This window comes from Scyliorhinus torazame, chromosome 14, assembly GCF_047496885.1.
Source record: "Scyliorhinus torazame isolate Kashiwa2021f chromosome 14, sScyTor2.1, whole genome shotgun sequence".
Lineage (NCBI taxonomy): Eukaryota > Metazoa > Chordata > Chondrichthyes > Carcharhiniformes > Scyliorhinidae > Scyliorhinus > Scyliorhinus torazame.
In genome coordinates, this window is record NC_092720.1 from 202,450,716 (window position 1) to 202,520,018 (window position 69,303).

General features: G+C 50.5%; 1 protein-coding gene across 2 annotated transcripts; it reads right to left on the minus strand.

The window, feature by feature from the left end:
- Nucleotides 1-22,840: 22,840 nt before the first annotated feature.
- Nucleotides 22,841-60,125, minus strand: LOC140390356 (protein CutA homolog). Of its 2 annotated transcripts, none has more exons than XM_072475433.1 (6): nt 60,047-60,125; nt 57,067-57,215; nt 48,354-48,413; nt 44,122-44,167; nt 25,041-25,090; nt 22,841-23,458 (listed from the first exon to the last, which is right to left on the minus strand). In XM_072475433.1, exons 1-6 carry the CDS (start codon nt 60,119-60,121, stop codon nt 23,359-23,361), a joined length of 480 nt encoding a protein of 159 aa, XP_072331534.1. In that variant the 5' UTR covers nt 60,122-60,125; the 3' UTR covers nt 22,841-23,358. The 2 variants fall into 2 exon arrangements, with proteins under 2 accessions (XP_072331534.1, XP_072331533.1); XM_072475432.1 differs by lacking the exon at nt 60,047-60,125 and adding an exon at nt 57,932-58,102.
- Between the last annotated feature and the right edge of the window lie 9,178 nt (nt 60,126-69,303).

Consider the following 69,303-nt stretch of genomic DNA (forward strand, 5'->3'; position numbering starts at 1 on the left):
CCAGTCACGACAATCTGACGAGCTGGAGCCAGTCACGACAATCTGATGAGCTGGGGCCAGTCACGACAACCTGACGAGCTGGAGCCAGTCACGACGAGCTGGAGCCAGTCACGACAATCTGACGAGCTGGAGCCAGTCACGACAATCTGACGAGCTGGAGCCAGTCACGACAATCTGACGAGCTGGAGCCAGTCACGACAATCTGACGAGCTGGGGCCAGTCACGACAATCTGACGAGCTGGAGCCAGTCACAACAATCTGACGAGCTGGAGCCAGTCACGACGAGCTGGAGCCAGTCACGACAATCTGACGAGCTGGAGTCAGTCACGACAATCTGACGAGCTGGAGCCAGTCACGACAATCTGACGAGCTGGAGCCAGTCACGACAATCTGACGAGCTGGAGCCAGTCACGACAATCTGACGAGCTGGAGCCAGTCACGACAATCTGACGAGCTGGAGCCAGTCACGACAATCTGACGAGCTGGAGCCAGTCACGACAATCTGACGAGCTGGAGCCAGTCACGACAATCTGACGAGCTGGAGCCAGTCACGACAATCTGACGAGCTGGGGCCAGTCACGACAACCTGACGAGCTGGAGCCAGTCACGACAATCTGACGAGCTGGAGCCAGTCACGACGAGCTGGAGCCAGTCACGACAATCTGACGAGCTGGGGCCAGTCACGACAACCTGACGAGCTGGAGCCAGTCACGACGAGCTGGAGCCATTCACGACAATCTGACGAGCTGGAGCCAGTCACGACGAGCTGGAGCCAGTCACGACAATCTGACGAGCTGGAGCCAGTCACGACGAGCTGGAGCCAGTCACGACAATCTGACGAGCTGGAGCCAGTCACGACAATCTGACGAGCTGGAGCCAGTCACGACAATCTGACGAGCTGGAGCCAGTCACGACGAGCTGGAGCCAGTCACGACAATCTGATGAGCTGGGGCCAGTCACGACGACCTGACGAGCTGGAGCCAGTCACGACGAGCTGGAGCCATTCACGACAATCTGACGAGCTGGGGCCAGTCACGACAATCTGACGAGCTGGAACCAGTCATGACAATCTGACGAGCTGGAACCAGTCACGACAATCTGACGAGCTGGAGCCAGTCACGACAATCTGACGAGCTGGAGCCAGTCACGACAACCTGACGAGCTGGAGCCAGTCACGACAATCTGACGAGCTGGAGCCAGTCACGACGAGCTGGAGCCAGTCACGACAACCTGACGAGCTGGAGCCAGTCACGACAATCTGACGAGCTGGAGCCAGTCACGACAATCTGACGAGCTGGAGCCAGTCACGACGAGCTGGAGCCAGTCACGACAACCTGACGAGCTGGAGCCAGTCACGACAATCTGACGAGCTGGAGCCAGTCACGACAATCTGACGAGCTGGAACCAGTCATGACAATCTGACGAGCTGGGGCCAGTCACGACAATCTGACGAGCTGGAGCCAGTCACGATAATCTGACGAGCTGGAACCAGTCATGACAATCTGACGAGCTGGAGCCAGTCACTACAATCTGACGAGCTGGAACCAGTCACGACAATCTGACGAGCTGGAGCCAGTCACGACAATCTGACGAGCTGGAGCCAGTCACGACAATCTGACGAGCTGGAGCCAGTCACAACAATCTGACGAGCTGGAGCCAGTCACGACAACCTGATGAGCTGGAGCCAGTCACGACAATCTGACGAGCTGGAGCCAGTCACGACGAGCTGGAGCCAGTCACGACAACCTGACGAGCTGGAGCCAGTCACGACAACCTGACGAGCTGGAGCCAGTCACGACGAGCTGGAGCCAGTCACGACAATCTGACTTCCGGTATTCATACTTCTGCCGAAATTTTGAGTCAACTATTTGCAAGATTAATTGTTCTGTCTACATTTAGAGTGAAAACACTCGTATAAATTGATTTCTGAATCTGTTCGATAGGCTCATAATAAATAGGAGCAGGAGTCGGCCCATTGAGTCTGCTCTGCCATTCAATAAGGCAATGGCTGATGGGAAGAAGTGGGGGGGGGGGGGGCTGGAGTGGGGAAGTGGTACTCAGTGAATTGTTCCTTCAGAGAGCCAGCATAGTGTGGTAGTCAACACTAGCTGTATTATATGTATTACGGTAAGACACATATACTAGAGGTACATGGGTAAAACCCTGCCTGCTGGCTCCGCCCAGTAGGCGGTGTATAAATGCGTGTGCTGTCCGAGCTGCAGCCATTCTGGTTCCAGCTACAGGAGGCACAACATCTTTGCTCAATAAAGCCTCGATTATTCCACTATTCTCGTCTTTGTGGTAATTGATAGTGCATCACATGGACAACAATGGACCACCGCTCTTCCACAGCTATGGTCACTAGCGGGTGTCCCCGGAAAGGGAGCACAGTGTCTGCCGACACCGTTGAGGCCCTCTGAGCCCGGTGGGGACTGGGGTGCTTTATCGATTCCTTCAATCACATTTTGTTTCGCCATTTTAAGTTTCCTTCGGAATTCTATTTAGTTTGATGCGATATACCTTTGAAGAGACTGCATTTTTAATTTATCCCACAGTGTTACAAGTGTCAGAATAACGTGGCTCAGTTGATCCATTATACCATGAAAGCATTCACTTGAAGATTTCAGTCTTTCCCAAGAGCCTGGGCTCCGAGCTGTGACTCTGTGAGCTGAGTTCAGTTTGCCCAGCTCAGCAGCAGACTTAAATGTGGAGTACAATGCAGGGCTTGGCTGACCCTGTGCCACCCACGGTGCGTCACCGAGACTCCTGAAGCAACTGCTCTACTCGGCAGTCCTCCCACAGTCCGAAGATGTGCAGGTTAGGTGGATTGGCCAGGCTAAGTTGCCCCATAGCGTGGGGTTACGGGGATCGGGGGTGGAGTGGGCCTGGATGGGCTGCTCTTTTAGAGGTTGGGTGCAGGCTCGATGGGCCGAATGGCGTCATTCTGCGCTGTAGGAGTTCTGTGGTTCAAAGGCATCAAATCTGTAGAGTCTATTTGGGGAACACAAGGAGGTGAAGTTGACCAGTGGGCACACAAACCTCCCAGCAACTCATTTACCCGACCTCGCAAGCACCCCCTGCCTGTGGCAGAGGCTGCAGATTGCACACTGGGCTTATCGGCCTTCTCAGGACCCATCGAACCGGAGTGGAAGTAAGCCATTCTCGATCCTGAGAGCCGGCCAAGGTCTTTCTTCATACCAGTATGGTTTTGAGGAATTGAACAAACAAATGTGATATAAAATAGTTAGTTCAAATATTAGTTACAGTAATGTGGATGTGATCAGTCGATCTCGCTGAGTTGAACTATATAGATTCAACAGGTACTCCTGGAACCATGTTGATTTCTGCTTCTTCATGTAGCATAAGCTGCTTCCTGGATGCGTGCTCTGACAAAGGAAGGTTCAGACTCGGAGATAGGTTTAACACATTTATTGAACAGTTAACAATTCTCCTACTTGTGTTTGACTCTCCTGCCAATCTTGCTATAGTAACTCAATCTAACTAACCAGCCTGCTCTAATCCATGTGGTGGGTGTGATGCTCTCATCTGCCCTGTCTCTCTGAGTGTCACCTGTGGAAAGAGAAAGAGCATGTGTGCCCTGTCCTTTTATATGGGTTGTGTAAATGCCCCCTTGTGGTAGTGTCACCTCTGGGTGTCTTGACTGCCTATTGGTCGTGTCCTATTCTATGTGTTCATTAGCTGTATGTCTGCATGTCATGATGTCTCTGGTGCTCCCTCTAGTGTTTACTCAGTCTAGCGTATCTACTTTAACCCCTTGTGTATTTACAGTGATGCATATCACCACAGTGACATGAAAGCATTGCCGATTGTCATAAAAACCCATCTGGTTCACAAATGTCCTTTAGGGAAGGAAATCTGCCGTCCTTACCCTGGTCTGGCCTACATGTGACTCCAGACCCACAGCAATGTGGTTGACTCTTAACTGTCCCTTCAAAAGCAATTAAGGACAGGCAATAAATGCTGGCACAGCCTGCGATGCCCAATATCAATGGAGCCAAACAGAGTCAGGGCCGTTAGCTGCAGATATCTCGGGCACAAGCGTTATATTATGGTTAGACTTTCTAATTGCGGCCTAGCTGGAGGCTAGACCAGAAGCGGGGAACTTGTTTATAGAAGTAGATGAGGAGAGAATTTGGGTATGGACTTGGATAGTACAGGCCTGACATTCTGTTCTACTGAAGTCCATTTGTTACCCATGGAGGTAGGCCGTTTTAGAGAGCATTTAAGAATCAACCTCGGGTAGAATCAAAGAATTTACAGTGCAGAAGGAGGCCATTTGGCCCATTGGGTCTGCACCAGCCCTTGGAAAGAGCACCCTACTTAAGTCCACGCCTCCACCCTATCCCCATAACCGAACCTCAACTTTTTGGACACTGAGGGCAATTTATCATGGCCAATCCACCTAACCTGCACATCTTTGGACTGTGGGAGGAAACCGGAGCACCCGGAGGAAACCCACGCACACACGGGGAGAACATGCAGACTCCGCACAGACAGTGACCCAAGCCGGGAATCGAACCTGGGATCCTGGAGCTGCGAAGCAACTGTGCTAACCACTATGCTACCGTGCAGTCCGGGTAGTCACAAGGCCACTTTCTCTGAAGGACACGAGTGAACTGGGCGGGTTTTTTTTAACAACGCTCAAAAAAAGGTCATCTTTGGACTTATTTTAATTTCTGATTTTTGGGAGGATTTGAATTTCACTATCCGCTATGGTGGGACTCGAGAGCATTACCCGTCGTCTCTGGATTACTAGTTCAGTGACAATACCACTTAGCCATTACCCCCCCACAAGGATTGACACTGAGCACAATATAGAACGGTACATTCACACAGTCTAAGTGCTGTGCCGGGTGTTGCCAATCGGAATACTATCCCACCAGCGTCATCAATAATGTTGCTCTTTAGAGTCGCCAATATGATACTGAGGCTCTTTTTATGATATGATGTTATGTCCCAACAGCGTCGCCAATACTGTGGGTGTTTCTATTTCTCTTACTGAGCCACAAGGCTTTCCCGTATATCAGTCAAATGACCATACAACCAGTTAGTCAGTTCAAGTTCAAAGCTGATTTATTTACACACAAGGGTTACTTCGACATGCAAGCACAATGTACTACAAGTTAAACTACACCTATTAGCTACAATAACCTATACTTAACTTCAGGGCGACCGGCGCTGTGCAGATTGATAAGGCCTTTATCTTGATCTCACGTGGCTGGTTTGAAGAAGTGGCTCTGTCTCTGCTGGACTCAGCCGTCAGGTAGCGATCGTTGGTCGTGAACTTGGCTGTCTGGTCGTTATGCTGCAGTTGGGCTGGCACAGGCCAATCCAAAAGAGGCTGGCACAGGCCGGCTCCAGAAGAGACCGAACGCATGGCTGTGTCCCCTTTTATCCCTGTAGCGATTCACGCTCTTTGGGGCGGGCCTTAATCTTGGACCCAATAATTCGACAGGCTTCGATCACTGCCTTCGATTTTGGCCAATTAAGGGGCGGGTGCCTTGGTGGCTGGGCGGGTCCTTAGCGGTCATTGACCTCGGCAGTTGGGCTTTCTGAGTAAAGGGGAGTAGCGCTGATCAGTCTGTGGCTGTATCGGTTTCTTGAGTGCAGTCCTATTGTTCTGGGGAAATGGGCCATTAGAATGCAAACAAGCGGGGGTTTTGATCAGGTCTAACTACCTGTGTTTCAAATGCACAGGTGCTCTGTATCTGCCTGAGTCTTGGGATGGCCATAATTCCCATGGTCCTTTGCAGGTGGCCATCTCAGATGGCCTCACGGGCATCTGAAACAAACTATAATTTGCACCATATTTCCTTGACATGATCATGTATGTTATGGAAAATATTGCTTTTGTTTTACTTTGTATCAAATAAGTGTCTCAAACAATTGCCATTTGCTAACTTTTTGAACAGCGCATTGTTTCCAACCAAAATTCTTGCATTGATGGGATCTGTTTATCAGTATCTGTCTGTTCTATTTCACCAAATTCACCCTTTTCTCATTCAAAACATAACGCATCTGGGCGGTATCGCAAAGCAGGGTACATCGCACCAATCGCCTGTTGCAGACAATGCCCCGTATTGAACTCCATTGGCTTCACTGAAAGTGATTATCAGACAGGGTGGTACGCTGGTACAGTGGTTAGCACTGCTGCCTCACCGCGCAAGGGACCCAGGTTCGAGTGTGTGGAGTTTGCACATTTTCCCAAATGTCTGCGTGGGTTTCCTCCGGGTTCCTCTGGGTGCTCCGGTTTCCTCTCACAGTCCAAAGATATGCAGGTTAGGGGGGGCGGTTACGGGAATAGGGTGGGGGAGTGGGCCGAGGTCGAGTGCTCTTGTTGGGGGCGGTGAAGACTCGATGGGCCAAATGGTCTCCTTCTGTGCTGTTGGGGTCCCATGGATATAAAGGATGCCCCAGAGGCAATACCGCCTATTTTTTCTATCGCTGGAAATTAATTTCTACAACAACTTTACCTGGCTTGATAATCTTCAACGTTTGCTTCCAAGTTGTGTATTACAGAGAGACCGTGAACTCCATTAGTCTGAGATCAGAACAACATGTTTTGGGGTTCTGAAATTGGGCACTGGACCTGCAAAAATGCTGAATTTAATGCATATCAAAGCTCCTCTCCGGTGATATATCCTATGTAAAAATGCTATGTTGTTGGAGCGTTGATTTTCAGTTATTTAAATGACGGTTACTGACAAGCATTCAATACTTCACTTCCGCAAAGAATGGATTTGTAAACTAAACGCTGTAGAATAATTTAAGGATGGCGTGAATGTGAGCAGGTGTTTTGACAATCAGGTCATTAGGCACAGCTGTGTTGCACTGGTGCGTGGGCCCCATACTTTCACTTTCCACCCTACTTCACCCAAATCAATCGACCAGATCACCTAATCCTTTCTCTCACATGTACTGATTTAGCTTCATGTTCAATGTGTCTGAGGCTATTTGCTTCAAACACTCCTTGCAGTAAAGAGTTCCACATTCTAAACATTCCGAAATAAAGAACTTTGCAGTATCACAGAATTCTTCCGGCGCAGGAAGAGGCCATTCGCACATTGTGTCTGCTCTGGCTCTCCAAACGGGCTCCGTGACTTGTGTGAAAAGGTTTTTTTCTCACGTCACATTTGGTTCTTTTGCAAATCACTTTAAATCTGTGCCCCATCGATCTTGATCGACGACATCCTGCCGTATCGATACAAGATTCTGCTACGACCTGATGCCAAGCCAGTGGTCCACGCACCACGGCGAGTCCCTGCTCCACTGAGAGAGCGCCTGAAGGCACAGCTCAAGGATCTTCAGCAAAAAGGCATCATATCCAAGGTCACCGAACCGACTGACTGGGTCAGCTCAATGGTGTGCGTAAAGAAGGCTTCGGGGGACCTGCGCATCTGCATTGATCCCAAGGATCTCAATAAGAATATCATGCAGGAACACTAACCCATCCCGAAGCGAGAGGAACTCACGAGTGGGATGGCACACGCGCGCTTCTTCACCAAATTGGATGCATCACAGGGATTTTGGCAAATCCAGCTGGAAGAGTCCGGTAGAAGGCTCTGCACCTTCAACACACCTTTCGGCAGATACTGCTACAATCGCATGCCATTTGGCATCATCTCGGCATCGGAAATATTCCATCGCATCATGGAGCAGATGATGGAAGGCATTGAAGGGGTTCGTGTGTACGTGGACGACATCATCATATGATCCACGACCTCCGAAGAACATGTGTCCCGTCTCCAGAAGGTATTCCGCCGTGTACATGCCAACGGCCTAAAGTTAAACAGGTCCACATGTTGTTTTGGCACATCGACACTCAAGTTCCTAGGCAACCAGATCTCACACCATGGTGTGCGCCCGACACAGACAAAATCAAGGCCACCGAGGCGATGAAGGTCCCTGAGGACAAAAAGGCGGTGCTGCGCTTCTTGGGTATGGTCAATTTTCAGGGCAAGTTCATTCCAAACATGGCCACACACACCACGGCCCTACGCAACCTGGTGAAAAGTCAACTGCCTTTGAGTGGAAGGCGGCACACCAGACAGAGTGGATAGAGCTGAAAGCCAAGCTCACCACTGCACTAGTCCTGGCATTCTTCGACCCGGACCGGGAGACAAAGATATCCACAGATGCGAGTCAGGATGGCATCAGTGCGGTGTTGCTTCAACGAGATGACACATCATCCTGGGCACCAGTAGCCTACGCATCAAGGGCGATGACGCCCACTGAAACCAGATATGCTCAGATTGAGAAGGAGTGCTTGGGTCTTCTCACCGGCATCCTCAAATTTCATGATTATGTCTACGGCCTGCCGACATTCACTGTCGAGACAGATCATAGGCCTCTGGTCCACATCATCCACAAGGACCTGAACGACATGACGCCTCGGTTGCAGAAAATCCTGCTTAAACTTAGGAGGTGTGACTTCAACTTGGTGTACACACCTGGCAAGGAGCTCATCATCGCTGATACATTGTCCCGCTCTGTCACCTCGCCCAGTGAGCTGCTGGAGATCATCCAGCACTCTCCTGGTGACAGATGAGAAGGTAGTTCTCATTCGTGATGAGACAGCCAAGGACCCCCTCTTGCAACGCGTCATCCACAACTTCACCAATGGCTGGCAGAAAGGGCAGTGCCCACAATTTTACAATGTGAAGGACGACCAGAAGTTGATTGATGGTATCCTCCTCAAGCTGGACAGGATTGTCATTCCGCTCAGTCTCCAGAGCTTGGTGCTGCGCCAGATTCATGAGGGACAGACACGGAGCCTGGCAAGTTGTCAGCCAGGACATCATGAACATGGTCCTGAACTGTACTACCTGTCAGCGGTTCCAGCCAGCGCAGAGCAATGAGACGCTCCAACAGCATGACATAGTGACCTCTCCGTGGTCCAAGGTTTGCATCGACCTTTTTCATGCGAATGGTCGCGACTACGTATTGATCATCGACTATTTCTCAAATTACTCTGAGGTGCTGAAGCTCCCGGACCTCACCTCTCGGACCGTCATCAAAGCCTGTAAGGAGACGTTCTCCAGGCATGGCAGCCCAATCACCGTCATGAGCGACAATGGCCCGTGCTTTAACAGTCGAGAATGGTCCACGTTTGCCAGGTCATACAATTTCCAGCATGTCACCTCCAGTCCGCACTATCCGCAGTCCAATGGAAAAGTCGCGAAAGGGGTGCACATTGTGAAACAGCTCATCTGCAAGGCCGCGGACTCTGCTTCCGACATACACCTTGCACTGCTCGCGTACAGGGCGACTCCATTGTCCACTGGCATGTCGCCGGCTCAACTCCTGATGAACAGGGACCTGCGGACGACGCTTCCAGCCATACACCTGCCCAACCGGGATCACCTCCCGGTGCTGCAGAAGATGCAGCAGCTCAGAGACTGTCAAAAGCAGGGCTATGATGCCCGTGCCACTGATCTGGCCGTGCTATCCCCGGCAGACACTGTCAGGATCAAGATACCGGATGGTGGGTGGTCTGCCCTGGCTGTTGTTGTTCGACAGGCCGCGCCCCGCTCTTATGTTGTACGTATGGCTGATGGCTCCATCGTGCGAAGGAATCGACGGGCACTGTGCAAAGTTGCCTGCCCACACCCACTTTCTCCTCCATTTCCATATGTTGAATTGCCACCTCCTGATACCTCGCACCACGAGGCCACCAGTCAGGCTTCCATCCCGCCTGTCAAGGCGCGTCGTCCCCTCCGCCACCTCTCCGGCGGTCGACCAGGATCAGATGCAAGCCTCAGAGACTGGACTTGTGAACGTTTGTTTTGTTTGCTATGTTCTGTTGTCCTCCGTCAGTCACGTTAGACAGGCTCATTCACATGCAAAAACATTCACATACGCCAACAGAACATAAAAAAGGGGGGATGTCATGATATGAAAACATGCAGTTAATGAACACATAGAATAGGACACGACCAATGAGCAGTCAGGACACTCAGGTGTGGTATCTCACTATAAAAGGGGTGAGGCACTCACACCCTGCCTCTTTCCACAGACCAACATCTACAGAGTGAGACAGGGTGTATCCTCAGCATCACACCCCAGCACATGGCTTAGAGCAAGGCTGGTTCAGTTAGACTGAGTTACTACATTTAGATTAGCAGAGAGTCGAACTCATTGAGAACTGTGCTAATAGTTCAATAAAACACATTGAACTCACTTCAAAGTCTGGAGCATCTTTTACTCAAAACTGCATCAAGTGGCAGCTTGTGTTATTCCAAATTCCATAGCACAACACCAGGCATCCTCTGGGGGCGCTGGGACCGGAGGGCCCCGGCCCACTTGCTGGCGGCACGTGCCTCACATGCCACTCCTGGCCTTGGGTGACTGTCTGTGTGGAGTCTGCACGTTCATCCCGTGTCTGCGTGGGTTTCCTCCGGGTGCTCGCTCAGTGCAAAGATGTGCAGGTTAGGTGGGATTATGGAGTTACAGGGATGGGATGGGGAGTGGGCCTAGATGTTGAAGAGGATCGGTGCAGACCCGATGGGCCGAATGCCTCCTTCTGCACGGTAGGAATTCTATGATTCTATCCTTGACTAAGCTGGCCTCTTGCACTAAAGACAGCTTAAACCATGTGTGTCAGCTCACTAGATCGGACACATCTTTATCTCTTTGGCACTTGAAGTATTCAGTCAAATGTTTCCCTTGCCTTTTGCCAACTGAAAGTAGTTGCAATGCATTAAAGACGAACTAATTGACTTTAAAAATAGAAATCATGCAAACAGAAAAGAGCTTCGCCTTCAGAGCTCACACTGAAGTGGCGGTATGGCAATGCACCAGGATCGCCACAATTACAATGGAAACATTGTGCTGAGTACGGGGATTTGATTTGATTTGATTTATTGTCCCATGTACCGGAGCACAGTGAAACGTATTTTTCTGCGACCGAGGGAATGCACACAGTACATCCATAGTAGACACAAGAATAATCGACAGAGAACATTGGCAAATGGTACATCGACGAACAGTGATTGGTTACAGTGCGGAACAAGGGGCCAAACAAAGCAAATACATGAGCAAGAGCAGCATAGGGCATCGTGAATAGTGTTCTTGCAGGGAACAGATCAGTCCGAGGGGGAGTCGTTGAGGAGTCTTGTAGCTGTGGGGAAGAAGCTGTTCCGATGTCTGATGTGCGGGTCTTCAGACTTCTGTACCTTCTGCCTGATGGAAGGGTCTGGAAGAAGGCAGTGCCTGGGTGGGAGGGGTCTCTGATAATGCTATCCGCCTTCCTGAGGCAGCGGGAGGTGTAGACAGAATCAATGGGAGGGTGGCAAGCTTGTGCGATGCGTTGGGCTGAGTTCACCACACTCTGCAGTTCCTTGCGATCTTGGACCGAGCAGTTGCCATACCAAGCTGTGATGCAGCGGGATAGGATGCTCTCTGTCGCACATCTGTAGAAGTTTGAGAGAGTCGATGCAGACATGCCGAATTTCTTTAGCTTCCGTAGGAAGTAGAGAAAAGTATTCGGTCATGACGTTCGTTTGATGCAGACATGATGGACCGAATGGCCTTCTCCTCACCGTAATAATTTAATGGTTAGAGTCATAGAGATTTTACAGCACTGGCAGAGGCCTTTGGGCCCATCGGGTCTGCACCGGCCATCAAGCACCTATCTATTTTAATCCCATTTTCCAGCCCTTGGCCCGAAGCCTTGTGTGTGCTCTGACGTTTCAAGTGCTCATCTCAGTGCTACTTAAATGCTGCGAGGGTTCCCGCCCCTGCCACCCTTTCAGGCATTGATTCCAGATTCCCACCACCCTCTGGGTAAAAAAGTGTTTCCTCACATCCCCTCTAAACCTCCTGCCTCTTACCCTTAAATCTGTGCCCCCTGGCCACTGACTCCCACCGCCAAGGGTAAAAGTTTCTTCCTGATCACCCTATGTCTCTCATATGCCCATGACGATGTGTCGATCGGGTCCCCCCCCGCCTTCACTGCTCAAAGGTGTTCTGCAGAGACAAGCCACTGAAGGAAAAGCTAACCGAGAAGGAAGAGGGGAGATTAAGAAGCGGAGAAAAAGAATCCAAGAAACCCACTGAGAGCAGAGCGTCCCTCAAGAAGGGACAGTGCAGGAGTACAGGGAGACCTGTGGGACGGTGAATCACGGCGAAGGAAAAATTACAAGCTGCCCTGAGTCCACAGAAATCGCAAGGCAGGGTAAATTTGCTTTCAACCCACTGTACTTGAAATTCTTATTATATCATCTAAAACAATTGAAAAATAACTCAGGCTGAAATGAGAACACATTTATCCAACCTCAGGACAACCCACAGGGCTTCACAGACGATTTTCCATAGTGCAGCCAGCATCATGTAGTCATGGATGTTTCGCACCACTGTGGGGCACTGTTGCACTTCTTGTCAAGCAATGAATTAAATAACACCATTCCTGAATCATGAAATTGTCATGAAAATGAAATGAAATGAAAATCGCTCATTGTCACAAGTAGGCTTCAATGAAGTTACTGTGAAGAGCCCCTAGTCGCCACATTCCGGCGCCTGTTCGGGGAGGCTGTTACGGGAATTGAACCATGCTGCTGGCCTGCCTTGGTCTGCTTTCAAAGCCAGCAATTTAGCCCTGTGCTACAGCCCCTGGGAGAGCACCTTTAAGAAATGGGTGTTTATAAATGGGTGTGTATCTAAGTATCTGTAGTGAGAGTACCTTTAAGAAATGAGTGTTTATTACTGCAGTGATGTCAGAGAGTGGGTGGAGCTGGGCTCTCTGTCGGCTTTTTACTTTTGTTTTAGGCTTTTTGCTGCAGGGTGTGTTTTAGTTTCATTTTCAGAGCTGGATAGCTGCAGTCACAGCCAGAAGGTGTATGAATCTCTCTCCGTAATCTAAAGACTGTAAATCAATCCTGGTGATTTAAAACTAATAACAGTAGTGACTTTAACCTGATGTGCTTCTGGTAAAAGGTGTTTTAAGTCTTGTGGATGTTAAAAGGAAAGCTTAAAGGATTACTTCGTGTTGTATTCTTTGGGGGTTGTATTTGATTTAATGGTTGCTAAGATGTTCACAGTATGTTTTAAAAAGGTTAACTTGAGTTCATGGAATAAACATTGTTTTGCTCTAAAAAATACTTTTCCATTTCTGCTGTACCACACCTGTAGAATGGGCCGTGTGCTCCCCATACCACAATCTATTAAAAGTTGTGGGTCAGGTGAACTCCATGATACACTTTGGGGTTCTCTAAACCCTGGCCCATAACAAAATGAAAATGAAAATTGCTTATTGTCACAAGTAGGCTTCAATGAAGTTACTGTGATCTGATGCAAATTAAAGAATATCCAACCATTAGCAGTGCCTCGCTCTCCAGATGCTGACCAGCATATGCGTTTACATGCATTAAAAATAACGCAATGATGCAAAGCTACATGTGCTGTCGGTCCACATAATTCGACATTGAAGGATTTGAGAGGTAGGCAATGTTTTTTTTACTGTCTTGCATTTTAGATATCAAAATGATCATGAGTGGCATTGTGAAGTAGGTAACATGCATTTGTGACAACAAAGAATTGCATTTATATAGCACCCTCACGGCAATAAAATACCCCAAAGCACTACACAGGACAACGAGCCACGTGAGGAGACATTAGGGGAGCTGACAACAATCTTGGTCGAAGAGGTAGGTTTAAAGAGGGCATGGAATGTGAAAAGCGCCGTGGAGAGGCGACGAGGGTTAAGGAGGGAGAGTTAAGGAGGGACTGCCCAGGCAACTGCAGACGCCAATGGTGAAACAGTGAAAATCAGGGATGCAAAAGGGGCCAGAATTCTGGAGATGCGGACATCACCAGGGGGTATGGGACTGGAGGAGATTATGGAGATAGCGAGGAGTGGGACCGTGGAGGGATTTGAAGTCAAAGGTGATCATTTTAAAATTTCTTAACCACCCAGGGGGGTGTGGAATAAGAGGGGGGGGGGGGGTACCAAACAGGACGCCAGCGAACCTGAGACGACTGAGGTAGGAACACACATTTTGATCTTGACGTAGAAACAATGGAGGCGAATCCCTCTTGTCAGTCACATCGGAATCATAAGCACAATTTGTTCGGAGGTTTAGACAATTTGTATAGGAATTGACGATTTGGGAACTGTTCTGTTCATTAACTTGTTGAATGCTCAAGCCTAGACATCGGCAATTCAGTATATCCATTTACCACGTCGCTATCACAATGCCCAAGAGGAAGAGGATCATATTCTTTTCATCACCTTCAGCACGCGCATCCTGCCAATGCCCACTTGTTATTGGATTGGCCATGAACTGCCTTAAGTTACCTGAAATGTTGATAGCTTACCATTATAGGGTAAAACTCCCCTTAACCCCCTGTCTAAATTGCCCTCCTTAGCAGGAGGTTTCACTGTGACGATACCTTGCTGAGACACTCGGCATTCAAATACATGGATTGGGTTTAAGAGCAGCACGGTAGCACAGTGGTTAGCACAGTTGTTTCACAGCTCCAGGGTCCCAGGTTCGATTCCCTGCTGGGTCACTGTCTGTGCGGAGTCTGCACGTTCTCCCTGTACCTGCGTGGGTTTCCTCCGGGTGCTCCGGTTTCCTCCCACAGTCCAAAGGTGTGCGGGTTAGGTGGATTGACCATGATAAATTGCCCTTAGTGTCCAAAAAGGTTAGGTGGGGTTACTGGGTACGGGGATAGGGTGGGGGCATGGGCTTAAGTAGGGTGCTCTAGCCAAGGGCGGGTGCACACTCGATGGGCTGAATGGCCTCCTTCTGCACTGTAAATTCTATGATTTGTAGTCACTTATTCTCTCTGCTGGTAAAGGAAATATGTCCAAATGTTTTTGAGTAAACAAAAGGATGGGGGTCAATAGCTCCCTGATGCATTCGCCATGGCAACATCTTGACCAATCCGAGACGGCTGGCCAGCGAACCTCCTGCAGCGTAAATTGGCATTCACTTTGAAATTGGGCATTCTTGTATCTGTCCTGATGAGTGCAAGATGAAAAGCTTCAACAGCATGACTCTTTTATTCTCTTTTATACGAGTGAAAATTGTTTCTCATTGCAGATGGATCAAAAACCAGGAGATGCAGATTTAGCACAATTGGCAAAACAACCGGATGCAACGTGAGGGGAAAGAAACATTCATGCAGCAAGCTGTTGTGATTGGAATGTGCTGATTGAAAGGGCGATGGAAACAGATCCAATTTAAAAAAACATTTGAATTTGGATAAATATCTGAAGGGGAAGGATTTGAAGGGTTGTGAGGAAAGAGAAGGACGGTTCCTTCAAAGTAACAGTGCAGGCATGATAGGGCGAGTGGCCTCGCTGGGTCACTGTCTGTGCGGAGTCTGCACGTTCTCCCCGTGTCTGCGTGGGTTTCCTCCGGGTGCTCCGGTTTCCTCCCACAGTCCAAAGACGTGCAGGTTAGGTGGACTGGCCGTGCTAAATTGCCCTTAGTGCCCAAAAAAGGTTAGGAGTGGTCATTGGGTTACGGAGATAGGGGAGGGCTTAAGTGGGTCGGTGCAGACTCGATGGGCCGAATGGCCTCCTTCTGCACTGTTTGTTCGATGGAACCGGAGCACTGGGAGGAAACCCATGCAGACACGGGGAGAACATGCACACAGTCACCCGAGGCCAGAATTGGACAGTGCTAACCACCGTGCCGCATGCCACCCCACTTATTTTAGTCGTCACCTCCATGTCTCTGATCCTTAACATGGATTCACCAGGATGAAACCTGGGTTGGAGCGTTTCAGCTATGAGGAGAGGCTGGTCAGGCTGGGGTTGTTTTCCTGGGAGCAGAGAAGGCTGAGGGGGGGGAACCTGATCGAGGTGTGTAAAATTACGAAGGACATAGATAGGGTGGATAGGAAAGGGCTTTTTCGCTTACTGGAGGGGTCAATAAGAAGGGCGCATAGATTTAAAAGGCAGGAGATTTAGAGGGGATTGAGGGGAAACCTTTTCACCCAGAGAGTGGTGGGAATCTGGAATCGCTGCCTGAAGGGGTGGGAGAGGCGGGAACCCTCACAACATTTAAGAAGTATTTAGATGAGCACTTAAAACGGCAGAGCGCACACAAGGCTACAGAACAACTGACGGAAAATAATAATAATCTTTATTGTCACAAGTAAGCTGACACTAACACTGCAGTGAAGTTACTGTGAAAATCCCCTAGTCGCCACATTCCGGCACCTGTTCGGGTACACAGAGCGAGTATTCAGAATGTCCAATTCGCCGAGCATCACGTCCTTCGGGATTTGTGGGAGGAAACCGGAGCACCCGGAGGAAACCCACGCAGACAAGGGGAGAACGGGCAGACTTCACACAGCCGCTGACCCAAGCCGGGAATCGAACCTGGGAGCCTGGAGCTGTGGAGCAACAGTGCTAGCCACTGTGCTCCCGTGCAGTTAGGTGCTTGATGGCTGACGCAGACAGGATCGGCCGACTGGCCTCTCTCTGACTGTGCTGGAATTGTCGACGACTCTGTGGTTCATCTGTACATGACTCAGTCTTCAAACCAAAGTGGAATCCAAATTACTGACAAATAGCAGAGTCTGCCAGACATTCCAGAGAGACTGAGCAATCATTGGGCTGTCCTGGCTTCTCAAGCATTGACAGCAGGGACGCAGTACTGGGAGGGGTGGAATGGAGTGGGACACAATGGATGCATCACTGTATATACACAAGGGGTTAATGCAAATACACTACAACTAAATAAACACTAGAGGGAGCACCGGAGATGTCATGACATGCAGACATACAGCTAATGAATACACAGAATAGGACACGACCAATGGGCAGTCAAGACACCCAGAGGTGACACTAATACAAGGGGGCATTACACAATCCATATATAAGGACAGGGCACACATGCTCTGTCTCTTTCCACAGGCGACACTTTGAGAGAAGGACAGGGGCAGATCAGAAGCATCACACCCACCACGTGGCTTAGAGCAGACTGGTTAGTTAGACTGAGTTACTATAGCGAGATTAGCAGGAGAGTCGAACTCATAGAGAACTGTGTTAATGGTTCAACAAATCACATTGAACTTACTTCAAAGTCTGGATCGAGTTGCAGCCTGTGTTATCCCAGAGTACATAACACATCAGAATGGACCATTGGAGTGATCCGGGAAGCAATCAGGAGGAAAAGGTTTGCAATCGTTGAAGTCCATTAATGAATATGGATGGTAACTGGAGAAGCAGGATCGCAGAACATTTGCTAAGTTCAGGAGTCTGACTTGCCCCTCGAATGCTTACCTGGAGAATCCGAAGTTACTGGAAAGCTGCATCATGACTGGGGTTTAACTTGACTGTGAAGATAGTCCTGCTTCATTTTATCACGGCAAAGACATGTGCTACATCCACAGATATCAGTTCAATAAAGAACTTTAACCCTTTGTTTTACTGCAGGCAAGATGAATTTGGCCCCTCAGAAACCATCGATTGTCGCACAAAGTGAAGGTAACGACCAAAGCAATAACCAGTTCTTGATCTTTAACTGTACCTTATTAGTGCACGACTGATACAGTGGTTGCTTTACATTTTATGGAGAGGTTACAGTGCAGGAAGAGGCCATTCAGGCCGCCTTTGTGCTTCACACAAACCTCCTCCTATCCCTCTTCATCCAACTCAGTGATGGGCAACCCAGGCTAGTGAGTGGGCCACAGGAGTGGGCATCCTCCATCCTCAGTGGGCCCCCAAGATTGAAATTCTGCATTTTCCCTAGCCATGACCCCAGGATTAAAAATTAAAAACACTGAACAGAGGCCAGAAAATTCGCAATGGGTTAGAGGAAACGCTTAATCATTCATGCATTCACCAACTTCAAATGGTAAACAAAAAGACGTACGCTCTGATCGGACGCAGAGGGAGCATACGGTTCTCACGGTCAATATTTTGTGTGCAATCACCTCGCACCCCAGCATGTCCCCTTGTTTTACGTGCAAAGCTGCATGGTCAAAAACCAACAGAATCTGGCAACCCTGCCTGTGCTTAACGGTCAACAAAATGGCTTTTGGGCCGCACTCAGTAACCACATGGGGCCCACGGTCAACACATCCTTCTACTGCTTTCACCGTCATGTGCTTCGCTAGCTTCTCCTTATTTCCAACTTTTTTCATGAGGTAACAAGTTCTACATTCTCATCACCAAATTTATTAATAGCCATGCCAAGCTGCCGGTTTTAATGTTTCAAACAATGCTCGGCAGTTTTTATAGAATCATAGAATCCCTACAGTGCAGGAGGGCCATTCGGCCCATCGGGTCTGCACCAACCCTTCAAAAGACCACCCTACCTAGGCCCAATCCCCTGCCTTTTTCATGCATCCCCACCCTGAGGCGCAATTTAGCATGGTCAAACCACCTAACTTGCACACTTTTGGGCTGTAGGAGGAAATTGTAGGAGCACTGGGAGGAAACCCACGCAGACATGAACAGAACGTGCAAACTCCACGCAGGCAGTCACCTGTGGTCGGAACAGAACCCGGGTCCCTGGCGCTGGGACACAGCGTGGTAACCACTGTGCTGCCCCAACTTTCTGACTGTCACCCCAACTGGTGCATTCTCCATGGCAAAGCCTCCACTAATCAGCGATTTCAGCCAATCAGCACTCTCTTCTCATACAGTATAAATTGTTGCTTCCCCATACATGGGTATTGTTGCGGAGCGTCCTGATGAGTGCAAGATAAAAAACTTTGGCATGTCTTTCTTAACAATACTCAAGTTCTGTTCATGACTATGTCATAATATACACCAGTATATCATGGTGCAGACACACACACTGATGGACACACAGTGGGACCAATCCACACACACAACACCGCAGCCAATCACCAGTTAGAGCACACTCACTATATAGACAGAGGGCATCAGAGTTCCCGCTCATTCGGGATGCAGCCTCTCAGAAGGACACAGCTTACAGTACAGATCTTCACCATGTGCTGAGTGCATAGACTGGTTCGGACAGGCATAGGTCTTTAGTTTAATCTAACATCGTGTTAACCCACAGTGAAAGCATGTTCAACAGTTTCTGACTTAATAAAATAGTGTTGTACTATTTTAAGTGTTGGTGGCCTGTATGTGTTCCACGGATCCAGAGCACCCAACACATCACGCTATTTATGTTATATTTATGGTTCCCTCCCCAAAGTTTTGGGCTGCCTCACAGTTGGAAAATTATTCTCTGTGTCAATAGATAGTGGATAGGGAGAGCTTGTTCCCGCTCGGAAAGGGATCAAGAACGAGAGGGCACAGATTTTGTCCGCCGCAAATCGGGTTTCCACGATTTTTCTTCTGCTGGTTCAAAGGACGTTGGCTGCGACTCAGGTCTGTCCTGGAAACGAGCCGTGCCCCAGAATCAAATTAATCACCACGGGGTAAGAAATAGGGGTATTCTCAGATAAACAGCTCAATATAGTACCTTTACCGCACTTCCTAAGCAGCACTGATTGTCCCCCACCCCGGAAAGAGAATTTCTAAACACTTTGACCCCTGAACGGTCTTAGTCCAGGCTGCCACACTGACATTTCTAAGATGTTAGATGGCACCCTGTGCACCCCCTTACCTCCAAAGTGTTTAGAAAGGACTGAGGCACAGCCCTCAGCAGGAGGTAAACAGGAAAGCTGACCTTCGGCAGGGTGACGAACAGGGGGGGCAGTAACCAGTCTGACATTTGGAGTACCCATCCAGTATCCATTGGTTAGAATAGTTATAGGTGATTGACACTGGGCAAGCTACCATGCCTCAAACAATGGTACATATATTGGTGTGGCACCAGTGGTATGGACTGAGCTGCTGGTGAGGTGGCAGTGCTTGCTGGGCAGCTGCCTTCTGCAATGGAAGATGGGCCAGAGGAGGAGGATCGAGGGAAGACTAGAGAAGACTGCTGTTATCACAAGCTGTTATGGATCATAGACCTCTGTCTAATTCGTTCATGTGCCATGGGCTGCAATTTCCATTTGGGAGTCTCTGTTCTCCTGCAGGGATCATCTGATTTGCGCTCGCGCCGTCCCTTGCTCTGCATATTCATGGATGGTGGGGATTGTGAAGGATTCCCCCATGAACCCCGCTATCGGGCAGCCATTTTGAGCGGTTGGCCCAATAGTGAGGTCCGACAGCTGGTCCCCTCCCCCGCAATGTAATTCTGCCCCATGGCATTAGCCGAGTACCCCTCCCCCACCATGATGGTGACCAGACCGCCCCAAATAAGAGACCCCCTTAAATAACCCCCAAGAGACCCTGGCCAGATGCCCCCCCATAAGAGAGACCCTCCCCATAAGAGACCCCACTCCCATAATGGACCTGATCAGAGTCCCCCGCCCCCCCCATTACCAATATCTCCCCATTTATGGGCAGCACAAGTGGCTAGCACTGTGGTTTCACAGCGCCAGGGTCCCAGGTTTGATTCCCCGCTGGGTAACTGTCTGTGTGGAGTCTGCACGTCCTCCCCGTGTCTGCGTGGGTTTCCTCCCACAGTCCAAAGACGTGCAGGTTAGGTGGATTGGCCATGATAAATTGCCCTCAGTGACCATAAAAGGTTAGGAGGGGTTATTGGGTTACCGGGAAAGGGTGGAAGTGAGGGCTTGAATTTTTTTTTTTTAAATGACAGAGACCCCAGCCTGGAAGCTAGGAAGCAGTCCAGACAGAGACAGTGGAAAATATCACTGCTTTTACTCGCCTGAGCAATACAGCTGCTGGCTCACGCAGAGGAAGCAGCAGCTGTAAACTCGTAAACCACACCAGCTGGGTTTACGCCCCCTCAGATCTTTGATCTGCCAGGCTTTCATTCACATCAGTCGGAGTTGGCTTTACTAGGCCGTGATTGACAGTTTGTACACAGCCACCTGTCTAGATTATTTATTTTCACTGCCCTTCAAGCTACAGCTGTGAAACTAACAGCAATGTTCCTGAATATCTGGCTGATTGACACCTCCCGGACCACATTAAAGGCAGTCAAGTGCTCTCGTCTTTTTCTCTGCAGAAAGCACGAATTGCTTTCTCAGCAATGATGGGTCTCTGGTTGGGGTCTCGTTTATAGATGGTCTCAAATTGGGAGGGGGGGGGGTTCCCATGAGGGGTTTCCGGTGGGGATCTCTCTTCTGGGGGGGGGGGGGGGGGTCCTTTGTGGGGTTCTCTCTGATTGCAGGGGGGTCTGTCTTATGGGGGTCTCCGGTGGGGGTGGGGTACAATCCAATGGACTTTTAGGGGCAACTCATTTAACCGGGAAATACCAGCACCAATTCCTGCCCACGTGAATCCTAGCCCAGGAGACCGGTGAATCACGGAGGTGTAGAGAATCCGGTGCCCAGCCTGTTAGCAATAATAATAATTGCTTATTGTCACAAGTAGGCTTGAATGAAGTTACTGTGAAAAGCCCTGAGTCGCCACATTCCGGCGCTTTTCGGGGAGGCCGGTACGGGAATTGAACCTGCGCTGCTGGCCTTGTTCCGCATTACAAGCCAGCTGTTTAGCCCACTGTGCTAAACCTGCCCCTAGTAAGATGCTAATGGGTTAATTTGACCTATTTTCATTCTCCCGCTGGCACGGGAGGTGAACCTCGATGCAGCCGCCAGCGTGGGGGACACCGCAGCATCGAAAACGGCGCCCAAACCGTTTTCTGGGAAGACACTGAATTTTCCGCCGCATCGGGAACTCCGCTCCTGGCTGCAGCGACAGAGAATCCAGCCCCATGTCGAAATTTGTGTGTCTTAAAAAAAAGCTTAATAACCATCTTCAAATGACTTCTGGCCAGTTGACTGCCTATTCAGGTATCTGTGGCCCCCGAATCTGGGGAATCTTAGATTGGTGAGTTTGTGCTAAACTGCGCAGGGTTTCGAGGAGACTGCTTAAAATTAAGATGGCTGTTCTGGGTGCACGTTAGCAGATTACATGACTTGTCGGGGGTAGAGGATCAGAGGTGTTCTAGTAATGAGGCGCCAACCAGGATGAGGGCAAGGGTAGGTTCAATAGGTCAACGGCCCCACCTGCACAGATTGATAATCCTTTACATATCCAGGTGGAGAGATTAAGGTGGATCTGGACCTCCGCAGGGGCTGGTGTTAACATGAAGCATTAAAACGATCGATAGGGCAGTACTGTAAACTAAAGGGGCATTTGTAAGATATGTATATGTTATAAAAATAATAAATGCGTGCCAGGCTCTGCCTGATCCAATTTAAGGTTGTTCACCGGGCTCACATGACAGTGGCCCAGATGAGCAGATTCTTTGGGGTGGAGGACAGGTGTGCAAAATGTGCGGGAGGACCGGCGAACCATGTCCACATGTATCGAACATGTCCAAAGCTTAGGGGATTTTGGCTGGGGTTTGAGGACGTCATGTCCACGGTGTTAAAAACAAGGGTGGCGCTGAGTCCAGAGGTGACGATTTTCGGGGTGTCGGAAGACCTGGGAATCCAGGAGGTGAAAGAGGCAGACGTTCTGGCCTTTGCTTCCCTGGTAGCCCGGAGACGGATATTATTAGCTTGGAGGGACTCAAAGCCCCCGAAGTCGGAGACCTGGCTATCGGACATGGCTAGCTTTCTCTGTTTGGATAAAGTCAAGTTCACCTTGAGAGGGTCAATGTTAGGGTTCGCCCGGAGGTGGCAACCGTTCGTCGACTTCTTTGCGGAACAGTAATCGTCAGCAGGTGGGGGGGGGGGAGTAGTTTAGATTAGAGCAGGGGGTCAATAAGGGTGGGACCTGTACAAAAGATAAATGGCTTTTGCACTATGGTTACGGTTTCATGAATATTGTTTATTTTGTTGTTGTTACCATACCAAAAATACCTCAATAAAATGTTTCTTAAAAAATGAAAGTAATAAATGCACACTAAAACTAGAAGACAAATCAGATTGAATTTTTAATCAGAAATGAACAGAGGGACTACCACTAAACAGGATGGCGTGGTCAGTGAGGCCTGTGCACATGATCAGTTATCGCACCACCAACATTGTTCAACATCCTCAACGTCCTTCGGTGCAGTGACTATTGCTCGGCAGGTGAATGAAGCAGCAACATCACCACCACGTGTCCGGCAATGGGACGAGAGCCCAGACCCCAGTGTTCTCCTGCGGGTCAAGGCCTGGCCCGCTGAGGAAATAACGAGGCCCGCACAAGCTTTTCAAATCTCAGGACGGGCCGCGGACAGGAAGCAGGAATTGGGCCAGGTTGCTGAGTGCAGGGGGAAAGCAGGGAGCGGGGGAACGAGAGAGATAGACCTCAAAAGAAAGGGAAAAAGACAAAAGCGGCAGGCACGTTGAGGGCAAAAACAAACAAAAAAAAACACCGGGCTCAAGAGTATGCCCGTCTCCGGCAGCCACTGCGCCCGCCTCCTTCCCTTCGGCCAAGCTCCCAGGGGTTTATTCCGGTACCACCTCGCTCAGCCATTTCAAGTAAGGTGGGTTTCCCTGGTCGATGGGCAGGCTGATAACCTCCGCCACCTCGTACGGGTGAACTGATCTAAGAGAGGAAAGGAGGCGAAGGAGAGAGAACGGTCACGAGCACGTTACCATTAAACAGCTTCTAGGCCCAGCAAACACTCTCTCCGCTCAAGACACAGGAACGGGGGGAGGCCATTCGGCCCGCTGGAGCCTCTTCTATCCGTCAGTGAGATTGCGGCTGATCTGTGACTTCATTTCCTTTCCCACCTTCCATCACCCCGTAACACTCTTCACCAATAAAAGTCTACCAGTGATCTCTCCGCTGATGAGCAATAAATGCTGGCCGAACCGTGAAAGAATAAAAAACGTCCCCTCACCCCCCGCCCCAACATCTTCCAAGATTTCCAGCACCCTTTGATATTGATTGCAAGGAGTGCGTGGAATATAACAGCTGGCAAAGTCTTAATACGATTATACGGGGCATTGGCGAGGCCGAACCGAGGGAACTGTGCAGATTTGGTGTCCGTACTTAAGGAGGGATATCGTTGCATTGGAAACAGCAGAGAAGGCCCAACTTGGATGATTTCCATGATGAAGGGGGTTTGTCTTATGAGGATACATTTAGAAGGTTGGGCCTATACTCGTAGTTTAGAAGAATGGGGAATGATCGTATTGAAGCAGAGGATGTTGACGGGGCTTGATAGGGTGGATATTCCCTGACCCGCGCCTGCAACATGGCGGATATCCAGAATTGGGGGCACCGCTTAAAACCTCTCCCACCCAGGAGGAGACGAGGAGGAATTTCTTCTCTCTCAGGGCTGTTAGTCTTTGCAACCCTCGTCCCCAGAGAGCAATGGGAGCTGATCATTGAGCGTACACAAGGCTGAGTTAGGCAGAGTTTTGATCTACAAGGGAATGAAGGGTTAAGGCCAAAATCAGGTCAGCCACCATCTTATTGAATGGCGGAGCAGGTTTAGGGCCGAATGGCCCATTCCTGCTCCTCTTCCTGATGGTCTTACGATCTTTGTGCGAAGGAGTGCTTCATGTGTGGCCTGGCCTGAATTTTAACACGATGACCTTCTTGTTTTCAACTCCCCCCACTGGAGGAAATTGCTTCCATCGCCCCTAACAAGTCCTTTAATCATCTTAAAAAGCTTGGGGGAGATCGGGTGGCGCAGCGGCGAAGACAGTGGCCCAGCCCAATGCTCTGGGGACATTCAATTAATAAAATCTGGAATTAAAAGTTAGTTTCAGGAATGGTGAGCAGAACCCCCCCCAATCTGGATGGCCACTGTCCTTTCGGGAAGGGAACCTGCCATTCTTACCCCGTGAGCGCAGGCCCACCACAAAGCAGTTGATGCTTACCTTCCTTCCGAAATAGCTCGGCGAGCCATTCGGTTCAAGGGCAATTAGGGATGGGAAATCAACTCATGGGAGTTTGGCAGGATGGACACAACCCCACAGCAGCAGCTCCCCCCCCCCCACCCCGAGGAAGCGCGAGGGTGCCGTTACAGGCTACAGGGTGCAGCATTGAGCAAGTACTGCATGGACCGACCCGCTCCGCTGTATTCTGGGCATCTCCGTGCCAGCTGAAGGAACGTTCAACGGTGACCACGCGATACAGGTTTGTGGCAAACGGAGTGCCACCTCCCCCCACTTACCGCACATACTCCGCTAAATCGCCAACCTTGGTACTTCGTGTTTTAATCATCTGTTTGAAAGACAAATAAAGGGACTGTTATGAAAACATATTTGCAGGGTTAGCCGGATTTTAACTCTCTTGTTTCTCGCGTCGTGACGGTCATGGGGGTCAAGGCCCAATTCATAAACTAGAGCCTATCGATCGAGGTTGACACTTCCAGTGTGACATTGAGGGGGGGCTCCACTGTGCGAGGTGGCAGGTGAATGTTAAAGCGAGACTAACCCATTGGAAAGAGTAGAAGGCATCTTCCCCTGTGTCCTGGCCCATTAGCTGGCCGTCATCGCATTGCTGACTGGGAAAAGTTACTACGGGCCGACTGGCTTACGGGAGTAGGCCGTGTGTTGACAGTCCGCATCACTCTTCTTCAGAGTTCACACGGACCCGAAACGCTAACGCTGCTTCTCTCTCCACAGTTGCTGCCAGATGCTCCGAGGCTTTCCGGCATTTTCCCCCTTTATTTCAGATTTCCAGTATGCATGTTTCAATTGGTAGCATTAGAATCAGATTCATAGATCACAGTGTAGAAGGAGGCCATTCGGCCCATCGAGTCTGCATCGACCCTCTGAAAGAGCACCCTAACCTTGGCCCACTACCCCCCCCCTTACCTCGCCCCCCCCCCCCACCCCACCTAACCTGCACATCTTTGGACTGTGGGAGGAAACCGGAGCACCCGGAGGAAACCCACGCACACACGGGGAGGACGTGCAGACTCCGCACAGGCAGTCACCCGAGGCGGATTTGAACCTGAGTCCCTGGCGCCACCACTGTGCTGGCCCTTCGCCGACAAACATGCTCCAGGTTCCAGACTCACTCCGGTGCTCGGGCCCCCGCTAAAAAGCCGACACTTCAGTGCAGTGCTGTGGGGGTACTGCACTATTCAAGGTGGTCTTTTCAGGAGACATTAAAAATAAACAGCCGCTCGGTCGGATGTGAAAGAAGCAACGTCGCTACTATGAAGAGCAACGGATTCAGTTCTCCCCAGTGTCCTGGCCAACATTTCTCCTCAATCAACATTGTAAAAATAGATGATCTGGTCGTTCGATGGTAGTCATGTTGTGGAAATGCCGGCGTTGGACTGGGGTGGGCACAGTAAGAAGTCTTCCAGCACCAGGTTAAAGTCCAACAGGTTTGTTTCGAATCACTAGCGTTCAGAGCACTGCTCCTTCCTCAGGTGAATCACCTTCCTCACCTGAGGGAGGAGCAGTGCTCCGAAAGCTAGTGTTTGAAACAAACCTGTTGGACTTTATACCTGGTGTTGGAAGACTTCTTACTGTGGTCTTTAGAGTCAGAGAGCTTAACAGCAGAGAGAGAGGCCTTTTGGCCCACATTGTCTGCGCCGGCCACCAAGCACCAATCTACTCTAACCCCACTTTCCAGCAGTTGGTCCGGACCCTTGTGTGAGCTCTGGCGTTTCAAGTGCTCAACTAAATGCTTCTTAAATGTTGTGAGAGTTCCAGCCTCTCCCACCCTTTCAGGCAGTGATTCCAGATTCCCACCACCCTCCGGGTGAAAGAGTGTTTCCTCAAATCCCCTCTAAATCTCCTGCACCGACCTTAAATCTGTGCCCCCTGGTGACTGATCCCTCCACTAAGGGGAACAATTTCTTCTCATCTACCTTATCTATGTCCCTGATAATTGTGTCCTCCTCAGCCTTCATTGCTCTGAGGAAAACAACGGCAGCCTAACCAGCCTCTGTCCATAGCTGAAATGCTCCAGCCCAGGCAGCATCAAAGAACAAAGAAAAGTACAGCACAGGAACAGGCCCTTCGGCCCTCCAAGCCCGTGCCAACCATGCTGCCTGTCTAAACTAAAATCTTCTCCACTTCCTGGGTCCGTATCCCTCTAGTCCCATCCTATTCATGTATTTGTCAAGATGCCTCTTAAATGTCACTATCGTCCCTGCTTCCACCAGCTCCTCCGGCAGCGAGTTCCAGGCACCCTGGTGTAAACCCTTGGTGTAAAAAACCTGCCGCGTCCATCTCCTCTAAACCTTGCCCCTCGCACCTTAAACCTATGCCCCCTAGTAATTACCCCTCTATCCTGGGAAAAAGCCTCTATCTACTCTGTTTATGCCCCTCATAATTTTGTAGACCTCTAACAGATTGCCCCTCAACCTCCGTCGTTCCAGTGAGAACAAACAGAGTTTATTCAACCGCTCCTCATAGCTAATGCCCTCCATACCAGGCAAAATCCTTGTAAATCTCTTCTGCACCCTCTCTAAAGCCTCCACATCCTTCTGGCAGTGTGGCAACTAGAACTGAACACTATACTCCAAGTCTGGCCTAACTAAGGTTCTATACAGCTGCAACATGACTTGCCAATTCTTATACTCAATGCCCTGGCCAATGAAGGCAAGCATGCCGTATGCCTTCTTGACTACCTTCTCCACCTATGTTGCCCTTTCAGTGACCTGTGGACCTGTACACCTAGATCTCTCTGACTGTCAATACTCTTGAGGGTTCTACCATTCACTGTATATTCCCTACCTGCATTAGACCTTCCAAAATGCATTACCTCACATTTGTCCGGATTAAACTCCATCTGCCATCTCTCCGCCGAAGTCTCCAAACAATCTAAATCCTGCTGTATCCTCTGACAGTCCTCATCGCTATCCGCAATTCCACTAACCTTTGTGTCGTCTGTAAACTTACTAATCAGACCAGTTACATTTTCCTCCAAATCATCTATATATACTACAAACAGCAAAGGTCCCAGCACTGTTCCCTGTGGAACACCACTAGTCACAGCCCTCCAATCAGAAAAGCACCCTTCCATTGCTCCTCTCTGCCTTCTATGACCTAGCCAGTTCTGTATCCACCTTGCCAGCTCACCCCTGATCCCGTGTGACTTCACCTCTTGTACTAGTCTGCCATGAGGGACCTTGTCAAAGGCCTTACTGAAGTCCATATAGACAACATCCACTGCCCTACCTGCATCAATCATCTTTGTGACCTCTTCGAAAAACTCTATTAAGTTAGTGAGACACGACCTCCCCTTCACAAAACCGTGCTGCCTCTCCTGGTGAATCTCCTCTGCACTCTCTCCAAGTGCAATCACATTCTTCCTATAGTGTGGTTTCGAGAACTGCAAACAGTACTCCAGCTGTTGTCTAACCAGCATTTTATACAGCTCCATCATAACCTCCCTGCTCTTATGTTACATCGTTTGTGGAGCTCTTTCAGAGGGTAGGTGCAGACTCAATGGGCCGAATGGCCTCCTTCTGCACTGTAGGGATTCTATGAACTGAAGGAAGGAAGGAGGCATGGAAGCTCGTCCTGTGCTGCAGGTGCCGTGTCCGAAGTCAGCCATTTTGCAGGCGAGCTGATGGGCTTGGCAAATTGCTCCAGGCGGGTGGTCCAGATCGGAATCACGCCTCGGCTCAAAGCTGACGTTTAGGCAGGCTCCGTTTTGCAAACAGCGGAGACTGAATTCTCGTCAAGTGTGACAAGTTCTCGCCTTCGTGAGCATCTGCAGTTGCCACCTCAGGAGGACGAGAGAGAAACTTGCAGGAGCTAGAGTGAGCGGCAGGAGTTGGTTAAGCTATGTACTGGTGCAAAGCTCAGCCGCCTGCAACCTGAATGGCCCCAAGTCCCCACTCACCCGTCGCCCGCTGTGCTGACCGCACACTGGCTCCTCGTCTGACAGCACCTCGATTTGAAAGTTTTCATCCTCCTTTCCAAATCCCAAACATGGCCTCAAACCCGACCCCCACACACACGCACGCACACACACGCAAACACTCTCTGTAACTATCTCCTGCTCTGCGAACCACTCAAGACATCTGCATTCCTTTGCATAGCCCTGGTGTTAGTCGCTCTGCGGCTGACAGCCATGGCTGCAGAGGCCTGGGACCCGAGCCCTGGAATCATCTCCCAAAGCCTTCCCATCTCTCTTCCTGCCGCCTTCAGACGCTCTGTAAAACCTTAGTCCCCTGACCAAGCCTTTGAAGTTATCTGCCCTCATGTTCAGGCTCAGTGACCAATCTGCTCATGAAGTGCCTTGGGGGTATATTGTTATGTTGAGGGTGGTGCTACAGGAATGCAATTTGTACAAATTGCGATAAGATCAGAAAATGCTGGAAAACTCATCCAGGACCCACAAAGGGAAAAGGTTGGTCATTGTTTAGGGTTCAATCCTTTATCAAAAAACCGACAAAAGGTTGGGTGGATCGGCACCATCGGAAAGGAAACATTCAAAGGATTGGAAAGAGATGCAACAGCCAGCGAGACGAGGCTGAATGGCCTGAGATTAATGCAAGAACATATGCACAGACCATTAACCCAAATCTTTGCCACACAAGTGCTGAGTGGCTGGAGCCCCATCTGATGCGCAAGCAATAAGAAAGGAAACAAATTGATTCTATACAGCGACATTCACAACCTCAGGGTGTTAGAAAATGTTTTGCAGTCAATGGGAGTACTTCTGAAGGGCAGCCACTGTTGGGAGTAACGTGGCAGCCAAACCTTACACAGCAAAGTCTCACACACAGCACTGAGATAACGTGGCTATTTTTTTTTTTAAAGTGATGTTTGTTGAGGAACAAATAATGGAGAATGCCACTGCATCGAAATAAGTGATGTTGGATTACTTTTTTTTCATATAAATTCAGAGTACCCAATTCATTTTTTCCAATTATGGGGCAATTTAGCGTGGCCAATCCGCCTAACCTGCACATCTTTGGGTTGTAGTGGCGTAACCCACGCAAACACGGGGAGAATGTGTAAACTCCGCACGGACATTGACCCAGAGCCGGGGTCGAACCTGGGACCTCGGCGCCGTGAGGCAGCAGTGCTAACCACTGTGCTGCCCCTGGGATTTCTTCTTTTTTTTTAGAAAGGACAGGCAAAACCTTTTAAGTCTCAATCAAAAGACACACCTCCGACAGTGCAGCACTCCGTCAGTGCTGCATGTGTCAGCCTGGATTAGGGGCTGTGGAGCAGGGTCTGAACCCATGACCTGCCGGCTCAAGGGGGCGGGGGTGGTGGTGGTGGGGGGGGCTGGAATGGGGGGGCTGGTAATGACAAAGCCACGGAGATGTTCGTCGGAGGTCAGTAGTCGCAGACTATCGATGTCGCTGTTAAGAGCTCCTCGGGGCTACTTTGCATTGGGCGGGGCCGTGAGCCGTTAGGAACACCCGAGGGTCATCGGTGAACAGCGCCATCTCTGCTCTCATTAACACAGAGAAGGCCGGTGGCCAGCCTCGGCTAGTGAGTGGGCCGCACGAGTGGCCCTCCTTCACCTCAGTGGGTCGCAATATTGAAATCGGACTGGTTTACGAACCGTGACCCCATGAGCAAGATTGAATATATTTAACTCATGCCGAATATTTAATCACAAATTATAGCAAATGTTAAATCATTCAGATATCAACAGAACTATCAAATTCAAATGGTGAAAACAGAAATATTTACATGCAGAGGGTGCGCACGGCTCTCATCGTCAATGTTGTGTGCAATCAGCACGTACCTCACTTTCCCTCACTTTACATATGGGGTACTTCAGTCAAAGCGGGAGGAAAAGTATACAGATGAAAATCAGCGGAATGTGGTAACCCTGCACGTGGGCAACAGCAACGGCCAACATGTCACACGTGCCACACTCAGAACCCAGGTGGGCCCCATGTGGCCCCCGGCAGCCCACCAGTGGCCTAGGCGCTTCAGGAAGACCCCAACTGGAGCTCCGGTACTGCTCCACACCGTTAGGAATGGCCTCCCACCCAGATTTCTCAGTTTTTCACACGTGGCCCGATGAAGACAGCACGTCCCTTCACGTGGGAGCTGGAGTTCGGCACACCACTTGCCCACTGTCAGGGTTATGCTCGCGTGAGCTTCAACAACAACTTGCATTTATATAGTGCCTTCAATTCAGTAAAACCTCCCAAGGTGCTTCACAAGAGCGTTTCAAATCAAATTGTACAAACTTGCCTCAAGGAGATGTCACAAGAGGTGAGCGAAAACCTGGCCATAGATTTTAAGGAGCGTCTCAGAGGTAGAGACTGAGGTTAGAGGAGCGGATGATAATAATCGCTTATTGTCACAAGTAGGCTTCAATGAAGTTACTGTGGAAAGCCCCTAGTCGTCACATTCCGGCGCCTGTTCGGGGAGGCTGGTACGGGAATTGAACCGTGAACCGTGCTGCTGGCTTGTTCTGCATTACAAGCTAACTGTTTAGCCCACTGTTCTGAACCAGTCCCGGATAGGTTGAAGGAGGGATCTCCAGGGGTTTGGGGGCCCCTGAGCAGCTGAAGGTGCAAACAGCAATGGCAGAGAGATTAAGGTCAGTGGTGCACATGAGGCCAGAATTGGTGCAGAGGCCTCGGGAGGGTTGAAGGACTGGAGGAGATTCCCAGGATCGGGGGTGAAGAGCCAGGGAGGGATTTGAAGGTGCGGACAAGATATTGCCAGAGTGGGAGCTGATGTGGGTCAATGAGCCCAGTGGGTTATACAGAACATAGAACAGTACAGCACAGAACAGGCCCTTCGGCCCTCGATGTTGTGCCGAGCATTGTCCGAAACCAAGATCAAGCTATCCCACTCCCTGTCATTCTGGTGTGCTCCATGTGCCTATCCAATAACCGCTTCAAAGTTCCTAAAAGTGTCCGACTCCACTATCACAGCAGGCAGTCCATTCCACACCCTAACCACTGAGTAAAGAACCTACCTCGGACATCCCTCCTATATCTTCCACCCTGAATCTTATAGTTATGCCCCCTTGTAACAGCTACATCCACCCGAGGAAATAGTCTCTGAACGTCCACTCTATCTATCCCCTCATTATCTTATAAACCTCTATTAAGTCGCCTCTCATCCTCCTCCGCTCCAAAGAGAAAAGCCCTAGCTCCCTCAACCTTTCCTCATAAGACCTATCCTGCAAACCAGGCAGCATCCTGGTAAATCTCCTTTGCACCCTTTCCAATGCTTCCACATCCTTCCTATAGTGAGGTGACCAGAACTGCACACAGTACTCCAAATGTGGTCTCACCAGGGTCATGTACAGTTGCAGCAAATTCCCTGAAACTCAAGCCCCCTGTAGGCCATCTTCACGGCTCTATCCACTTGAGTGACAACCTTCAGAGATCTGTGGACATGAACCCCAAGACCTCTCTGTTCCTCCACATTCCTCAGAACCCTGCCGTTGACCCTGTAATCCGCATTCAAATTTTTTCTACCAAAATGAATCACTTCATACTTATCAGGGTTAAACTCCATCTGCCATTTTTCGGCCCAGCTCTGCATCCTATCGATGTCTCTTTGTAGCCTACAACAGCCCTCCACCTCATCCACTACTCCACCAATCTTGGTGTCATCAGCAAATTTACTGACCGTATTATGGACGAATGGGACCTGGTGAGTGTTAGGCTGCAGAGTCCAGGACGAGTTAAAGCTTAAATAGGGAGCAAGGTGGGGAGTTGGACGTGGAGAACATAGGAATAGTCAAAGTTTGAAAGTGAAGCCTCAAGGACAGGCTGCGTTCTGCCCACAATGAATCCCATTTGCCACAGCGAGACCCTTCTTCAGAGGTGAAGCCTTTGACTCATGACCCATTGCTCCAGATATGCCAGTGCGGGCACCTCTGAACTGCCAACCACAGTGTAATGGCTCAGTGGTTAACCGGACTGTCCAGTATGGTCCCGTGTTAACTCTGTTCTCTCTCCGCGGAGGATGCGAGACCTTCGGCGTATTTCCGTTTTTATTTCTGAAACAAGGATGCCTTCGAGAATTGTCCGAGCTCAGCGACCCGGGGGTGAGGTTGTATCGCCCGCGACCTTTAGCATGCCTTCCACGCATCCCAGACAGGGAGAGAGTTTTCTTCCCCAGCAAAGGGGACCGTCACTGGGACTGAGGCATGAACCAAGTAGCTTACGCTCGGTCACAAATTGGGCAGTTTTTTTAGTAGCAGGCATAGGTTATTAAGGCAACAGCTCCATGCTAATACGTCAAGATTAATTTCACCCCCAATCCCACCTTAAACACTCCATGATTTGCCACAATCCCTTCACACTCTGCTACGTGTCAGAGGGTATCCCGGGTAATTAATTCCCCAAGCTCACTGGCCTTTCGGTGAAAGCTTACATCCCTGCCTAACAGGTCATGTTGTGCTGAATGTGCGATTTCTTTAATGACACCCTTTAAGCAGCTCTGGAAAAAAAAAAATGTCCTTGCTTTGCAGTTTTGTATCAGTTACTAGTCAGGTGTGAATTCACGTGAATCCGCTGACAAGCATGCTGGAAGTGGCACAGAGCGGAGATTAATCTGACTAATTAGTCCAATTTTTAACAACGCTAATGTTTTTGCCTGGCCCAGGTGCCAGTGCCTTGCAGGTTCAAATCTCGCGACAGGTTTCAGCACCTAACCTGGCCTTCCGCCACAGATCGCTGCGGTGGGGAAAGACTGCACAAGGCTTGCACCTGTACAGCCACGGCCTTCGGACGTCACACCGAAAGCGTTTGCACGTTTGGAAAAAAAATGTGTGCACGAGGGATGGGCGCCTCATTGGCAGAGCCAGCGTTTACTTTACAAAAAATAAAATAAAAAAATCTAGAGTACCCAATTTCTTTTTCCAATTGAGGGCGATTCCGCGTGGCCAAGTCCGGGATCGAACCAGGGTCCTCAGCGCCGTGAGGCAGCAGTGCTAACCACTGCATCACCGTGCCGCCCGGGGCCAGATTTACATAGAAAATAACAGGAGGAGGCCATTCGGCCCTTCGAGCCTGCTCCGCCATTCATTATGATCATGGCTGATCATCAAGTTCAATACCCTGATCCCCCCCCCCCGCCCTCAATTCTGTCCCCCCAAAAGCTATATCGAATTCCTTCTTGAAATCACACAACGGTTTGGCCTCAACTACTTTCTGTGGTAGTGAATCCCACAGATTCACCACTCTCTGGGCGAAGAAATGTCGCCTCACCTCAGTCCTAAAAGGTTTACCCCTTATCCTCAAACTATGACCCCTAGTTCTGGACTCCCTGAATCTACCCCGTCTAATCCTCCTCGAATTTTATACGTTTCTATGACATCCCCTCTCACACTTCTACACTCCAATGAATATAATCCTAACCAATTTAGCCTCTCCTCATCTGACAGCCCCACCTTCCCAGGTTCAGCCTGGTAAACCTTCGCTGCGCTCCCTCCATAGCAAGAACATCCTTCCTCAGATAAGGACACCAAAACTGCTCACAATACTCCTCACCGATGCCCTATACAATTGCCGTAAAACATCTCTATTCCTGCACTCAAATCTTCTCGCTATGAAGGCCAACATATAATTTCCCTTCTTCACTGCCTGCTGTACCTGCCCGCTTTCTTTCAGCAACTGATGCAGGAGGCCACCAAGGTCTCCCTGATTGTCCACCTCTCTCAATTTACACCCATTCAAATAATAATCTGCCTTCCTATTTCTGCTACCTATCCTCGATTGCCGCTGGAGAGGGCCGGGCCCCGCTGCGTTCCTGAACCATGGGAGGTAAAGGTCCTACCACACTGCCGTTAGCAAGAGCGTTCCAGGTTTTTTTTTTTGACCCAGACATGACGAAGGAACGGCGGCATTTCTCAACGGCAGGAGGATGTGTGACTTGGGAGAGGGACGTGGAGGTAGTGGCGTTCCCTCCGTTGAGCAGCCATCCGCTGAGAGCAAGGTCCCACGTACAGCGATGAGCTTGTCAATCTGACTCGGGACTGGTGGCCAACGCTGACCCAGGATATTGAACTAAAGTACGAATGAGGGAGCAGGAGGCCTCCAAGTCCCTCGAGCCCCTCCGTCACTCATGTAGGTCATGGCTGACCTGATTGCAACCTCACCCTGACGTTCCTGCCTGCCACCTTTCACCCCCTGGTTAATCAAGAATCTACCTAGCTCCGCCATAAAAACATTCAAGGCTCTGATCCCGCTGCCTTTGGAGGAAGAGTTCCAGAGACTCACGACCCTCTTGAGAGAAAAGGATTTCTCCTCACCTCCGACTTGAATGAATGTTGTTGAAGCCAGTGTGCTCATGACCGGACCAGCTCATTTTTAAATGTTATTTTTGTTATTTAAAAATAAAAAAGGGGGGGGCACAATTCTTCGACCGGGCCCGGCGGCAAGAGGAGGCCTGGAAAAGCAGCCTGCGAAAGGAATACCAGCGATCTCGCGCCAATCCCAACCCCCGGAAACACCTGCCAAGTGTGCAGTCGAAGATGCGGTTCTAGGATCATCAGCCATGCAAGGACCCACAGGACCCTTGGCCAATAACGCGGAGTTTCTGCGGTACTCGTTAGCGAGAGATGGCCGAAGAAGAATTTTTTAGGCAGCGACCCCATAGTTCTAGAGGCAATCTCCAACACTCGACATCAGTCAAAAACAGGCTATCTGGTCATGGTCCCATTGCTGCGTGTGTCGATGGACTGCCAACCTTTACTGTATTATGCCACTGACTGCACTTTGGCTCTGAGGCATATTGGGATGTAATAGTAATAATCTTCATTAGTGTCACAAGTCGGCTTACATTAACACTGCAATGAAGTTACTGTGAAAATCCCCACGTCGCCACAGTCCGGCTCCTGTTCGGGTACACAGTGGGAGAATTCACAATGTCCAATCCGCCTAACAGCGCGTCTTTCGGGACTTGTGGGAGGAAACCGGAGCACCCGGAGGAACCCCACACAGACACGGGGAGAACGTGCAGACTCCGCACAGACAGCGACCCAAGCCGGGAATCAAACCCGGGTCCCTGGCGCTGTGAAGGAACAGTGCTCACTAACCACTGTGCTCTGAATATAGCTTCTCTTTTTTTTTTAAACTGACACGCAATGTGATGGTGTCACAGCATCATCAAACTCCCCCACCGTCCTTGCATTTCCCAAAGGAAGGACAGGCCATTTTCAGCGCAGTTACTTCTAAGTGACTGACAGCCGGCTGGGGCAGCGGAGAGATGCAGGGTATCGCTCACAGCAGGGTTCTTCACGTCCCATCTGGGTGTGAGTGGCAAACCAGCTGAGCGCTGGGCCGAAAACACCAAACGTCTGGCTCACGCATTTCAGGGCGCTTGGGAAACCGGTTAGCAATCGATCGGGCAAACGTAAAAGTGTTGCAGGTGCTGGCAACCTCTACTTAAATGGAGGGGAAGACGGTGGGGGTTCAGGCAACCACTGCGGAGTGAGGAAACAGATGTTGTCGGCCCTGCTGAGCCTTTGCTTCATTCCGACTCTGACTGAAGTAGCGATGTTAAGCATTGCAATGTTGGACGCTCTTCAAAATTCAGCATTAGGAGGACTTTGGTGCGCTGGAATTGGAATAGCACAGGGAGGCCAAACAGGTAGAAGTAGATTTGTCAGTCGTTATGCAACAGGTGACCAATATTCAGCGGCGGTGAAGTCGGGAGAACATGGCCGCCCGCATCCAACTTCGCCCCTCGAGACCCCATCTTTTATTTCACTCAGTATAACGTTCCTCGTCAGTCTAAATTACCCCGTATGCCTCTAGTTTCCTCTCCTCAAAGAGCCAGCACTGGAATCCCTACAGTGTAGAAGGGGGCCATTCGGCCCATCGAGTCTGCACCGGCCGTCCGAAAGGGCACCCTACCAAGGCCAACCTCCCCGCCCTATCCTCATAACCCCACCTAACGCGCACATCTTTGGACTGTGGGAGGAAACAACCCACGCAGGCACGGGGAGAACGCACAAACTCCACACAGACAGTTGCCCAAGGCCGGAATTGATCCCGGGCCCCTGACGCTGTGAGGTGGCAGTGCTAACCACTGTGCCGCCCCGCCGAATCATGCCCAAGTCCCCTTGTCAAAGTGAACAGACACAGCCGTCGGTCAAACCCACGACTCGGGCTCCTTCGAGCGGTGTATGGGTGGCCTGGGTCAACCTTCACTGTTACGCTGAAATTAAGTGATTGGAAACAAACCGGTTGGACTTTAACCTGGTGTTGTAAGACTTCTTACTGTGCTCACCCCAGTCCAACGCCGGCATCTCCACATCGTTGAAACTAAGGGCAGCGGTTGACTGCACCTCTCAGCTGCATTAGCTGCAAGGCCGTCAACATTCACCAGTGAGCCAAACTTTGACAATGGCAAAGCAGTTTACAATCGAAGGTGATGGCCTGGAACCAATTAAACAATTATCTCACTGGGCAACCACACAACGTCAGTGCTTGCTTCAGATATGTGCACCCTGTGGAGCAACCTCCGCCCAGGCTGTCTGATCTGAGCCACCCTGTAATTCCTGCCAAGAGTTTATTTCTAACAGAGGTAAAACAACTCTGGCTGCTGGAAATCGGAAACTAAAACAGAAAGTGCTGGAAGCGCTCAGCCGGCCTGGCAGCGACTGTGGCGAGGGGAAAGAGAGTCACTGGTTCAGGCAGGGCTGCGAAATTTCATTCGAACTGGGCGACGCGTGGAGCTAAAACGTTAAAGGTTTTCCTCTTAGCCTGTACCCGATCCATCCAGAGTGGTCCTCTCCGGACAAGGGAAGGGGTGACCTAATAAGGCTTTTTAAACTTATGAAAGGGGGGCTGACAGAATATGTCTCAATAAGGCCGCCTCCCATTCTTCTAAACTCCAGTGAGCACCGGCCCAGCCTACTCGACCTCTCCTCAGTAGGAAATCCCTCCAAACCCAGGATCGACCGAGTGAACCTTCTCTGGACTGCCTCCAATGCCAGTATCACCAATTCCCTAATATCCTTTAGGGAAGGAAATCTGCCATCCTTACCCGGTCTGGCCTACATGCGACTCCAGACTCACTGAAATGTGGTTGACTCTTAAATGCTCTCTGAAATGGCCTCGCACGTCACTCGGTTACATTCAAGTGCTACAAAAGGGAACAACAGGAATTAAATCGGATGGACCACCCGGCAGCGACCCAGGCACCAGAAACAACAGGAAGCCCAGCCCTGTTGACCCTGCAAAGTCCTCCTTACGAACATCTGGGGACTTGTGTCAAAGTTTGGAGAGCTGTCTCACAGACTAGTCAAGCAACAGCCTGACGTAGTCATACTCACAGAATCATACCTCACAACGTCCCAGACACCATCGTCACCATTCCTGGGTATGTCCTGTCTCACCGCAAGTGATACAGTCGGGATGGAGTCGCCCTGGGAGTCCTCAACATTGGCTTCAGACCCCATTCACAATGCCCAATTCATCTAACAAGCACATCTTTTGGGATTTGTGGGAGGAAACTGGAGCACCCGGAGAAAATCCACACAGATACAGGGAGAACGTGCAGACTCCGCACAGAGTGACCCAAGCCAGGAATTGAACCTGGGACCCTGGCGCTGTGAAGCAACAGTGCTAATCACTGCGTTACCGTGCCGCCCAATGTTCATCACCAAGAGTGGCTCGGTAGACCCATCACAGAGCGGGCTGGCCGGGTCCTAAAGGACATAGCTGCTAGGCTGGGACTGCGGCAGGTGGTGAGGGAACCGAGAAGAGGGAAAACATACATGACCTTATCCTCATCAACCTGCCTTCCTCAGAAGCAACTGTCCATGCGCAACAATCTTCAGCCAGAAGTGTCGAGTAGATGATCCATCTCGCCACCTTCCAGAGGTCCCCAGCAGCACAGTTGCCACTCTTCAGCTAATTCGATTCACTCCACGTGATATCAAGAAATGGCTGAAGGCACCGGACACTGCAAGGGCTGTGGGCCCTGACAATATCCTGGCAACAGTACTGAAGACTTGGGCTCCACAACTTTCTGCACCCCCCTCCCCCCAAGCTGTTCCAGTACAGTGTCAACACTGGCATCTACCCGACAATGTGGAGAATTGCCCAGGTATGTTGTGTGCACAAGAAACAGGACAAATCCAATTACCGCCCCATCAGTCTACTCTCAATCATCAGCAAAGTGATGGAATCGGCCTTCAACAGAGCTATCAAGTGATACTTACTCGGCAATAACCTGCTCACGGACGCCCAGTTTGGGTTCCATCACTGTCACTCAGCTCCTGACCTCATTACAGCCTTGGTTCAAACATGGACAAAAGAGCTGAACTCCAGAGGTGAGGTTGACCTTGATGCAATTGACATCAAAGCAGCATTTGATCGAGTGTGGCATCAAGGTGCCCGGGCAAAATTGGAGTCACTGGGAATCAGGGGGGAAACTCTCCACTCGTTGGGAGTCATACCCGGCACAAAGGAAGGTGGATGTGGTTGTTGGAGGGCAATCATCTCAGCTCAGCTGTTTCACCAATGACTTTCCTTCCATCATAGAATCAGAAGTGGGGGTGGTCGCCGATGACTACACAATGCTCAGCGTCATTGGCCTCCTTCTGCACCGTAAATTCTATGATTCTGTAAACTCCTCAGACGAAGCAGTCCACGTCCGAATGCAGCAAGATCTGGATAATATTCAGGCCTGGGCTGACAAGTGCCAGGCAATGACCACCTCTGACAAGAGAGGACCACCATCGCCCCTTGGCATTCAATGACATTCAAGGGCCGGAATGTGGCAACTAGGGGCTTTTCACAGTAACTTCATTGAAGCCTACTTGTGACAATACGCAATTTTAAAAAAAATCTCCCAAAATCAACATCCTGGGGTGACCATTGACCAGAAATCGAACTAGACAATACATATAAATACTGTGGCTACAAGAGGTCAGGGGCTGGGAATCCTGCGGCGAGTAGCTCACCTCCTGACTCCCCAAAGCCTGTCCAGCATCTACAAGGCACAAGTCAGGAGTGTGAGGGAATATCTCCACTTGCCTGGATGAATGCAGCTCCAACAACACTCAAGAAGCTCAACACCATCCAGGACAAAGCAGTCTGCTTGATTGCTCCCCCTTCCTCAAACATTCATCCCCTCCACCACCGACGCATAGGAGCACCCTTGTTTACCAGTTACAAGATTTCATAGAATTCAGAGTGCAGAAGGAGGCCATTCAGCCCATCAAGTCTGCACCAGCTCTTTGAAAGAGCACCCTACCCAAGCCCACACCCTATCCCCATAACCCAGTAACCCCACCCGACACTAAGGGCAAATTTGGACACTAAGGGCAATTTCGCATGGCCAATCCACCTAACCTGCACATCTTTGGACTGAGGGGAAACCAGAGCACCCGGAGGAAACCCACGCAGACACGGGGAGAACGTGCAGACTCCGCACAGGCAGTGACCCAAGCCGGAATCGAACCTGGGACCCTGGAGCTGTGAAGCAATTGTGCTAACCACTATGCTACCGTGCTAAGATGCAGGAGGAACTCACCAAGGTTATGAGCCAAGATTTAGAAAACTCCAAAGTATATCATGGAGTTCACCTGACCTACAACTGTTTATTGATTTGGGTTATGATGAGGTGTTATTCAATAGAGGCCTTAAGCACTTTTAATGAAAAACAAAGTTTATTCTACAAATTTAGTTAACTTTCTATAAACACACACAGTAAGCATTTTTATCAACTACAAACATAAATACCTCACACAGCTACAGTACTCTATGTATAACCCTCAACAAATTCCCCCTTTAAACTGTTCCAATTTAATAACAAGATCCAAGTAACAACCAGAAACCCCTTTTCAAAGGTGTGGCCCAGCACACAGCACTCAAGACCTGGTTTGGATGCTCTTTCCAAAACAGCAGGTTTGAATTTCTTCCAGAAAGCAGTTATTGCTTTTCAAGTTATCAAGCAGTCTGGAAACAGCTTTTAAACTGAAGCTAGAACATAGAACATTACAGCGCAGTACAGGCCCTTCGGCCCTCGATGTTGTGCCGACCTGTGAAACCACTCTAAAGCTCATCTACACTATTCCCTTATCGTCCATAAGTCTATCCAATGACCATTTGAATGCCCTTAGTGTTGGCGAGAGACATTCCCAAGATACTGGTCTGTCTGAATTCAGCAGCCAAATGTGAAAACGAAAGCAAAAAACCTCAACCACCAAAACAAAGCCCAAACCAGAACGAAAGTAAAAACTCAGAGCCACAGCCCGGCTCCACCCATACAATGACATCACTGAAGCCATGTGATAAGACAAAACATTTCTTAAAGGGACACTCCCATGGCACTTAGGCAGCACCTTCCAAAACCACGACCATCTAGAAGGACAAGGGCAGCAGATACCTGGGAACCCCAACACCTGGAGGTTCCCCCCCAAATCACTCACCACCCTAACTTGGAAATAGATGGTCGTTCCTTCAATGTCGCTGGGTCAAAATCCTGGAACTCCCTCCTACAGTGGGTGTGCCTACATCTCAGGGATTGCAGCAGTTCAAGAAGGCAGCTCACCATCATCTTCTGAAGGGCAACTAGGGATGGGCAACAAATGCTGGGCCAACCAGTGATGCCCACATTCCTCATGCGAATAAAAAAAATCTTGCCTCAGATTCGGGCGGCACGGTAGCATAGTGGTTAGCACGGTTGCTTCACAGCTCCAGGGTCCCAGGTTCGATTCCCGGCTTGTGTCACCGTCTGTGCGGAGTCTGCACGTTCTCCCCTGTGTCTGCGTGGGTTTCCTCCGGGTGCTCCGGTTTACTCCCACAGCCCAAAGATGTGCAAGTTAGGTGGATTGTCCGTGCTAAATTGCCCTTAATGTCCAAAAAGGTTGGGTGGGGTTACGGGGATAGGATGGAAGTGTGGGCTTAAGTAGGGTGCTCTTTCCAAGGACAGGTGCAGACTTGATGGGCCGAATGCACTGTAACTTCTATGATTCTATGATAAGGGGACAAAAAAGCTGTTCACCCTATTCCAGGTGTTGTCCAACTAGTGCCTTGTATAGTTTTAGCAGTGCTTCCCTTTGAAATAAAGGCCGACATTCTATTTATCTTCCTAAGGCCCGCTGAACTTGCATGCTGGCCTTTTGTGCTTTCTGTACGAGGGTCTCCAAATCTCTCTGTGCTTCAACTTTAAGTGCAGGAGGGAGAAAGGATTTGGAGGAAATGCCCGCTAGGGTAAGTGGAAGTGGGGCGAGAGAAGAAAGGCTGCATAGACCAGGTGGGCCGAATGGCCTGTATGTGCAGTAAATCTTTTTATTTTTATATTTAGAGTACCCAATTCATTTTTTCCAATTAAGGGGGCAATTTGCATGTTCAATCCACCTACCCTGCACATCTTTGGGTTGTGGGGGCGAAACCCTCACAAACACGGGGAGAATGTGCAAACTCTACACGGACAGTGACCCAGAGCCGGGATCGAACCTGGGACCTCGGCGCCGTGAGACTGCAGTGCTACCAATGTGCAGTAAATCTGACATTGCCACATGGCTGGGGCCCTGGAGCGTGCTTGCTGATCACAAGTTGGGACTTCAGCTGATTTTCATCTCCGCATTACGTAAAACAGGATCGCGGAATGATAAAGGCCCGACCTCTTGCCCGGCTCTCCCAGTTTGTATTCCCACAATGTTTAAAGTTGCAACTCCGCATTCAGTAGGCATCTGCTGACCACATAGTAATCACAATCTCTCCTTCTGAACACGTCAGAACTGCAGACAAATTGGGGCCAAACACACTGATTGGTGTTTTCATCTGTCGCTTGTTGAATAGACAGGAACCGCAGCTGTAAAACAAACACTCCGACTCACGTCTCGCACAAACTGGTCATTCAGCCCGACCAGTCCCTACCCGTGTTTTCCCTCCCCTCGAGCCTCCTTCCACCTTTCCGCATGCAAAGTTTCCCCTTGGTGTCCGAGGACGGGCAGGTTAGGTGGGTGGTAAGGGGATAGGGCGGGGGGAGTGGGCCCAGGTTGGGTGCTCTTTCAGAGGGTGAATGCAGATTCGATGGGCCGAATGGCCTCCTTCTGCATGGTTGGGATTGTATGAATTCTAAATCCATCACTGGTGAAACTCGATTCCCTGCTCACACCTGTGTTTTATTTAGCTTTCCATTCCGTGCATCTATATTATTCGCTTCAGCCATTCCTGGTGGCAGCGAGCTCTCCACATTTTTATCACTCTCTGGGTATAAGAGGTTTCTTCACAATTCTCTTACTTTACCAGCTGCAAAGGGCTTGCCTCATTTTCTTGGGCCCTATTTTTCCTGTCTGCACCCTTTTGAAATCTGGCCTCTCGCGTGGCTGCAGTACCTTCAGCAATCAGATCCATACAGTCATTAAGGTAGGGAAGGAATTATCTAATAATCTTGTTATTAATGTCACAAGTAGGCTCACATTAACACGGCAATGAAGTTACTGTGAAAATCCCCTAGTCGCCACATTCCGGCGCCTGTTCGGGTCCACGGAGGGGGAATTCAGAATGTCCAATTCACCGAACAAGCACGTCTTTCGGGAGGAAACCGGAGCACCCGGAGGAAACCCACGGAGACAGGGGGAGAACGTGCATCTGCGCACAGACAGTGAACCCATGCCGGGAATCGAACCCGGGTCCCTGGCGCGGTGAAGCAATAATGCTAACCACTGTGCTACCATGTCGCCCGTTCAGAAGCCATTCGGTGCATCGATTTCATGTCAGCTCTCTCTTTCGTGTTGGGAGCAGAGACGGTCAATGATTTAATCTCTCCCTTGAGATGATCAATGGAATCCAACACAAAAAAGAGAGCAATCAAATCAGTCCCACTCCCCCTCTCAATCTCCACAGCTGAAGCGCCTATCCAAATTCGTTTTGAAATCATTGATCATCTCTGCTTCCAGCATCCTCTTTATGGGCTGCGCAAGACAAAACTCTTCCTCCCACCCCCCCCTCATTCCTTGCCCAAGAACTTAAATCTGTTCCCCCGCTGAGCCCTTGCACAACCAGCTAATGGGAGCCACATTTCTTTGTCGCCCTTTATCTATACCGGTCTTAATCTCGAGTACACCGAGGAGAAGAGGATCTCGCTCCTCACTCCGACACGCTGCCTACTACCCACCCCCCTCCTCCACACTCCCATTACCCGGGCCATATCCCCCCCCGCCTCTCCGAAGGCTCCCTTTATAGTCAACCTCTCTGCCCACACCGTCAGCCCTCTCCCTTCATTTCCTCATGCGTGCTCGGATCGGACTCCCAGCTGTGAATCTCGTGTAAGTGTTCTGGTACAATAAGGGCACCGTCTTTAAACACAGATTAGTCAATGTGCACTTAATCATTCCAAATTTGTCCGAAAAAAATGTGATATGTGAAAACTCACAAGCAGAACTTCGTTGTCTTCCTCGATGTTCCCTTTCCACTCGTATCTGGAGGTGGAAGTAAAGAAAATTAATAACATTGTGCGATCAAATATACATACAGGCAAATCAAACATGTACCCTCAGGATGAAAAAAATCTTGCATTCAGATAGCGCCTTTCACTACCACCGCGCAAAACTAATTTGTTTTTGAGATGTTGATTAAGGATTAAGGGCAGCAGGGGGGCGCAGTGGTTGGCACTACAGTCTCATGGCGCTGAGGTCCCAGGTTCGATCCCGGCTCTGGGTCACTGTCCGTGTGCAGTTTGCACAATCTCCCCGTGTTTGCGTGGGTTTCGCCCCCACAACCCAATGATGTGCAGGGTAGCTGGATTGGCCATGTTAAATTGCCCATTAATTGGAAAAAATGAATTGGGTACTCTGAATTTAAAAAAAAAAAGATTAAGGATTAAATATTGGGCCATGACACTGGGGTTAACGCCTTCGCCCGTCTTTGAAATTGTGCTGTGGGATGTTTTCTGTCTCTCTGACAGGGCAGACCGAGTTAAATGTTTCATCCAAAAGATGGCACGTCCAACAGTGTAGCACTCGCTCAGCACCGCACTAGACGGTAAGCCTTGATTTTTGAGCACAAGTCCCCAAGAGTGGTACCTGGACTCAAAACATTCTGCCTCAGAGGCGTGAGCACTCACCAAGTGAGCCACAATTGATACACAAGAGAGAGTCGCTTGGGTTTTGAAGATGTGCCAGTGAGTACATTGCATTGTCAAACGAGTGCGTTGTCAAACGAGTGCGTCAAAATATTTGGGTCATAGAATTTACAGTGCAGGAGGCCATTTGGCCCATCGAGTCTGCACCGGCCCTTTGAAAGAGCACCCTACTTCGGCCCACACCTCCACCCCATCCCCGGAACCCAGTAACGCACCTAACCTTTTTGGACACTAAGGGCAATTTAGCGTGGTCAAACCACCTAACCTGCACATTTTTGGACTGTGGGAGGAAACCGGAGCACCCGGAGGAAACCCACGCGGACACGGGGAGAATGTGCAGACTCCGCGCAGAGAGTGACCCAAGCTGGGACCCCTGGAACTGTGAAGTTACCGCGCTGCCCGGTCCTCTCAACTACTTCAACAAATGGGCAGCACAGTGGAGCAGTGGGTTAGCCCTGCTGCCTCACGGCACTGAGATCCCAGGTTCGATCCCGGCTCTGGGTCACTGTCCGTGTGGCGTTTGCACATTCGCCCCCGTGTTTGTGTGGGTTTTGCCCCCACAACCCAAAGAGGTGCTGTAGCCATCTGGGATGGCCACGTCCCGATTACAAAATGGACACTTGCAAAGAATGCAGGGAAAATTGGACAATACTAAGAAACGAGCAGGTGCAAGCTCCGTCTGTTGATTAGAACCTTAAGCTCTCAGACAGGACAGAAACTGCTAAGCAATCTACTTACTAATGAGCCATCTCCGGGGACAAAAGGGAAACATTTAGATACACAATGTTAAGGCAGACACCCCGGCGCCAGAAGAGGCTAAAACAAAGCAGACCAACGGTCACCAGGACATGCCCAGCGATCAGGGAACCACCCCTCTATTGGAGGAAGATCGATACGACTGATTGGGAAAGACCCAATTAGTTGAGGCCAAGTTCAAGGCCCACCCAAAAGCGCGCGAAGCCCTTTTTAGTATAAAAAGTATTCCCCAAGTGAGGATCTTTCTTCTTTGGCTTTGCTCTCAGCGAAGAGAGAGACCAGCCTAGCAGCTGCATCAGACCAAGTTCCAAGTCAACGCTACGAGATAGACGCTCCTAGTTGCTACCCTGTAACCAGCTCAACCCAGCAGCCTCAGAACCGAGCAACGACCATTGTTCCTCTGACGGAGTGGGCGCCCAAAGCTAAGTATAGGCTTGAGTAATAGTGGCAGTTTAGTTTGTAGAGTTTTGTGCATGAGTAGATTTGACTGTGTGTAAATAAATGAGCATTGCTTTTGAACTTACTAACTGGTGTATCGAGTCATTGATCAGTATTCGGTTCTGAACCTTGTGGCGGTGTCGAAAGATACCTGGCGACTCTTGAGCAAACGTAATTAAACAGAGCCAAATTAAAAGTCAAACGTCCAAAGTTAGCAACAGTGCAGGGTAGGTGGATTGGCCAAGCTAAATTAACCCTTAATTGGAAAAAATGAATTGGGTACTGTAAATTTATTTAATTTTTTTTTTTTAACTACTTCAACAAAGTGTCGCCACATCAAACTGTACAGATGAGAGTCTACTGGATTAATTTTCCGGCCCACGCAAGCAGGAGATTCAACAGATCACGTTGGCCGTGTCATCTTTTGGATGAGAAGTTAAATCGTCTAGTCTGGCCTCTTAGTTTTCATAGATTTCATAGAATTTACAGTGCAGAAGGAGGCCATTCGGCCCATCGAGTCTGCACCGGCTCTTGGAAAGAGCACCCTACCCAAGGTCGACACCTCCACCCTATCCCCATAACCCAGCAACCCCACACAACACTATGGGCAATTTTGGACACTAAGGGCAATTTAGCATAGCCAATCCACCTAACCTGCACATCTTTGGACTGTGGGAGGAAACCGGAGCACCCGGAGGAAACCCACGCACACACTGGGAGGATGTGCAGACTCCGCACAGACAGTGACCCAAGCCAGAATCGAACCTGGGACCCTGGAGCTGTGAAGCAATTGTGCTAACCACCATGCTACCATGCTGCCCATGCAAGAGTGTCATGCAAGAGTACCTTTAAGAAATGGGCGTTTATAAATGGGTGTGTATATAAATATCTGTAGTGAGAGTACCTTTAAGAAATGGGTGTTTATTACTGCAGTGATGTCAGAGAGTGGGTGGAGCTGGGCTGTCTGTCAGCTTTTTACTTTCGTTTTAGGCTGTTTGCTGCAGGGTGTGTTTTAGTTTCGTTTTCAGAGCTGGATAGCTGCAGTCACAGCCAGAAGGTGTATGAATCTCTCTCTGTAATCTAAAGACTGTAAATCGATCCTGGTGATTTAAAACTAATAACAGTAGTGACTTTAACCTGATGTGCTTCTGGTAAAAGGTGTTTTAAGTCTTATGGATGTTAAAAGGAAAGCTTAAAGGATTAATTAGTGTTGTATTCTTTGGGGGTTGTATTTGAATTGATGGTTGCTAAGATGTTCACTGTATGTTTTAAAAAGGTTAACTTGTGTTCATAGAATAAACATTGTTTTGCTTTAAAAAATACTTTTCCATTTCTGCTGTACCACACCTGTAGAGTGGGCCGTGTGCTCCCCACACCACAATCTATTAAAAGTTCTGGGTCAGGTGAACTCCATGATACCCTTTGGGGTTCTCTAAACCCTGGCCCATAACAGTTGGATATGAACCTTCCCCAACCTAGAAGGGCAAGGTGTATAGGACCACCACTACGTTCTCGTTCCCCTCTGAGTAATGATCAATAAATCAGCACTTGTGGCTCCTCCATAACTGTCCTTGAGTAGGTGGTGTTGTACTGCCTTAAGTACAACCCATTGGCTTGCTGGATCATTTCAGAGGGTAGATAGGAGTCACCCGTATTGCTGTGGGTCCGAAGTCACATGTAGGCCAGACCAGGTAAGGAAGGCAGATTTCCTCAAATAAAGTTAATCAGCGAACAAGGTAGGGTTTTTTTTTGACAACTCAATAGTTTCACAGTCACCATTGCTGAGGGCAACTTTTTTTAATGCAGATTTACTCAATGAACTGAATTGACATTCTTCAGCTGCTGTGCTGGAATTTAAACTCCCGCCTCCGGGTCACTCGTTCAGGTTGAAACGTCCACTGTGCTGCCCACCAAAAGGCCTGAAAGCCCCTGTCTAACAGCATGCTGGCCGCACCTACACCACATAGACCGCAGAGACTCGCCGCCCCCTTCTCAAGGGCAATTAGGGATGGACAATAAATGCTGGCCTTGCCAGTTAAGGCACAAATAAAATAATGTCCCAGAGCAGGAGAGTTCTTCTGGTGCCTTGGCCAATATTTGTTGCTGAAGCAACGAGGCAGAGACGGATCAGAAAGCTGTGAGTGGAACCTTGAGCGACATTCAAGATTGGATCGGGGGGGAAGGCAATGAAAGAAAAGGAGTTGAAGGGACAACGTGAGGGTGGGTCACATTTTTGCTCGCATGGATTAAAAGCGACCACAAGGATCCCTTGCGTCCAATGGCCGATTGTGGGTACAACCCCCATGTGTTCCATGCAAAAACTCACGTACACAGACGTTATCTGCGGGACGATGTTTACACAGGCTGCCAGCTTCTTCTGCACAACGTCCCTGGAAGATTTAAACAGAACGAGAAATGTTAAATGTTAACTGTGCACTGCAAAGCGTGAATTGCCTCTTTCATTTCCTTGAAGCATGATTTGTGATGGTATCAAAGGGGCTCGTTTAACCGGATGAATCAAGAGTAATTTTTTTTAAAATCTCGCACTTTTTTTTAGCCAAGGACTCGCTAAACAAGGCTGCAGGTCCAAGCGGAAGTGGACCATGTTTACAAATCCACGGGCCCCCCCGGTGCAATTCTCCGCCACACTGTGTAAAGCATCCTGAAATTTCTACAAACACGTTGCCCAATTAGTGGGTGCGTTGCACTATGTTGCAGAAAATGCTGAGTTTTCCAGTGCCTTTTGGATTAGGGTTAGGGTTCTGCTATCTTCACCCCCCCCCCCCCCCCCCAAGGTAAATCTATTCAGTTGAATTTACTGTCAATCTTAATCCTTGACGAGGAGGGATGTTAAATCATTATAAGGGCTATACTAGCCCTCGAATTTGTCTTAAAATAAAATGTCCTCACTCTCAGGAGTATTTAGAGGAAACAGAATAAAATATACTTACTAGGTGTGTTACAATCGAAATGAAATGAAAAATTAAATGAAAATCGCTTATTGTCACAGGTAGGCTTCAAATGAAGTTACTGTGAAAAGCCCCTAGTCGCCACATTCCAGCGCCCGTTCAGGGAGGCCGGTAAGGGAATTGAACCGTGCTGCTGGCCTGCTTTCAAAGCCAGCGATTTAGCCCTGTGCTATAGACATAGAAGTTAGTGCAGAAGGAGGCCATTCGGCCCATCGAGTCTGCACCGGCTCTTGGAAAGAGCGCCCTACCCAAGGTCAACACCTCCACCCTATCCCCATAACCCAGTAACCCCACCCAACACTAAGGGCAATTTTGGACACTGGCAATTTAGCATGGCCAATCCACCTAACCTGCACATCTTTGGACTGTGGGAGAAAACCGGAGCATCCGGAGGAAACCCACGCAGTCACGGGGAGAACATGCAGACTCCGCACAGACAGTCACCCAAGCCGGGAATCGAACCTGGGACCCTGGAGCTGTGAAGCAATTGTGCTAACCACTGTGCTATCGTACTGCCCTCAAAGTTAACCTCAAGTTAACCTCTCTCAATACATAGAATTCCTCATTGAAGGATTCTACAGAAATTAGGGTCTTGAGGGGTACCAAGTAAGTCTACTTTTTATAATGGTGACTTAATTATTGTATTGGAAGGCAAATCATTACATTACAGTAATTATTGCAATATTGCAAAGTAAAATAAAATCATCCATCCAAAATAAAAATGCAAAATAAACCAACCTACTTGCAAGTAAAAATAAATGCAGGATATTCAAACAAATAACAAACTAAATGTATACACACAATCCAAGTATTAAGCATAGTCTCGGTTTTGTCCCAGCTCAGAGGTCTATAAGGTTTCAGTTGTGTCTGTCAGCCAGATCAAATCTTTTTTTTTTTTAAATATGTTTTATTGAAATTTTTTTCCCAAACAACAATTTTTCCCCTCTTACAAAGCAAACGCAACAATAACAATACAGAAATTTTAAACAATACACAAGTAACAAAACCCCTTTATCTTTGACCTAAATTAAACTAACCCCCCCTCCCCCCTGGGTTGCTGCTGCTGGTCATCCGTCTTCCCTCGAACGTTCCCCGAGGTATTCGAGAAATGGCTGCCACCGCCTGGTGAACCCTTGAGCCGATCCTCTCAGGGCAAACTTTATCTGCTCCAGTTTAATGAACCCCGCCATATCATTTACCCAGGCCTCCAGTCCGGGGGGTTTCGCCTCCTTCCACATGAGTAGGATCCTGCACCGGGCTACTAGGGACGCAAAGGCCATGACATCGGCCTCTTTCGCCTCCTGCTCTCCCAGCTCTTCCACAACTCCAAATAGAGCTAACCCCCAGCCTGGTTTGACCCGGGCCTTCACCACCCGCGAAATCACTCCCGTCACTCCCTTCCAATACCCTTCCAGTGCCGGGCACGCCCAAAACCTATGTGCGTGGTTTGCCGGGCTCCCGCCACACCTCCCACATTTGTCCTCCACTCCAAAGAACCTGCTCAATCTTGCTCCCGTTATGTGTGCTCTATGTAGCACCTTAAATTGAATCAGGCTAAGCCTGGCGCATGAGGAAGAGGAATTTACCCTGCTTAGGGCATCAGCCCACATACCCTCCTCTATCTCCTCCCCTAGTTCTTCTTCCCACTTTCCTTTTAGTTCGCCCACTGACTCCTCCCCCTCTTCCCTCATCTCTCGGTAAATCTCTGACACCTTGCCCTCTCCGACCCACACCCCTGAAAGCACCCTGTCCTGTATCCCCTGTGTCGGGCTGTGTCGGGAGCAACGGAAATTCCCTCACCTGTTGTCTAGTAAACGCTCTCACCTGCATATATCTCAAGAAATTTCCCCGGGGCAACTTATACTTTTCCTCCAATGCTCCCAAGCTCGCAAAAGTCCCATCTATAAATAAATCGCCCACCTTCCTAATTCCCAACTGGTACCAGCTCTGAAATCCTCCATCCATTCTTCCTGGGGCGAACCTATGGTTGTTCCTGATTGGGGACCCCACCAGGGCTCCCCGCACCCCTCTCTGTCGCCTCCACTGTCCCCAGATATTCAATGTTGCCGCCACCACCGGGTTCGTGGTAAACTTTTTAGGTGAGATCGGTAGCGGCGCCGTCACCAGCGCCTCTAAACTCGTCCCTTTACAGGACTTTCTCTCCAGTCTTTTCCACGCCGCTCCCTCACCCTCCATCAACGTATCATTGCCACATTGGCGGCCCAATAGTAATCGCCCAAGTTCGGTAGTGCCAATCCTCCTCTGTCCCTACTACGCTGAAGGAACCCCCTCCTTACTCTCGGAACTTTCCCTGCCCACACGAAGCTCGTGATGCTCCTATCTATTTTATTAAAAAAGGTCTTGGTGATTAGTATAGGGAGACATTGAAATACAAATAAGAACCTCGGGAGGACCATCATCTTAATTGCTTGCACCCTGCCCGCCAGCGATAGAGGCTGCATGTCCCACCTCTTGAAGTCCTCCTCCATTTGTTCTACCAGCCGTGTCAGATTAAGTCTGTGCAAGGTTCCCCAGCTCCTCGCGATCTGAATCCCCAGGTATCGGAAGTTTCTTTCCACTTTCCTTAGAGGCAAGCCTTCTATCTCTCTACTCTGGTCCCCTGGATGTATCACAAATAATTCACTCTTCCCCATGTTTAGCCGATACCCCGAGAAATCCCCGAACCCCCTCAAAATTTGCATAACCTCTATCATCCCCCCTGCTGGGTCCGACACGTATAACAATAGGTCAGAGCCAGATCAAATCTAACGTTCAACCAAATTTAAAGGTAACCATTTGTTTTAAGGATATCATAATCATTGTCTATCTTACTCTATAGTTTCTTTGTTTTAGAATTATTAAATGCTCAATCAAAGTGTTTTTTGCATATGCAGGTATCCTTAGCTTGATGTAAATATTCCCAAGGCCCCACCTGGCAAAACCTTGTCAAGGTTTTGAGTTTTAACACGTGCTATTCTCACTCTGCAAGGATTCAAATTTTTCATTAGCCGAGTTAAATCCTTAACACCTTAATGCATTCTCACAGCATTGCAAAGTGTTTCAAGACAAGAAAATTGCTTTTGAAGTATATTTGTTCTGTAGGCAGCCCGCTTCCCCACAGGAAGTTCTATAACAGCAATGAGATGGAGAAAATGAAGACCCTGTGTGTGTGTGTGTGTGTGTGTGTGTGAGAGTGGGGGATGGGGGGCAGTAAATCTGACTAACAATGGGTCAAAAGAGAGCAAGATTGAAGGCCAGTTTCTCAGAAGAAAGTGGACAGTCATGACACCCAGGATTCTGTTCACGGTTGCACAGTGGTTAGCACTGTTGCTTCACAGCGCCAGGGTCCGGGGTTCGAATCCCTGCTGGGTCACTGTCTGTGCGGAGTCGGCACGTTCTCCCCGTGTCTGCGTAGGTTTCCTCCGGCTGCTCCGGTTTCCTCCCACAAGTCTCAAAAGGCGTGCTGTTAGGTGAATTGGACATTCTGAATTCTCCCTCAGTGTACCCCAACAGGCGCCGGAGTGTGGCGACTAGGGGCTTTTCACAGTAACTTCATTGCTAATGGAAACCTACTTGTGACACTAATGAAGATTATTATTACTTTGATGTGTCAGTGATTACGACAAAGGACTGGAAATTAAGTGGTGGCCATGGCTGCAGTTGATAATAAAATAGGAAGCATAAAAAATAATTCCGAGGGCAAAGGAATCTGAAGGAGGATAGCAAGAAGATGGCCAAGTGGCCAACAACAGGTGGAGTCCAAGGTCACCAAATGCGAGCTGGAACATCTGAATTATAAAGAAAGTGGTAGTTACACTTTGTTACAGACAGAGCTAAGAGATCCCACAATCAACAGATCAGGCCAAACCTCTGCAGTCCTGCCACATCCAGTCGTGAATGGTGCTTGGCAATTAAACAATAAACTTGGAGGCAGGCTCCACAAACATCCCCAATCACAATGCCGGGGGAAGCCTAAAACGCAAGTGCAAAACGCACAATCATCTGAAGCATGGGGAACCACCTTTAGCCAGCGGTAATCTGCCTCGGTCTCCTCTGGAGGTCGCCAGCATCACCGACGCCCGTGGTCAGCCAATTCGATTCGCTCCACTTGACACCACGAAACGGCTGACGGCAGGGAATTTGGTAAAGGCTATGGGCCCTGGCAACATCACGGAGGTAGTGCTGCAGATCTAGCTGCGTCACTAGCGAAGCTACTCCAATACAGCCACAACACTGGCACCTAGCCGGCGCTGTGAAAGATTGCCGAGGAATGTCCTGCTCACAAAGTGCAGGGCAAATCCAATCCAGCCAATTACTGCTTCATCTGTCCGCTCTCAATGACCAGCAAGGCGATGGGATGTGCCACTGACGGGCTTTCAAGCAGCACTCTTCAAGATGTAGGATCAGTTTGGGTGGGGCCTACACGGCCCCATGACGGTAGTCACACTTCAGGGCAGAGCGCAGTAAAGGCGGCCCTAAGAACGGCACAGCAATAACTGCGGTGATTTTAATCTTCACAGACTGGAGGAGTTAAATTGGCAAAAGTAGACTCGAAGATGAGTTCACCGAGTGTATTCAGGTCAGTGAGGTGCCACCGTCCGGATGAAATGGTTAAACCAAGCCCTTCGGCTGCCTGCTCACATGGATAGAGAGGGACCTGTGGCATTATTCTGAAGAGCAAGGGCACTATCCCCAGTGTCCTGGCCAATATTTGTCCTTTCGACAATATCACCAAATAAAAAGGCTCAGATTACCTGGTCACGTGCTGTTTGTGGGAGTGTGCCGTGAGTAAATTTTTTGCCCCGAGTGTAATAGTGAATATACTTCATCGGCTTTAAAGTAATTTGACATGTCCGAAGGTGGTGAAAAGCACGATATAAATGCAAGACTTCTTTTCTTCTCAGTGAAGCCAGATTGCTGTCACGCGATGATTAAATGGTGGCAGAAGAGAAGGAGGCCTTCAACGTCCAGGGCGACTCGCGGCAAGAATTCCGCTACCCCACCCTTTCTCCTGAGCCCTGTATGTGTTTTCTCTTCAGGCGCTTAAGAGAGTCCCCTTAAAGCAGAGTACGTCAAGGAGTGATTTAAAAGAGGTGTTTTTTATGACTTAGGCCAGGCCTTTGAGATTATCATAGAATTTACAGTGCAGAAGGAGGCCATTCGGCCCATCGAGTCCGCACCAGCTCTTGGAAAGAGCACCCCACCCAAGGTCAACACCGCCACCCTATCCCCATAATCCAGCAACCCCACCCAACACTAAGGGCAATTTATCATGGCCAATCCACCTAACCTGCACATCTTTGGACTGTGGGAGGAAACCGGAGCACCCGGAGGAAACCCACGCACACACGGGGAGGATGTGCAGACTCCGCACAGACAGTGAGCCAAGCCGGAATCGAACCTGGGACCCTGGAGCTGTGAAGCAATTGTACTATCCACAAGGCTACCGTGCTGCCCCTTGAGTAGATTGGCCATTTAGGTTAAGAGTTCCCTAATTAGTGGACCAATCAGGGAACCCCTTTCCGTGTATATAACAGGGAGTGTCAGAACCTCTGCACTCCAGGTATAGACAGCAAGCTGAATGCACATGGTTGTTCGGCTGCTGTGTTTGTAAATAAAAGTGAAGGGACTTCTGCCTCCGTGAACTTATTACAGTGTTGAGGTTTACAAGGAATTTCTTTAAAGACTACACAGGGGCAAGCGGCTTGGACTGGCAGAAGGGTTGGTGACCATCTTCCAAATCCGTGATCTCTACCATCTAGAGCAAGGCACTACAAAGTGCGGGTCGTGACCCGCGGGTAGGTGTCGGGAGATCGGGAGCGATTGGTTGCGGCATTCCCGTGATGGTCTCGATCGTGGTTCTCAAGTGCTCAATGGCTACCACCGGCATTTAAATTGAGAATTGCGGCCGCTACCAATTTAAAATGAGAACGAAATGAGACTGTGTGCAGTCTTCCGACCATAAGTGGAGCTGCACACTTGACGTTTTTGTGAGGGCCACGAAGAATCCAGCACGAGTTTTAAGGATACAAAGTAATAACATTTATTTACAATAACATATATACATAACAGTAGCAGTAACTTCCCTTGCTACATACTCCTTCCTGCTGGTTCCTGAACTGGCCAGCTTTATTTATACTAGGAGTTTACTAATGGTTTCTCCGCCCCCCTCATTGGGGAAGCTCATACTCCCACAGGATTGTGGGATAGTCATTAGTCCCCAGCCAATGGTAAGTAGGCAGGTTATAACAAGACGTGAAGTCCTGTTTGTATATTCTTTGACGCAAAATCATGGGGGAGAGCTTCTTCCGTGTTCTAGCTGTTAGCAAGCAAGGCTAGAGGATGGTGAATATGGATTGTTTTGCTCCAAGGACGAGATGGCCAGAGGCACAAATAGGCAGTGTATCTACTGGACAGGATCTCAGAACCGGATCTGGAGAGAGAGCTGCTCAGGAGAGTCCAGGGCAGGACAGAGCAGTGCTGGTGTCAGCTCTGTACAGAGCTCCAGGACCTCTGGTTAACAGCCTACAATGAAGAAACTTAATTGGGGAACAAAGCAGTATAAAGATGATTTTTTGAGGTATGGTTTTGTCAATTGTGCCAATGCAAATAAAGATGCAAGACCCATGTGTGTCATATGCAGTAAAGTAGAAGTAGTGGCAAACGAGAGAAGTTTCAAATTTTGAAAGAGAAGTGGTGGGTGAAAAATTCCTTTTGAGGTTGAGACCCCAGAGTCAGTTATTAACTTACAGCTGACTCCAAATTAAAATGCTATGCTGCTGTACTTGACCTGTGATACCACATTAAAAATACACCTAAAGCCCACCTAAAGCAGTCAACATCATAGAATCGACAGTGCAGGAGGTAATTCGGCCCATCGAGTCTGCACCGGCCCTTACAAAGAGCGCCCGACTGAAGCCCACATATCTACCCTATCCCCGTAACCCAGTAACCACCACTTAACATTTTTTGGACACTAAGGGAAATTTAGCATGGCCAATCCACCTAATTCGGACTGTGGGAGGAAACCGGAGCACCCGGAGGAAACCCACGCAGGCACAGGGAGAACGTGCAGACTCCGCACAGACAGTTACCCAGCCGGGAATCGAACCTGGGACCCTGGAGCTGTGAAGCAACTGTGCTAACCACTATGCTACCGTGCTGCCCACATTCTGGTGCAGCATCTCCCAGGAGTATCCAGTGCTGAGTAAAACAAGCATTTTGTTGCTATTGCCCTTCACGACGACCTACATGTGCAAGGTTGGATTTTCTGTTCTCACAAAAGATGAAAAGAGCACAAAGGAACTCTCCACCTGATTTGCGCATTGCCCTCTCCTCTTGTGAACCTGATTGGACGGAGATCGTGAGGACCAAGCAGGCTCCCTTTTCGCATTAAAGGTAAGCAACGTGGCGTGTGTTGCGAAGGTCGGCTGGCGTGGGTCGTGATCGTCAGACGGTTGGCAAAAGTGGGGTCCGGGGAATTAAAAAAGTTCTCCTCCAAGCCACACACTATCCTGAACTGGAAACATATCGGCGGCATTCCTCCACTATCGCTGGGTCAAAATCCTGGAATTTCCTCCCGGGACTGCAGAGGTTCAAGGCAGCGATTCACCGCCACCTTTTCAAGGACAATTAGGGATGGGTCATAAATGCTGGTCTAGTCAGCGATACCCACATCCCGTGAACGAATATCAAAAAAGAGAACATATCTTAAGTCACGAACAAAAGAATCAGAGCCGACATTATGACAAAAAAGACAAACACGGTGTGATCTTCTGATCGGGAATGAATTACCTTAAAGGGCAGTGGAAAAAGATTCGGCAGTAACTTTCAAAAGGAAAAACTAAAGGTCTCTGGGTTTGGGAGTGGGACTAGTTGGGTAGTTCTATCAGAAAGCTAGCACATACATGAGGGACTGAATAGCCTTTTCCTGTGGTGATTTTGATGCTCCTTGGGCAGTTACGGGGCGGGGGGGGGAAGTGGTTAAAACCAGCTACATGCCAACACACACGGCATCATCCATCAACCTAAACTCAAGAACTGGAAAGGTGTAGATGAACGGCTCCGATCTCACCGTGCAATCTCTTTCGCAACCTTCATGTTGGGGCAGGTAATGAAGGCCGCGGAGTGGGTGCCGGGCGCGTAGGTTTCCGTCGCCATGGAGAACAGTCTCAATCCCACGCTCCTCAGGCCGGAGAACATCAACAGTGTAAAAAGCAGAGCCTGCAGAAGGTAAGGGGACGAAGGAGATCAGTGTGCTATCTTCACATGGTGTTCTCTGTGAAGCACCACCAGTTACAGGAGTCTACAGGCTACTTACAAACACACGCCAAGAGGCTTCAATTATTTGGCCTAGACTGCACTAGTAAGCAGGTGATGCTCGGAGAAACGGATACCTCAGGTCAGGATGGCTAGAGACCCAGGGTCATATTCTGGGGACCTGGGTTCAAATCCCACCATGGTGGAAATTGAATCCAATAAATATCTGGAATTAAAAGTCTATTGATGACCATAAAACCATTGTCGATTGTCGCAAAGAAAACCTAGCTGGTTCACTAATGTCCTTTAGGGAAGTAAATCTGCCGCTCTCATCTGGTCTGGCCTACATGCGACTCCAGATCCGACTCTTAAAAGCCTCAGAACTGGCCTAGCAAGCCACTCAGTCCTATCAAAAACCGCTGCAAAGTCAATGAAAAGGAAATAAACTGGATGGAGTACCGAAGACTTGCGCTCCAGAACCTGCCACGTCCCTATCCAAGCTCTTCAAATACAGCTGTAACACTGACACCCACCGGAAATGTGGAAAATTGCCTGTGCACAGAAAGCAAGGCAAATCCAACCCAGCCAATTACTGTCCTGTCAGTCTACTCTCCATCATCAGTGAAGTAATGGAAAGGATCATCAACAGTGCTATCAAGTGGCACTTACGCAGTACTAACCTGCTCACGGAGTCTTAGTTTGGGTTCCGCCAGGGTCACCCAGCTCCTGACCTCATTACAGCCTTGGTTCAAACATGGACAATGGAGCTGAATGCCAGAGGTGAGGTGAGAGTGACTGCCCTTGACATCAAGGCAGCATTTGACCGAGTATGGCATCAAGGAGCCCGAGCTAAACTGGAGTCAATGGGGCATCAGGTATATGGGAACACCACCACCTGGAGGTAATAATAATAATAATCGCTTACTGTCACAAGTAGGCTTCAATGAAGTTACTGTGAAAAGCCCCTAGTCGCCACATTCCGGTGCCACATTTCGGGGATTGAACATGCGCTGCTGCCTTGTTCTGCATTACAAGCCAGCAATTTACCCCACTGTGTTAAACCAGCCCCAGGAGGTTTGCCTCCTCCAAGTCACTCACCATCCTGACTTGGAAATACATTGGCCGTTCCTTCACTGTTGTTGGGTCGAAATCCTGGAGGTCCCCCCCCCCCCCCCCCCCCAACTAACAGCACAGTGGGTGTACCTACACGAACTGCAGCGGTTCAAGACGGCAGCTCACCACCAATTTCTCAAGTCCAATTCGGGGATGGGCAACAAACGCTGGGCCAGCCAATGAAGCCCACATCCCGTAAAAATGAAAAAAAAAAATAGCAGCAGCTCCCCTCAGCCAAAGGAATTCTGGCAGATCACACGCTACCCTTAACATCAGAGTCAAGGTCAGTAAATGAAGGCCGTTTGCTCCCACCCTGCCTGGTTCTGCTGTTAATGATCCACCAACTCACCCATCTGAACATCTAAGTACATCCCATTCTCCCCCTGGTGTATTTGGATTTACTTCACATCCTGTGGGACTGGGCCCAGTTTGCATTGCCCCATTCCAGCCTCGATTGCCAGCGGTCCTGCCCAGGAGCAAGTCTCCACACACCCAAATGCAGCATGCTCAGAACGTTCACACCAAACGAGTATCTTGACCCAGTGCCGTTCCCCTGCCTTTTCCCCATACCCCTGCACATTACTATTCAAATAATTATCTGTCGCCCGCTCCAATGCCTCCACCACACTTCCAGTCGGTGCATTCCTGACCCCAACCACGCGCGGTGTCTTTTTCTCACATCGCAGTTACTTCCCTGGCAAATCACTTTCAATCTGTGCCCTCCCCTTCTACGAGTGGGAACACTCTCTCCTGATCTACTCTGTCCAGCCCACCCACCCTGGTTCTGAACACCCCCCAATGGCTCAGAGAACGAGGGGGTGAAAATCCTGGCACCCCGTGGCATCCAAGTCGGGCAATACATTTGAAAAAAATATACTAGGGAGTTGAAGAGATCGTAAACATTTGATTCATTCATTAGATATGGACCCCCACCCCCACCCAAAACCATTCTCTCCGCCCTGTCTCCCTGGTGTCAGAGTGGCTCAGTTGGCTGCACTCTCACCTCTTGAATCAGGTTGCAGGTTCAAATCCCACTGCAGAGACTGGAACCTACAATGGCTGCTAGCATGCTCGGCATGGAGGGAGCCCGGCGCTGTCGGAGGAGCTGTCCGCCGGATGTGACATTAAACCCCCTCAGATGGACGCATCGATCCCATGATCCCAGACTGGCGGAGGGAAGCAGGGTGGCATGGTGGTTAGCACTGCTGCCTCACAGCGCCAGGGACCCGGGTTGCTGCCACTTATGCTCCCATCGTTCTTCATCCAACCTCAGCAGCGCTTCCTGCCACCTCTTCCCCCATGTACCTATTCGGCTTCCCCTCAAGCGCTAATCACCTCAACCAGTTTTTGCAGCCGGCAGCGTGACATCCTCAGCGCTCTCTGGCTAAAGAGGCTTCTCCGGGTGACCTCCTTTCCTTCATGGTCCCTTAGTTTTGGTGTGCCCCCACCCAGAAGTGGAGGCATTTACCCCGAGCAAACCCTTTCAGAGTTTTAAAAGGTTGCTCCTCACTTCACTCCGCAGCCTCTCACATCCAGACAAACAGTCACTAAGGGACAATTGGAAGGAGGGGAGGATGGAAATGGGAAAATGTGTTCAATGCACCCCCCCCCCCCCCCCCCCCCCACCGAGGTCGAGTGAGAAGATCAGGCTCGTTAGAGGGTAAAAGGAAAAATGAACTTACAACCATGGTGGTTTTGAAGGGGCTTTGCTCAAGGCCTAGTCTCAGGCTGCCCAACGCCTGATTGAAGTCGCTCATTACCCTGTGCAGACACCAGAGAAAAGGCGTTGGAAACAGGCACAGGATTATGTTATAGAACAGTCCACACAGAAAGTGACCACTCAGTCCATTGCGCGCGCGCCGGCTCTTTCGGTAGTGTCCGCCGTTCGAGGCTAAAACACCACGATAGTCGCCGTTTTGGAGAGAGATCTTAGCATTCATGCAGGGCCATAAGCAAGTTGCCCGAGGACATTCAGGTCCGTTGATAGGTGGGGCAGGGGAGAGAGGGAGAAGTAATATCAGGTAAACGTGCGGGGGGGGTAAAAGAAAAACACGATTAAAAATTTCCCCTCCTCCAAGGCGAATTTCCTCTCAACAGTTGGCTGCGGCCCTGCAGTTTTCATTCTGACCCCCAAATCAGATTGAGCGTCCAAGCCACAATCCAGAGATTGGAGCGCAACAATCTGGGCCGAGGCCAGAGCAGCGGGAGAGCTGCACTATAGGAGGAGCCGCCTTTCATCTGAAATGTTAAGAGGGCCTTCTTGGGTGGATGTACGAGATCCCACAACACCATTGCGAAGAGGAGCAGGGGAGTCACCCCCTAAATCCTGGACAATACTTAGCACTTGATCAGAGCCACAGGATTATCTGATCATTTGCTGCTTGTTGGGGCTCAGTGAGTGCGCATGTTTAACTGATCCATTTCATAAATTACAACAAGAACAACACTTTGGAAAAGTACTGCATTGGCTGTAAAGCGCTTTGGTAAGTGGAGGTTATGAAAGGCACTGTATAAATGCAGATCTCTCTTTAATATTTTTCATATGCGAGTTTTGTTGGGGAGTAACTACTCGATAGATTATTTCACTCGTCTCAGGGCAGGTCTCAGGAATCACAATGGGATGAAAGACCGATTGATTGTTATGTTGATAACATAAGTTCTCTTGTTATATCAAGAGAACTCTGGTCCTAAAGGTGACATCTTTTACATCTAACCCCGAATGGGCAGACAGGACCCTGTTTCAGTGGCCATCAGAAACATCGAACGTCCAACTGTGCAGCACTCCCTCGGAACTGCAGTGTTGGACTCGGTGATGGGCTTGAAGCCACAACGTCCCTGTTTCAGGAGCGAGTGCCAACAACTGAGCCGAACCAACACTTTTCATTTCCTGCTTTCCTTATACCTGCCAGAAGAGCGGAAGACAGTCACTCCGAAACACGGCAGCTACCAAACTCCGTCAGACTAGACAAGAATGCTCAGATAATCTGGCTTTGAATAAAGGATAGATATTGGCCAGCACACGGGAGGGGGGAAAAAAAAACCTCTGCTCCTCTCTGAAATGGTGCCAGGGGATCTTTCACATCCACCTGAGCAAGAAGGTGGGTCCTCCATTTAATATCACATCTGAAAGATGGCACCTCCAACCATGCAGTGCTCCCTCAGTACTGCACTGGACCATCAACCTTGATTTTCGTGCCAAAGCCACTGTGGTCAGCACCGTAGCACAGTGGGTAGCACTGTTGCTTCACAGCTCCAGGGTCCCAGGTTTGATTCCCGGCTTGGGTCACTGTCTGCGCGGAGTCTGCACGTTCTCCCTGTGTCTGCGTGGGTTTCCTCCGGGGGCTCCAGTTTCCTCCCACAAGTCCCGAAAGACGCGCTGTTAGGTGAATTGGACATTCTGAATTCTCCCTCCGTGTACTCGAACAGGCGCCGGAATGTGGCGACTAGGGGCTTTTCACAGTAACTTCATTGCAGAGTTAATATAGGCCTACTTGTGACAATACAGATTACAAAAAAAGGGGGGAATGAAGGGGACAAGGTAAAATGTTGAAAGTGAGCAGCAAGCGGGGGAGTGAGGTGGAACCTTTCCCGCCAACGGGTACAGCCCTGTGGAATAACTTAGCAGGAAAGGATACTGAAGCAGGAGGACTGAGGCAGCTGGGGTGCTGACTTTCTGTTTTACCATCAGGACGTTACTGGACTATTTCCTGACTTCCTGTGTATAGAGGATTAAGGATGGATCTTGGACCGATGACATTCATGTCACACATGTACCACAGCGTTCCTATCTCCAACAAGAGACAATCTAATCATCTCCGCGTGGCAATCAACAACACGGCCATTGCTGAACCCCGCACCATGAAAATCCAGCGGGTTACCACTAACCAGAGACTTGAGCAGACCAGCCATACAAATACCATGGCGACAGAAGGTCAGAGGTTAATTCACCTCCCGATTCCCCCAAACCACATCCAATATCTACAAGGCACTAGTCAGGAGTGCGATGGGACACCCTCCACTTGCCTGAATGAGGGCATCACCAACACTCAAGAAGCTCGACACCATCCAGGACAAAGCAGCCTTCCTTGAGATGCACTCCATCCATCATACTCCCTCCATCGCCGACACACAGTGGCAGCAGTGTGGACCATCTACAAGACCCACTGAAAACAATTCACTGAGCCCCCTTCAACAGCAACCTCCCCCCCAAACTCGCAACCTCCACTGACAAGGACAGCAGATACATGGGAACACGACCACCTGAGGTTCCCCGTCCAGGTCACACACACCCACCCCGATTTGGAAATAGATCATTGTCCCTTCGCTGCCGCTGGGGTCGAAATGCTGAAACTCCCTCCCCAACAGCATTGCGGGTGTACCCATACCGCTGTGATGCAGCGGGATCATTATGGTGGCTCACCACCACCTGAAGGGGCACTTTGGAATGGGCAGCAAATGCTGGTCTGGCCAGTGACATCCGGATCCCGTAGTGGGAATCTGGGAACTCTCTCCTCCCAATAAGCTGTGGATGCTGGGGGTTATTTGAAAATTCCAGGACTGGGCACGATAGATTTTAGTTGAGTATTAAGAAAGTGTGTCAATTGAGTTAAGGATCAAATCGGCCATAGTTTCGTTGAAAGGTGAGACAGGCTGGAACGGCTTATTCCTGTTCCCTGGGGCTGATCTCGGTGGCCTGGGGCCTTCAAGAGAGGAATGCTTTGGAGTATTCTTTCCTGGTTTTGGTCCTGATTTTTTTTTGTCCTCTCCCAGAAGAGTACGTGGGCCTTGCATGGGAGCAGAAGCTCCAGTCATCATGGAGAGGGGTCAGCTTGATGCACCAACTTGCCTTTCCCTGTTAATTTTCTATGTTCCTCGAAGAGGCAGCGCATGTACTGTCAAATAAAGAGTGAGACTGACAAGACAACAGTGGGACAACACTGCTCCCCCTCCCCCACCCCTCCCTTTGGGAGTCAGTGCGCAATGGGAGGTAATGGGTGGTATCAAACACACATTCTCTCCCCCCCCCGCCCCCAGGCGAGACAGCCCATTGACATTTGTTTTCACGAAGCAGTTAGACACAGCACTTGGGGCGAAGGGGATCAAAGGATAGGAGGGGAAAGTGGGATTAGGTTATTGAGTTCGCTGGTCAGCCATGACCAGAATGAATGGCGGAGCAGGCACGAAGGGCCGAATGGCCTCCCCCGCTCCTATTTTACTAAAGTTGACACTCAAGAGTCACAGAGCAAAGATTCACACGTGTCCACGGCTGTTCCTTTTTGTGTGAATGAATGTTTTCACCTATTTGCTAATGATCTAAATCCGCTTCCTGGAGCCCAGAGGCATGAAAGGGCCAGAGGGATGGGCTTGCTACAGCTAACTCTTCAATCAGCTGAAATAGCACGACACGAGGCTGATTTAGATGTTGAATTTGCATTTCGCCGAGTTGCTGCTCAGCTGGAATGTCTACTCAGAAGAGGTAATTAGTGTTCACTAACACAGCGGCCAAGCCTCATCACAGATAAGCTGCACCAGCAGCGGATTTTCAGCCCAGTGTCCCAGCACGGAAACCTGAACCTATAGGCTCTCCGAAGGTTTCGTGGGTTGACTGCACCATTCAGTCAGACACTGAGCCGGTGTGATTCCCAGCTGGTACGCCTGTCAAAGGATCCTAGGGCACTATACATCAGACATGGGAGCTCTGGGCAGTATTTGTTATCCGGTTACAATCGCGTTGCTGTTTGAGAGAGTTGCTCAAGGCCAAGACCATACTTAGCTACAGTTCCCCACCACCACCACCCGAAGGTCAAACAGCTCACCAATCCTTCTGAACCCATGACCTCTACCACCTAGGAGAGCAAGAGCAACAGATGCATGGGAACACCACCACCTGCTAGTTCCCCTGCAACACACACACATGAACGAAGAAACAAAAAAGTAAAATCCCCATGCCTCACAGTAAAGATGGTTCTGTGAACGGCATTGGTCCCCTTATCCAAGGAATCCTACAAACCCTACAGTGCAGAAGGAGGCCGTTCTGCCCATCGATTCTGCACTGATCGTCCGAAAGAACATCCCACCAAGGCCCCCCCCCATCCCAACTTGCACACCTTTGGACTGTGGAGGAAATCCACGCAGACACGGGGAGAATGTCCAACAACAGTCACCCAATTCAACCCGGGTCCCTGGTGTTGTCAGGCAGCAGTGCTAACCACTGTGCCACCCTTAAAATCTTGCGCAGGACCGTGAGTATCGCTGGCCACGCCACCATTTACTGCCCACAAAATGGCCCTTACGAATTAACCATCAGGTCGTGGGGTGGGTCTCGAGCCCAAAGCCTCTACCTCAGAAGCCGGGACACGACCCACTGCACCACAAGAGCTCCTTACGAGATATACTGGCATTGGAGGCAGTCCAGAGAAAGTTCACCCGGTTTTATGGAGGGATTTTCTTTACATAGAATTTACAGTGCAGGAGGCCATTCGGCCCATCGGGTCTGCACCGGCTCTTGGAAAGAGCACCCTTCCCAACCACACACCTCCACCCTATCCCCATAACCCAGTTACCCCACCCAACACTAAGGGCAATTTTGGACACTATGGGCAATTTAGAATGGTCAATCCACCTAACCTGCACATCTTTGGACTGTGTGAGGAAACCGGGACACCCGGAGGAAACCCACGCACACTCGGGGAGAACGTGCAGACTCCGCACAGACAGTGACCCAAGCCGGGAATCGAACCCTGGAGCTGTGAAGCAATTGTGCTGAGCTGTCAATGTTGGGCCTGTGCTTATTGGAGTTTAGAAGAATGAGAGGTGAGCTAATTGACACATGTTGGATTCTCAGGAGGCTTCAGAGCAGAAGTAGGCCGCTCGGCCCATCGAGTCTGCTTCGCCATTCGATGAGATCATGACTGATCCGATATTATCCTCAACTCCACTTTCCCTGCCTTATCCTCATAACCCTCGATTCCCCTACTGATTAAAAAGCGGTCTATCTCAGTCTCTACAGCTCCCTGCAGTAAAGAATTCCACAGATTCACTACCCTCTAAGAGAAGAAATTCCTCCCAATCTCGGCCTGAAATGAGTGATCCCTCACATCTTGAGGTTATACCCTCTGGTCCTAGACTTTCCCGACAAGAGAAACATCCTCTCAGCATCTACCCTGTCAACCCCCTCCCAGCCCCCAAGAATTGTATTACCATTCCTTCATTGTCGCTGTGTCAAAATTTAGGAAGTCCCTACCTTACCAACACTGGTGGTGGTGGGGGTGGGTGGGTGGGGCCTTCCTTCACAGAGGCTGCAGTGGTTCAAAAATGCAGCTCTCAGCCTTCTTCAGGGCAACGAGAATTGGACAATAAATGCCGGCCTTGCCAGACGCACAATCGAAGCCAAGCGAGAGAATTTTAAACATATCAGGTGTGCCTTTTCTGAGGGAAACAAGCACAAAATTACACCTCAGAATTCTGCTCCCACACATGGATCCAGCGTGTTGGCAGCTCTTGGTGTAGCTCTGGGTGACATGTAGGGGGTAATTGACCCATTAGAATAGCCTTGTTGTGTCACTACGAAGACGGGGACAGCCCTGCCCCCCAGGATGTGCGCTTGTTTTGCTCCAGCTCGGCAGGGAAAAAGAAAGTTAGAGAGAGGATTGAGAGATTTGGCCGTTTGGCTGTCCCTGTACCCGAGCCAGATTGCGGACTTCAACCAGGCCACACGTACGAATCGCAAGCAAAAGATCTCATGGTCGACTCCGGCAAATGCTGACGCCAAACTAAAACCATTCCCCTCCGTCACATACAAGGGGCTTTTGGTTATGGTGCGCGCTCACTTGAACTGACCCACCATTCATTTGATAATGGCAGTTGCTCAGATTAAACATTTCTCCTTGAAGCCCACCCCTCAGTCTGTGCAACGTGCCCCAATGCTGGCTGTGCTTCATCCGGTGCATGGGAAATGTGGGCGTTGCTGGCTGGGCCAGCATTTGTTCCAAATCCCCAACTATCTTTGAATTGAGAGTCTTCATTTCAGAGTCAACCACATTTGCCGTGGCCATTAGACTTTTAATTCCAGATTGTTATTGAATTCAAATTTCACCACCCGCCATCGTTCGAATTCGACCCCAGGTCCCGAGAGCATCGCCCTGGGCCTCAGGATTCCTCGTCCAGCGACAATACCACTCCGCCGCCACCACCCCTAAATGCTCCACATCAATCCCGGCGATGTTGACAACTGATATTTATAACTTGCTTCCTTAATGCCAACTGCTAGAGGTTTGGCCAGCTACTTATTTCTCAGCTTTTTGGTTTCCATTCTCAAGTTCACCCAGCGATACCACAAAGTGCATTAAGTTTCAACTCCGTCCACTTGTCCACCACTTGGGTCTGTATTAATAGAGGGATTTGTCAGCCACGAATGCTTTCTGTAAAGTCTGGCTATCAGCAAACATCAGAACTCAAAACCATCGACCGGCTGCCAGCCGGGTTCAGCTCCAGATGTAGCTGTTAACAGGAAGATGGGCTCAGGACTGGAGCGTTCATCGCCACTGAGTCTGTTCCACCATTCAATCAGATCCCAGTTTATCTGACTACCTACTTAAATTGCCAGCATATTCATCATTGGGTGAAAAACTATTGGTCTGGGAGGTGACAACTCTCTCCTCTGAGCACAAACTAGTTAGCATGGGTAAGTCCTGGAGCAGGAATATCACATTGCTGAAAGGGAACAACTGCAGCCATGTTTTGCTGAAGAATCTCACTCCTCTTGACTGCATCTCTGACTCCCAAAAGGTGCACACAATAACTCTTCCTGATTAAAGTGAGCCTGCCCTTCGGCACACTCCAAAAACCAAAACCTTTTACAGCCAATCAGTTGTTTCTGAAATGGCTTTCCCCCGGCACCCTGACCCCGGTCTCCTCCATCACCCGGACCCCGGGCTCCCCCGGCACCCAGACCCCGGGCTCCCCCGGCACCCTGACCCCGGTCTCCTCCATCACCCAGACCCCGGGCTCCCCCGGCACCCAGACCCCGGGCTCCCCCGGCACCCTGACCCCGGTCTCCTCCATCACCCGGACCCGGGGCTCCCGGACCCCGGTCTCCTCCATCACCCGGACCCCGGGCTCCCCCGGCACCCTGACCCCGGACTCCTCCATCACCCGGACCCCGGGCTCCCCCGGCACCCTGACTCCTCCATCACCCGGACCCCGGACTCCCCCGGCAGCCTGACCCCCCCGGCACCCTGACCCCCCCGGCACCCTGACCCCCCCGGCACCCTGACCCCGGGCTCCCCGGCACCCTGACCCCGGACTCCCCCGGCACCCTGACCCCGGTCTCCTCCATCACCCGGACCCCGGGCTCCCCCGGCACCCGGACTCCTCCATCACCGGACCCCCCCGGCACCCTGACCGCGGGCTCCCCCGGCTCCCCTCGACCCCCGGACTCCCTCACCCGGACCCCCCGGCACCCTGACCCCGGGCTCCCCCGGCCCTGACCCCGGGCTCCCCGGCACCCTGACCCCGGGCTCCCCCGGCACCCTTACCCCGGACTCCCCCGGCACCCTGACCCCGGACTCCCCCGGCACCCTGACCCCGGGCTCCCCCGGCACCCTGACCCCGGGCTCCCCCGGCACCCTGACCCCGGGCTCCCCCGGCACCCTGACCCCGGGCTCCCCCGGCACCCTGACCCCGGGCTCCCCCGGCACCCTGACCCCGGGCTCCCCCGGCACCCTGACCCCCGGCACCCTGACCCCGGGCTCCCCCGGCACCCTGACCCCGGGCTCCCCCGGCACCCTGACCCCGGACTCCCCCGGCACCCTGACCCCGGACTCCACCGGCACCCTGACCCCGGACTCCCCCGGCACCCTGACCCCGGGCTCCCCCGGCACCCTGACCCCGGGCTCCCCCGGCACCCTGACCCCGGGCGCCCCCGGCACCCTGACCCCGGGCTCCCCCGGCACCCGGACCCCGGGCTCCCCTGGCACCCTGACCCCGAACTCCCCCGGCACCCTGACCCCGGGCTCCCCCGGCACCCGGACCCCCCCGGCACCCTGACCCGGGCTCCCCCGGCACCCTGACCCCGGACTCCCCCGGCACCCTGACCCCGGGCTCCCCTGGCACCCTGACCCCGGACTCCCCGGCACCCTGACCCCGGACTCCCCTGGCACCCTGACCCCGGACTCCTCCATCACCCGGACCCCCCCGGCACCCTGACCCCCGGACTCCCCCGGCACCCTGACCCCGGACTCCCCCGGCACCCTGACCCGGGCACCCTGACCCCGGGCTCCCCCGGCACCCTGACCCCGGGCACCCTGACCCCGGGCTCCCCCGGCACCCTGACCCCGGACTCCCCCAGCACCCTGACCCCGGGCTCCCCCGGCACCCTGACCCCGGGCACCCTGACCCCGGGCTCCCCGGCACCCTGACTCCCCGGCACCCTGACCCCGGGCTCCCCCGGCACCCTGACCCCGGCACCCTGACCCCGGACTCCCCGGCACCCTGACCCCGGCACCCCTGACCCCGGGCTCCCCCGGCACCCTGACCCCGGACTCCCCCGGCACCCTGACCCCGGACCCCCCCGGCACCCGGACCCCGGGCTCCCCCGGCACCCTGACCCCGGACTCCCCGGCACCCTGACCCCGGACCCCCCGGCACCCTGACCCCGGACTCCCCCAGCACCCTGACCCCGGCTCCCCCGGCACCCTGACCCCGGGCACCCTGACCCCGGGCTCCCCCGGCACCCTGACCCCGGGCTCCCCCGGCACCCTGACCCGGGCTCCCCCGGCACCCTGACCCCGGCACCCTGACCCCGGGCTCCCCCGGCACCCTGACCCCGGCACCCTGACCCCGGGCTCCCCGGCACCCTGACCCCGGCACCCTGACCCGGACTCCCCCGGCACCCCTGACCCCGGACTCCCCGGCACCCTGACCCCGGACTCCACCGGCA

Coding starts and splice junctions, on each gene's coding strand:
- LOC140390356 (XM_072475432.1), bottom strand. CDS start 58,087: ATGCCATACTCGGTCAAATGCTGCCTTGATGTCAAGGGCAGTCACTCT. Junction 57,216..57,931: donor AACTAAGACTCCGTGAGCAG/GTTAGTACTGCG, acceptor TACCTTCTGCAG/GCTCTGCTTTTTACACTGTT. Junction 25,091..44,121: donor AAGACAACGAAGTTCTGCTT/GTGAGTTTTCAC, acceptor TCTTTCAAACAG/ATGATTAAAACACGAAGTAC.